This window comes from Meleagris gallopavo, chromosome 9 (genome assembly GCF_905368555.1).
Source record: "Meleagris gallopavo chromosome 9, MGAL_WU_HG_1.1, whole genome shotgun sequence".
Taxonomy (NCBI): domain Eukaryota; kingdom Metazoa; phylum Chordata; class Aves; order Galliformes; family Phasianidae; genus Meleagris; species Meleagris gallopavo.
This window is the reverse complement of record NC_139412.1, coordinates 10,038,226-10,110,314: the sequence shown is the minus strand read 5'-3', so window position 1 is coordinate 10,110,314 and position 72,089 is coordinate 10,038,226. Positions and strand designations below refer to the sequence as shown.

Below are 72,089 nucleotides of genomic sequence, written 5' to 3'. Positions count from 1 at the left end.
AGACAGGGGAGGTTTAGGTAAGATATTAGGAGGAAGTTTTTCACGCATAGGGCGGTGACGCACCGGAACAAGTTGCCCAAGGAGGCTGTGGATGCCCCATCCCTGGAGGTATTCAAGGCCAGGCTGGATGTGGCTCTGGGCAGCCTGGTCTGGGGGTTAGCGACCCTGCACATAGAAAGGCGTTGAAACTAGGTGATCACTGTGGTCCTTTTCAACTGAGGCCATTCTATGCTTCTGTGAATCTATGAGTATGTCTGCATACTCAGATTTCTTACCCTCAGACCTAATGTTCTGTTATCAGACGGCGCGGCAAGGCACTGCTGTGTATCCTTTGCTATGGGTGCAGCTCTTGGGTTAGTCACACGCTGCCCTGTCGCTGAGTCTTACAGAATGCAGCACTGGTGACTGGGGCCTTTGGCTGTCCCGAGCTGGAGCAAAACAGACAAATGACATTCCCCTTGAGGGAACCGCGATTGTTCAGTCTGGAGAAGAGCAGGTTCAGGTGAGACTGTATTGCTCTCTGCCATGACCTGAAAGGAAGTTGTATTGAGGCGGGTGTTGGCCTCTTTTCCTGGCTAACAGTAGAATAGAGTGAGAGGGAATGGCCTTAAGGTACACTGAGGGAGGTTCCTGTTGAGCATCAGGAAAAATTGCCACTCTGAGAGAGCGATGAGGCAGTGGCCCAGGCTGCCCGGGGAGGTGGGGTGTCACCGTCCCCACAGGTGTTCAAGAACCGTGTGGCTGCGGCACTGAGGGACATGGTTAGTGGGCACGCGGGGGGGACATGTTGGACTTGTTGATCTTATGGTGTTTTCGAACCATTTTGATTCTGTCATCTGGTTACCTAAGGACACAATACGTATGGATCTGCAGTCTGTTGGTGAGGTGAAGGCTGCTGCCAGCCTACCCGGCTTGCAGCTGCTCACCTGCCTGGGCTTCCTGTCCCTGCCTGGAAACAAGGTCTCTTCTCTTTCCAACGTGCAAGTCACATTTCTTCCAGTTTTCTTGCTAAATGCATTGTGAACCAAATTCTAAGCCACTGGTTTATCATAATGTAGAAATACATTTCCTAGTCCAGCTCTGTATGGAGTCTCTCCCTCATCCTACAAAGAGAGCACCTCTGCATTAGGTGGAAGAGGTAACTACTTCCATGGAAGAGGTAACTACTTCCACGTACACAATGAGCCCCTACCAGGATTCCCTCTCTTGGACTCTGAGAAAACAGAGGTGTCACAACCTTCCCAAATGGATACTTCCTTCCTGTAACCATCTGGGAGATAACTAAGGAGAAAGCTGAAAAGTTTGGGTGACACTACATTTAGCACGTGCATCTGCCCCTTTGCCACATAACCAAATACGTTCTTGAAGTTAGACTGTTCGGAACTACTATGATGAAGAAGAAATTTCTCAGGCACTCCCTAACAAATGTAGAACAACTTGCCACAAGACATCACACTAAGCTCAGCAAACTAACACGCCTTAGAGAAGGATGTCCTTATTTCTGATAGAACACCCTTTGGGGCTCCTGTGGGTATTTTTTACTGATTTCTCCTCTGAACGTTGGGAGGTCTGACACAAGCAGCTCGGACAGCTGTCCCTGATTACTGCCAGTATGAATATTCCCAAAGCGCCCACCTGCGTGGAATCTGAGCTCATGTCTTATGTTGGAGCAGGATTCAATCAGCGTTTGCACCAGCAAGCTGCCCACAGCTGGAAGCCGCTCCCTGGCAGGAAGCTCAGCATGGCTCGGGTTGGTGAGCAGAAGGGCAGTGCTGCTGCCAGACACGTGCTGCTTGCAGGACAGCCGAATTCACCTCCATGACCACCAGGGATCCCCACAAGCTGAATGACTCACTGCCACGGTGGCATCCAGCCAGAGAGGACAAGCAGAGAGAAGGAAGGGGATCGGGTACTTGAGGAAGCTCCAGCTCACAGCCTGTACCTCCCCGCTCCCGCTGTGTGCTCCCATCATTGCTTGGACCAGGTGAGAGAAATGACATCTCCCTGAAGTACCCCCCACCCTTAGGCACAGGAAGAGCCACTGTCAAATGAGGAAATGGGACAGGACAACTGGAAAATATTCAGAACGTTTATTTCTGGAACTTCTCTACTCTGTTCACTTGGTACCTAGGATCTCTATCTTGTATAGCATAAATTGTGCTGACGTCCAAATCTGTTGCCTCCAGCTCCGCTGTCTGGTCCCAGCGTTGATGGAGAAGGACCGTTTGGTTCGGGAGATGGAGGAGCAGCAGATGCAGCAGGAGCAGCATCCTGGTTGCTACCGGCGGGCTCACTGCCCGCTGATGCTGCAGGGCCTCGCCGTCTGTTCGGAGGGCTGCTCACGGGGCCCTCCTCAAAATCCAGCTCTGGTGGGAATGCAGCTGATGCTCTCCTTTATACGCCAGCGCTTCGCTTGAACCATCTGAGCAGAAGTGGGTACTCTCTCCTGAAGTTGGGGTTGTAGTAGCAGAGTAACTGCAAAATGCAGAGGAGAAGAGTTAGATGCCACCATTTTCCAGCTTGGAAAAGACAAAGCTACATTAACTAGCAAGCAGAAATTTTAGGATTTTCAAAAGCAGGAAAGCGGGTTTGGAAACCCAAATACCACCAACCTGCAGCCCCCTCAGGTGGGACCGGCCACCAATCCCACCTGTCCCGAGAGGTGTCCTATGGGCAGGGGGAGTGCGTACCTCACTGGGAAGAGACGCGGCTCCACCTGCTGGGAATTTTGCCCGTGAGGCAGATGTGGGCAAATCGCTGTCCACAATGAAGAATCCGTGCAGATGGAGCTGGCGAACGAAAGCTTTCATGCAACCAATGTTGAGGTTGTGCAGAGGTCCTGTCCTTCCCAGCACTTCTGTTTTGAAGAGGGTTTCCTCAATCACAATGGAGTTTTCATCGTCACCCCACCAGATGGACTGAAAGCAGTCGCTTTCCACAATTTCACGGAGCTTTTTTAGAAAGAAGCATGACGAGTCACGGGCTTTGCAGGAGCCCTTGGTGGAAAGATTAAGCCGTTGTCTTTTTGCACAGGATTCCTCCTGTGAACCCTGAGAAGTGTTTTCTTCTCGTGTCGGTCCTAAGGCAGCATCCCGAGCTGTTCTTTTACCCCGTCTTTGTGGGACAGGAGAAGCCGAGTCTGCCAAGTCAGCATTTGGAGCAGAAACTCCAGGAGTTTCTGATGAAGATGTCTCCATTTGAATCATTAATTGTTCGCCCTGACAGAAATTTCTGTCCGCAGCGGTCTCCCCGGCCAACCAGGGTCGTCCTGCCAGCAGCAGAATGGAGCGCAATGGCACCCGTGGTGTGAGGAGTGGGGAGTGGGTTGGGATGGTCACAAACGTCACCGTGGTGACCGTGCTGCATCACGGTGACATCACAGACGGGTGACTGTTTGCTGGGGAAAGGGGGTGGCAGCATCCTTGTTAATTATGGAAATATGCAAGGAACTATGATCCAAGATATTTACGCTACCTAAACTAGTAGGCAGAAAGAAACCTATAATTTCCCCACGGAAGACTTTTCCAGCAATGCCTTAATCGGGTCCATTTGTGCAGAAGTTTGTTTCTGCCTGTGAACCTTCCTAGGACTAGTATTTCTTCTTTAATCCGCTTCTTGGTGACCTTATGCCATCGTGAGATGCTCTCAAATTCTGTTAAAGATCTCTCATTTCTCTACTCTGAGCCACTGACTGAGCAATCCTTCTCTGAAAATACCCAGGGCGCTTGCTGCTTCCTGCTTCCGGTTTCACAAGCTCTTGCCATCTTCCTCTTGGCATATAGGGGTTTAATTTGGGGCTGCAGCACCTCTGCTGTGAAGAGAGGTTGAGGGAACTGGGCTTGTTTAGCTTAGAGAAGAGAAGGCTCTGAGGAGACCTCATTGTGGCCTTCCAATATTTGAAGGGCGTGTATAAACAAGAGAGGGAACGGCTGTTTGCGAGGGTGGATAGTGATAGGACATGGGGGAATGGTTTTATACTGAGACAGGGGAGGTTTAGGTAAGATATTAGGAGGAAGTTTTTCACGCATAGGGCGGTGACGCACCGGAACAAGTTGCCCAAGGAGGCTGTGGATGCCCCATCCCTGGAGGTATTCAAGGCCAGGCTGGATGTGGCTCTGGGCAGCCTGGTCTGGGGGCTGGCGACCCTGCACATAGAAAGGCGTTGAAACTAGGTGATCACTGTGGTCCTTTTCAACTGAGGCCATTCTATGCTTCTGTGAATCTATGAGTATGTCTGCATACTCAGATTTCTTACCCTCAGATCTAGTGTTCCGTTATCAGACGGCGCGGCAAGGCACTGCTGTGTCTCCTTTGCTATGGGTGCAGCTCTTGGGTTAGTCACACGCTGCCCTGTCGCTGAGTCTTACAGAATGCAGCACTGGTGACTGGGGCCTTTGGCTGTCCCGAGCTGGAGCAAAACAGACAAATGACATTCCCCTTGAGGGAACCGCGATTGTTCAGTCTGGAGAAGAGCAGGTTCAGGTGAGACTGTATTGCTCTCTGCCATGACCTGAAAGGAAGTTGTATTGAGGCGGGTGTTGGCCTCTTTTCCTGGCTAACAGTAGAATAGAGTGAGAGGGAATGGCCTTAAGGTACACTGAGGGAGGTTCCTGTTGAGCATCAGGAAAAATTGCCACTCTGAGAGAGCGATGAGGCAGTGGCCCAGGCTGCCCGGGGAGGTGGGGTGTCACCGTCCCCACAGGTGTTCAAGAACCGTGTGGCTGCGGCACTGAGGGACATGGTTAGTGGGCACGCGGGGGGGACATGTTGGACTTGTTGATCTTATGGTGTTTTCGAACCATTTTGATTCTGTCATCTGGTTACCTAAGGACACAATACGTATGGATCTGCAGTCTGTTGGTGAGGTGAAGGCTGCTGCCAGCCTACCCGGCTTGCAGCTGCTCACCTGCCTGGGCTTCCTGTCCCTGCCTGGAAACAAGGTCTCTTCTCTTTCCAACGTGCAAGTCACATTTCTTCCAGTTTTCTTGCTAAATGCATTGTGAACCAAATTCTAAGCCACTGGTTTATCATAATGTAGAAATACATTTCCTAGTCCAGCTCTGTATGGAGTCTCTCCCTCATCCTACAAAGAGAGCACCTCTGCATTAGGTGGAAGAGGTAACTACTTCCATGGAAGAGGTAACTACTTCCACGTACACAATGAGCCCCTACCAGGATTCCCTCTCTTGGACTCTGAGAAAACAGAGGTGTCACAACCTTCCCAAATGGATACTTCCTTCCTGTAACCATCTGGGAGATAACTAAGGAGAAAGCTGAAAAGTTTGGGTGACACTACATTTAGCACGTGCATCTGCCCCTTTGCCACATAACCAAATACGTTCTTGAAGTTAGACTGTTCGGAACTACTATGATGAAGAAGAAATTTCTCAGGCACTCCCTAACAAATGTAGAACAACTTGCCACAAGACATCACACTAAGCTCAGCAAACTAACACGCCTTAGAGAAGGATGTCCTTATTTCTGATAGAACACCCTTTGGGGCTCCTGTGGGTATTTTTTACTGATTTCTCCTCTGAACGTTGGGAGGTCTGACACAAGCAGCTCGGACAGCTGTCCCTGATTACTGCCAGTATGAATATTCCCAAAGCGCCCACCTGCGTGGAATCTGAGCTCATGTCTTATGTTGGAGCAGGATTCAATCAGCGTTTGCACCAGCAAGCTGCCCACAGCTGGAAGCCGCTCCCTGGCAGGAAGCTCAGCATGGCTCGGGTTGGTGAGCAGAAGGGCAGTGCTGCTGCCAGACACGTGCTGCTTGCAGGACAGCCGAATTCACCTCCATGACCACCAGGGATCCCCACAAGCTGAATGACTCACTGCCACGGTGGCATCCAGCCAGAGAGGACAAGCAGAGAGAAGGAAGGGGATCGGGTACTTGAGGAAGCTCCAGCTCACAGCCTGTACCTCCCCGCTCCCGCTGTGTGCTCCCATCATTGCTTGGACCAGGTGAGAGAAATGACATCTCCCTGAAGTACCCCCCACCCTTAGGCACAGGAAGAGCCACTGTCAAATGAGGAAATGGGACAGGACAACTGGAAAATATTCAGAACGTTTATTTCTGGAACTTCTCTACTCTGTTCACTTGGTACCTAGGATCTCTATCTTGTATAGCATAAATTGTGCTGACGTCCAAATCTGTTGCCTCCAGCTCCGCTGTCTGGTCCCAGCGTTGATGGAGAAGGACCGTTTGGTTCGGGAGATGGAGGAGCAGCAGATGCAGCAGGAGCAGCATCCTGGTTGCTACCGGCGGGCTCACTGCCCGCTGATGCTGCAGGGCCTCGCCGTCTGTTCGGAGGGCTGCTCACGGGGCCCTCCTCAAAATCCAGCTCTGGTGGGAATGCAGCTGATGCTCTCCTTTATACGCCAGCGCTTCGCTTGAACCATCTGAGCAGAAGTGGGTACTCTCTCCTGAAGTTGGGGTTGTAGTAGCAGAGTAACTGCAAAATGCAGAGGAGAAGAGTTAGATGCCACCATTTTCCAGCTTGGAAAAGACAAAGCTACATTAACTAGCAAGCAGAAATTTTAGGATTTTCAAAAGCAGGAAAGCGGGTTTGGAAACCCAAATACCACCAACCTGCAGCCCCCTCAGGTGGGACCGGCCACCAATCCCACCTGTCCCGAGAGGTGTCCTATGGGCAGGGGGAGTGCGTACCTCACTGGGAAGAGACGCGGCTCCACCTGCTGGGAATTTTGCCCGTGAGGCAGATGTGGGCAAATCGCTGTCCACAATGAAGAATCCGTGCAGATGGAGCTGGCGAACGAAAGCTTTCATGCAACCAATGTTGAGGTTGTGCAGAGGTCCTGTCCTTCCCAGCACTTCTGTTTTGAAGAGGGTTTCCTCAATCACAATGGAGTTTTCATCGTCACCCCACCAGATGGACTGAAAGCAGTCGCTTTCCACAATTTCACGGAGCTTTTTTAGAAAGAAGCATGACGAGTCACGGGCTTTGCAGGAGCCCTTGGTGGAAAGATTAAGCCGTTGTCTTTTTGCACAGGATTCCTCCTGTGAACCCTGAGAAGTGTTTTCTTCTCGTGTCGGTCCTAAGGCAGCATCCCGAGCGGTTCTTTTACCCCGTCTTTGTGGGACAGGAGAAGCCGAGTCTGCCAAGTCAGCATTTGGAGCAGAAACTCCAGGAGTTTCTGATGAAGATGTCTCCATTTGAATCATTAATTGTTCGCCCTGACAGAAATTTCTGTCCGCAGCGGTCTCCCCGGCCAACCAGGGTCGTCCTGCCAGCAGCAGAATGGAGCGCAATGGCACCCGTGGTGTGAGGAGTGGGGAGTGGGTTGGGATGGTCACAAACGTCACCGTGGTGACCGTGCTGCATCACGGTGACATCACAGACGGGTGACTGTTTGCTGGGGAAAGGGGGTGGCAGCATCCTTGTTAATTATGGAAATATGCAAGGAACTATGATCCAAGATATTTACGCTACCTAAACTAGTAGGCAGAAAGAAACCTATAATTTCCCCACGGAAGACTTTTCCAGCAATGCCTTAATCGGGTCCATTTGTGCAGAAGTTTGTTTCTGCCTGTGAACCTTCCTAGGACTAGTATTTCTTCTTTAATCCGCTTCTTGGTGACCTTATGCCATCGTGAGATGCTCTCAAATTCTGTTAAAGATCTCTCATTTCTCTACTCTGAGCCACTGACTGAGCAATCCTTCTCTGAAAATACCCAGGGCGCTTGCTGCTTCCTGCTTCCGGTTTCACAAGCTCTTGCCATCTTCCTCTTGGCATATAGGGGTTTAATTTGGGGCTGCAGCACCTCTGCTGTGAAGAGAGGTTGAGGGAACTGGGCTTGTTTAGCTTAGAGAAGAGAAGGCTCTGAGGAGACCTCATTGTGGCCTTCCAATATTTGAAGGGCGTGTATAAACAAGAGAGGGAACGGCTGTTTGCGAGGGTGGATAGTGATAGGACATGGGGGAATGGTTTTATACTGAGACAGGGGAGGTTTAGGTGAGATATTAGGAGGAAGTTTTTCACGCATAGGGCGGTGACGCACCGGAACAAGTTGCCCAAGGAGGCTGTGGATGCCCCATCCCTGGAGGTATTCAAGGCCAGGCTGGATGTGGCTCTGGGCAGCCTGGTCTGGGGGCTGGCGACCCTGCACATAGAAAGGCGTTGAAACTAGGTGATCACTGTGGTCCTTTTCAACCGAGACCATTCTATGCTTCTACGATTCTAAGAATCTGTGGTGATATACTTGAGATTGGGATCATGCTGTTTCCAAATTTAACTATAGTGAATTCTATCAGTCTTTGCTTCAGTTTTGGTGAAACAGAAACAAGAAATGAGCACTCATTTTTCACAACTCAGAAGCTTCAAACATCATCATAAATTCCACACCAGCTGCTGTTCACAGCAGTCAGTGTAGTCACGAGGAGAAACTGTGCCTTTGAAAAGATAAATCAACTGGTCCCCTGTCTCAGTGCTGTTACTTATTCAGATAGGGATACGTGGATGGGGCATCAGAGTAGTGGGTAATGCATTCATTAGTCAGTGATTTAAATATTAATGGAATTGTATGTTTTGGGATGCCATTTTGGAGAAAATTGTTGATATTTGTTAATAATAATTGAGCAGCTTCTGGAGGCCCTTGTTTTAGGGTCTGTCAAGAAGTTTGCTGTTAGGGCTCCGTGGTCACCAGGTTTTTGATCAAGCTGGGTCCTACAAGAAAGGAGCTGCATCAGTCCTGCTTTAGTGTGAGCAACAAAGTACAAGCTTGGGTCAGACCCTCTTTTTTTCCCTGTGTCGTAAGGACAGCAGTCAAACAGGTGTGCATCTGATAGATGGTGAAGAGTAAAACCTGTTCATCTCCTCTTTTCTCTCAGAGCAGCAGAACTGCAAGCTGCATGGTGATGGCTGATTTATTAACTGGGTTTGACCTGCCTTTATTGAGTTAGTAAAAGAAAAATCACGTCTGCCAGCTTCCACTGTCCTGCTGTTGTAGGTGAAAGTTAATGTTTTAAGGGCGAGTGACTTAACCACAAAGATCCTAATTCTTTCCATTTCATGACCTGTCCGTTCATGCAAATTACACTACATACAAGGATTGGTTTTGCCTAATGCTTCTTTAAGTATATATATAGTTATATATATACACAGGCTGGTATGGAGTCAGGGAGCTGTTGATAGCAGCAGTTACAAACATTTACAATCCGAAAGGCAGACAAATCATGTGCTGCTACACTAACTTATCACTTCAATATGTCATGCATGGTTGAACAACAGAGTATTAAAAGCTGAGAAAATGCTAAATGGAGCTGATAAACAAAAAGGTCCCCAAAGGCCAAAGATTCAAACAGATTTATTCCATGAAAAATAAAATCCGTGTCCAGAACTATTTACAAAGAAAGCTTTAATCTGTTAATTAGCAAGACTTAAATAGTCATCTTTATTTATAACAGCACCCAAAATGTTTAGGCTGCGTTCAGCCATATGGAGGCATAGTTTTTAGAGCCATCACTGACTTTGTAGATTGCATGTGGGAAGAAGAGAGTACAAACAAAAGCAGCCAAATACAGAAATGTGCGAGAAGGGAAATTGCTAGTATGCATCATGGGTTAAACTTACGCTTAGAATTGGTCTAGAAATTGTACTGGATTGTGAGTGAAGATCTGGATTGCTTTCCTTCCTCCCCCAGCAGTACAACTGGCTTCTCTGATTTTCTGCAACTTGCTTTCCTCCTTGCTCTTTTATTTTGTAAGTTTTCTGTAGCAAAGCCCATTTCACACCATGTGTATGCTTTCCAAATCGAAATGGAAATGAGATTTTTAGCGAGGCTGTTGGTGCTGCTGTGTTTCTTGTGGGAGAGCTGTCTTGTAGTAACAGTGTGTCTTCTGCAAATTGTATTCTGTTGAAATATTCCTGTCCTGAGTTTTTCCAAACCTCAATGAATACTCCGAATTGCTATTTAGTTAGTATTGTTTATAATCAGAATGGAAAATCTGTTTAGTTTGGAGGACTACAGAACAAACTAATCACTATACCACCTCTCAGTGAAACCAAAAGTTTTGTTAAAGTCTCCGAACTAGAAATTGCATATATGCAAACCACAGCTGGTAATGGATAGCTGAGATTTCATAGCTGCCCTGGCTGTACAATGCAAGTTTTCTGTTTGTGTTAATCCTAAATCGCTAGGCTGCTTTGCAAACCTCGGGCTGTTTCTGGAGCACCGGGGCCTTATGCCCCCTAACTGTAAAGAACAAAGGTTGCATTTCAAAAGAAAAGGCACCTAAGTTTCTCTTGATATGTTTGGAGAATGAAGGAGAGAAGAATCTGGGACTGTAGTCTATTTTTAAAATTGAATGAAGTATAAATATAGATTGAGTAAAAGAGATTTTAACTTTTTAAGTTAAGGATTTTACCTTTTTAGTAAATCTTTGTGCTCTTTCCCTCAGTAATATTAAAAAAGTCATTTTCTAGAATCTAAGAACAACATTGGAACGAACTTCTCTTGTAGTGATATGTGGGAAAATTTAAAACATCTTTCCTTTGGTTTGGCAGAGTTTACTAGAGATGCAACAAAATGAAAAGCATTTCTCACAAGACTGATATCCTTTTTCAACTCCAGATATGATTTTTTTTTTGTGTGTGTGTGTGAGTTTACCTGAAAGGAGACTTTGTTGGAAGTCATTCCATATTTAGGAATTGAAAAATCAAACCCACTTCTCATTTTCTAGTACTTACTGGATGATTACTACATCAGTGCAAAGTACTATGTGTTCAACTTTCATGTCACAATGCCATTACTTTTCCTTTATTGCCAAATACCAGGAAGCTGCAGTTCTGTTTGATCATAGCAGGGGCTTTCTGGCACCCAGAGTCATGTTTTTTTTTGCGTAATAAATCTACCATTTTTGCATAAAGACTATGTAAGGTTACTCATCTCATTTCAAGCATTTAAATGTTTTATGTTAAATCAGATGTGATGGAATTTATGTTAAATGAAAACAGATTCTTAAGGAAAAGAGGAAAAAGAGAAGGATAGTGTGAGGTGAAGTGCTATGTATTCAGAATGAAAAACAGCTTGGAAAACAGAGCTCAGAAAGGTTAAAGTAAAAGCCAATAACACATTGCACATACTTTATCTGTCTACTGGAAGGTTTTCTTTAAAGGCTGTGAGTATGTTTAAGCCAAATCCCTTTAGAAAAATCAGAGTTAAAATCACATGAGATAAGTATTATCATGAACTGGTTTTTTGTAATAAAAAGAAAGGGTGGTTTTTTTTTTTTTTTTTTCATTTTGGAACAAAATACGAACTTATCTGCTCACTCACCAAGAATCCTCCTCCTTGGTACTGGGAATGGATGAGTCACTGTGGGCAATGGACTTCAGAGAAAGAGACCAAACAGAAAATGTGAACTGACCACTATCTTTCAACCGCCTCTGCCTCTTTGAGTTATAAGTCCAAATCAGTGACCAAAAGTTTACACAAAGATTATTCACTTTTTGGATGATTTCCCTAAGCCAAAGAAGCATGTCTATCAAACAGTTTTATTGTGCTCTTTGTAGCAGTTGTACTTTCAATCAATAGCGGAAATCAGCAGGAGGCATTACTTTCGGAGCAACCCATGTAGAAAGTATGCCATGTGTATTCCAGTCAGCGTCAGTGAACTGTGAATGTATTGCCACTGTTTATGTCTACTAATAATATGTTGTAATTAGCAATAAACTGTCTTCTGCAGAGGGTACAGGTGGGATGTGCCTGGCTGTGCTTGAAGAAAACGGTAATTATATTATCCAGTAAAATAATTTCAAGTTCCATCCCCTGAACAGGGTAGATATGTTGTGTTACCATCTTGTCAGGATGCGTATATGGTTTCATTTATTTTCCTTATGGAAACTGAAAGTTATGCCTGTGTTTGCTGTTGTGGAATAGTTTCTGCATAGATCTTAATGGATTTGTTGAGTTCTCATTGACAGCAATAAAAATTAATACTGGATTGAGTGGAACTCAAAATAACGATCTGCAAAACAGTGACTAGATGCAATCAAACAGACTGGTAGATGTTTGACTAATGTGAGCTGTGAGGGGAGGGTAGTCGTGAGAAAAAAACCTGTCATTTTCCAAGATAATAAACTGGAGAAAAAAATTTAGAGAATTTTTCATTGCAAAATAAGAACCGTGTGTCTCCTGAATTAGTTATCCTCAATGCTACTGTATGGTTTCACATGAAGTTTGTGATAAAACTATGCCTGTAGGAGGAATTTGAGTATTTTTAGGCCCATATACATGTAAAATCTGTTTGATTAAGATTGAAATGCGTATGCAAAAACCTGATAAATGAAAATGCCATGTGACTGGAGGGAATGAAGAAGGACAGCATCAGGGAAGAACAGTATAAAAAGGGAAAAGCAGAATAGATAATACTGAAATAAATAACATTGTGCCTTGAAGAAGTAAAAAAAGCTGATAAATTCACTGAAGGAGCTCTCAAAAGCGTATTATGTTGTAATATTCCTTCGAGGCAGACAGGAAAAAATAGGGTTTGAAATTGCAGTCAAGCTTAGCAAGTGTTTCTTGGAATATGCAATATTTATATAACAGTGAGTATGTGATGATTTTCAATAAAGTCTTATATTAACCCCTTCACAGTTTTTTTTGAATGGATGGATAAATGGTCACAGAGTAATTGAAAGACTTGTCTGTGAGCCCTGAAAATAGAAGTGAGGGAGCAGAGAGGTGCTGTGACTTGCCTTGGACTGTCTTCTAGAGTTTGCCATCCCCAGGGCATCAGTAAGGCAAACAATTCAGACTTTAAAACGTTGAGGGTAGCTATTTTTATAAATCACTAACTAGAGTTACTAGAATTCTCTTTATATTTTTGACATGGGAGGATTTCTTTTACCTGTTTCTAATCAAGTAGCGATGGCCTGTCAGCTGAACGCTGGAATGACTGCATTAAGTATGTGAACTGCCATACCTATTTCCACGTTCCATTGAATAAATATTTCCAAAGCTTGACCAAGGTATTGATGAATGTAGTTACACTTGTATTTCGAAATACACTTCATATAATGTCTTTAGTGTAGAATTACAACTGTAAGGCCAATGCAGAAGTGAGACTAAACTGCTGTGTAATTCATGCCTTTCTGCCCTACACATTATGCCCTTCAGCTCAGAGCTGGTTTAGGTGTGGAGAATTTGAAGTATGTGCTCTGTGTTGTGATTTGTGTTTGAAAATGTGTACAAATCAAAGAAACCTGAAAATTACCTAAGAAGACCATGTAAGCACTGATACTTCTGGTGTTTTTTTTTCACTTCTTACTTATTTCTTTATTTTAAAAAATAGCACGATTCCATTCTAATCAGTTTGACTCAATCTGTATTCAAAAACAATATATTTCAAAATAAACACATTTTTAGAATGATTTCATGGCTCTCCCACTTGGTTTATTTGCTCAAAAATGTAATAAAAACTATTCTCAGCTGGAAGAGTTTTTACTGCACTCCATGGCCTATCACCCTTTAGTGCTAAAATATAACTGCATGTTAGAGTAAAAATATCAGTGTTTACATAGCACTTCTCATTCAGAAGAATCCAAAAGTACTTCATAACCTTGAAAAACTATAATACAAACAACTTCAAGGCATACTTTCCTCCATCATTGAAATGCGGGCAGGATGCTGGACTTGATAGAGTAATCATCTGCTGTGATGTGGCATATCCTGTATTCCTGCGTTGTTGTGGCTGCTCTGAGGAGTATATGCATAGAATTGGAAATGATGTATTGTTCTTCCTATATAACTCTTTATTTGGTGTTGTTAAAAATAAATATTGCAAAGCCATTTCTGTCATAAGCTTTCTATACTATAATTGTTTCCTACAGTTGACTAGAATATTAAATGTTTGCCTGGTAGTACTATGGGACATTTGCAGTTGACAGACCAGTCACACCCCATACAAACCTCCAGCTAGTAATTCTCTCCTTCTGCCACAAACAAATACTTGTGGAGAGTAAAGACCTTAATTAAAATGTCTGTCACCTTTCTCTGAAGAACTAAAGTGTTATTTTATAGAATGAGTTTATTTTATGGATTGCATGATGATGCACTGTCTTTAGATGAAACATCCTCTCAGTTTAATGACTGTTAGTAGTAGGTCTCTGGTGTGAGTTCTCATTAATATATATTTCATTGGACTTGCAGATTCCAATGGAACACTGAATTTCCTTCAGAAGTTTCTGTACAGATTCAGAATGGGAGTTCATCCATGTCTTGAGAAAATTATAATCCATATATTTTAGATGCTTTAATTGAATGTTAGTGTTTGGTTAGGTTGCACACACAGATGATACATTAAATAACTGTTCTTTGTACTTGTGGTTTATTTTTTCTTATTACCTCCTATGTCTCCATAACTTCAGTTGGATTATATGGTTAACTTTCCCCATGCTTACTTCAAGAAGAAATAACGTAAGACAAGATATGAAAACTACTAAGGCATTGATTACAAATAGTACCTATTCATTCTTCCTGATATAATCCATCTGTTTTCTCAGAGTTGGCATGCTTTGGATGAATAGCAGTACCTCATTATGTTTCCCACTTCCAGTGGAGTTTTCTTCTGGTAAGAAAAATAGGTAGAAATAGCAGAATACAAACTGACTCTTGCACCCTTCCTGAGGGCTTGACCTGCCTCCTTGGTGACCTGCGTCTCTGAGGTATAGTTGAGCCATGAGTTTATACATGACATTCAACAAATATAACAATGAATAGAAAGTCTATCCGCACTGTGAGGTACTCTGCGTTTTCCTGGGGGCAATTTGACAGTAGAAGCAATGGTTTATTGCAATTGCTCCCTCTGGGAGTTTTTCAGAAAGTAGCTGTATACTTGGGATTCTCAGCATGTCCAGGTTTTACTAGACTGTAGCTTCATTTAGGCAAGAATATTTCTAAATTCAGTTTTATGTACCTCTAGTTTTGCTAATGGTATTAGAGATGTCTTGGGACCAACGAAATGGTCTGAGACTACCAAGTTTTGGATTCTGTTCTTTCTTCTGCCAAATCACCCATTCTGACCTTGGGCAAGTCTTCTAACCTCTCTGGCTTGGCTCTATGCCACCTAACTTCTGATGTTTAATGAGACACAAAGTAGTCATGGTACTGCCTCAGGCTCCCTGCATAGTTAATGGATGAAGTGTGGCATTTCTGCGTAGCTAATTGGCTCTCCTAAGATCTGTGGTGTACAGATCTCTTCCCTAGAGTACAAAAAAAGCCTCAAGCTTCTGCACTCTTAACTAAGGGGTTTTAAGTACTTTGACTGTATTTAGGTGATATGAAACCACCGAATTCCTTGTCTTTGCTACTGTTATAAAATGAAGAATACTTGCCTTTTCTATTTTTACTCCTTGTTATTATCTAAGGCAAGTGTTGAGTGCAGTAGTATAGATCTGTGCAAATGGAGCCTTGATTTTCAATTTCTAAGTACAATGGTAGTGCCCTTTAATTGCTGTGTTAGTACAAATTGGCATCAACTGGATTACATTTCCACTGCAAAAGTGTGGAACTATTTAATTTGCTTTAAAGCAGAGAAAGCTGTTAATTATGATTTTGGCATTAAATTTAGCACCTTCAGTTCCAGATTAAAGTTATTGCATAACCCTGGCAGTACTCCAAGTGATCGGAATCTGTCCAATGGAATGATTGGCATGTGCACTGTGCAAAAGTGGTCCTGTTCTGCTGGTATTGCTTTCTTCCCTTTTAAATAGCCTCCAGTTTCTGTTAACTGAAGCCTCTGTTTCCATGATGAATAATTTTTACTGGGTGCCATGTTGAGCACTTTCAGAAGATCTAAGTGCCTGAGAACATAATGCCCTGCCAAACTGTATGTACTTTGCTCTCATGAAGATAGGTGAAGCAGGCTACCTGTAGAGTTCATAAGTTTGCTGGATTTCAAGCTGCTTTATGTTTCCAAGTAATCTTCTCAGCATGCAAATGAAGGACTGTGTTGCTGTAAACAGTATCCAGTCCCCTTTATCCTCATTCCAGTTAAGATTTGTTCAGATGGTATTGCTTTGTTTTTCAGAGTTCTGATTCTGAAATTTCCTGATTTTTTCTAATTAAATTCATTTATTATATTTTTCTGCATTAATTCAAGTACAAGAGTCTTTGGAATTTGCAGACAATCTCATCATGCTGAGAGCTCAAAAATAAAAAATATAATTTTCAGCACCTAGGTTGACAAAACAATTTCTTTTCCTATGTCAGTTTCCTTCAACAACGTGAGTCTAAATGTTTTGTGTCGCCACTTTGCACTGATCTTTTCTCCTAGTTTTTGCAAGGGAACATAATGTCATGGCTCTCTGTGGATGCAGAATACAGAGAATGACCATTGCACCTGCAGCTTTTGTCTTCAGACAAGGCCGACTCTAGACTGCTGTCAGGAATAAATAATACAATGACATTTTTGTACACTCAGCCAGAATGATTCTCTTATTTTAACACAAAGGAGAACGACAGCTACTGCTCTCAGAAGAAAAGCTTAATCAAAGCTTAATTTGCTTTTATAATTAAGTCTTCAAAATTGATACATGACACTTTCAAGCATAGCATATTTAATTTAATTAATTATCTAAGGACTAAAAGAATAACTCTCATTAAAAAAAATACAGTATATTGTGCAAAACTTTCAGAACCATACAAAGACTACTCTGCCTATGCTGCTCCAAGAGCCATGTAGGCCATTGAAGTTATATCAGTACTGCAATAGGAGCAAAAATGCAACCTTAAGAATACCAGACTGATTCCCCTTTCTGCACGTTCTTGCAGATGGTTTTGGGGCACCCAGCTGAAGACTCAATTGAGGATTGAAATGAGATCTTGATTTACTTTATTACACTGAGCTATTCCTGTTGTGTTAGGTATCATGGCCAGGGGGTGGTAGCAGGGAAGGGAGGAGATTGTCCCCCTCTGCTCTGCCCTTGTGAGGCCTCATCTGTAGTACTGTGTCCAGGCCTGGGACACCCAGCACAGGAAGGATGTGGAATTGTTCGAGTGGGTTTAAAGGAGGGCCACAATGGTGGTGAAAGGTCTGGAGCACCTCCTGTGAAGAAAGGTTGAGGAAGCTAGGCTTGCTTAGTTTGGAAAGGAGAAGGCTCTGGGGAGATCTCACTGCAGCCTTCCAGTACTTGAAGGGAGCTTATAAGTAGGATGGGGGCTGACTTTTTACACAACTGAATAATGATAGGACAAGGGGCTTTACACAAAAAGATGGAAGATTTAGATTAGATATTTGGAAGAAATTTTTTACTCAAAGTGTGGTGAAGCACTGGAACAGGTTGCACAGAGAAATTGTGGCTGCCTCATCCCTGGAGGTGCACAAGACCAGGTTGGTTGGGGCCCTGGACAGTCTGAATTGGTGGGGGGCAGCCAGCCCATGGCAGAGGGCTGGAACTGGATGATCTTTGAGGTCCCTTCCAACCTCAGCCGTTCAATGCTTCTATCATTGCATGATGGAGAAAGGACTTCAGTGAAAATAATTCCCAACGTTGAATTTGTCTGTATTTTCCCAATGGCATATTTAAGCAAACCATTTTACCCCTATTGTTCTGATGCTTGCCTTGCTTCCTTTTTAAATGTTCTTACTATATGTTCAAATTATAAAGCAAATATCAAGTGAAAATCAAAGGTATGATAAAAATCATACTTTAACAGATGCTGTTCAGAAATCTTGCTGCTTTTCATTTGTCTCCATAAGTTCTACAACCACTCAGGTGTCTACCTTACTGTCTTAGAGCTATGCTGAATATTTTAATGTTTGTCACATCATGAAGATTATCCACAGAGAATAATGGTAGAGAGAATGCTTTAATCCAGACCGCATTTTTGCCTTCCTTGTGGCAAAGTTAGTAAACCATAGTCCTTGCAGGACAAACAACCATTCTTTGGAAGGGAACACTATATGGATTCTGTGAAACTGCACTTGTTAGAGTCATTTGAAAGCAACTTTTGCTCATATGTTCAGTTTAATAACTCCATTAGGTGTCCCCATGTGATAATTACCAAAATCAGAAAGGTGTAAGTATTGCTCTACTGAGTTCAGTAGTGGATAAGCATGCTTGTTGTTTTCAGGGATCACACTGTTACCAGTTCTCTGTGCGTTGCCAATTTCAAATGAATTATTTTATCAGGAAATCTGAGAGATCAACTGACAGGCGTCTGAGCAAATGCCTTTCTTCTAGATCCTGGCAAGCATCAAGTGTAATTGTGTTTCTTCGGAGAACACTAGCAACATTTGGTGTTTCTTCGAATCATGTTTTCTATATTATTTGGATCTAGGTGCAATGTGTACTGTCATCACAATACATTCTGGGAAAGGAGATGTATTCTGCCTAAAGCTCAACCTTTAATAATCAGTCTTCAGTGAACAGATACCAGGTGAATATTCTCTTAGGAACTGCTTCAAAGATGTCTTCTGTGTGTACTGCAAACTGCTTTGAAAAGTTTCTACTGTAGAACTTAACTGTATAGATGGAATATAGCAGTGAAATGAACCAGAGTGCTTTCCCAAAGTTTCTCTGAGATGATTCATGCCATAAGAGATGTAGTTTATTCTTAACTAAGATAAATAAGTGCACTTGGGTCACAATTTATTCGAAAGAACTGAAGAATTAGGAATCCAACATGAAGCATTTGTTGCTTGTTGTTCTTGACAAGCCCAAATATCCCTTCATACACTTGTCTTATTTTTAGTGATGCCTGGACTTTCATTTCTTGAGTTACAGACAATTGAGCATCTCTGGTTTATCAGCTTCTTTCAGAAGAGATAATTTGTATCTTGGCACTACACCCTCTGAACAACAGCAGATTTTGTTAAATTGCTGGAGAAAAGTATTTTGACTAAGTGTTATTTTCCAGGTCCAATAGTTCCTTTCAATTTAAGACATCCTTCATATTTCTCAGGATTTGTGTGCTCTGATAGCTCTCAAGTAAAACTGTACACTGTTTGTATTCTTGGAAACACTAGAATCAGTTTCAGATGACAATCAGAGGAGAACAAACCAGTTTCACAGAAAGGAACAAGAATACCGTATCTTGATTCATAGTTGCATGAGACTTTGCTAAAATCAGAGTATTACCTATATCTGTCCTGGCTCAATGGTGTTTGTGTGACTGCAACACTACACTATACAACAGCAGCTGTTGTATGCTGATGGCCAGAATTAGATAGTTTTGCTGCTGTTGAGAGTGTGGATGCTGCACAATGTTTGACCGTTCTGCCACTGCTAGGAAGTGGTAAGAGCTGCAAATAACTGATCAGTCACTCACAGGAAGCTAGATTCTGTACATCTATCTCTTTCTGAGGCATCTGATCATGAGTTTTTTACCATCAGAAGCAAAACCTTCTAATAATTACTCAGATTTTTTAAAAAATAAATGGTGGCAGGGAATATTAGTCCTTGCTTCTCTTCACTTGTGTCCTGAATAGTTCATTCAGGACACAATATTATTCAGAAACAGAAGAGGAGGAAAGCTCAATCTCTGAATCCCTTGTACTAACCAGGGTCTTTGTTTTCAGGCCTAAGAAAGAAGTGCCAGCAGATTTATTTTCTTCTGTCATACCCAGACCAGGACTTTTTTGATGATCATTGCAAGATATCATCCATATTCTTCACTTAAAGTGGACAAAGTAGGTAAATAATTTTGTGTACAGTGTTTTTTTTTCTCTTTTTCTAGTAATCATAGACATTGAAGGGGTCTGTTTAAAATAATTATATTTTATTTTTCCATCCTAAACTCATTCCGATTCTTGCTGACAGGATGCATTCACTTTCCATCAGAAGAATAGCTCTTGGCCAAATCAGTTCATGGCTGCAGAGAGTGTGTTCTGTTACTGAGTGACTGGAGGAGCTCCATGTAGAGAGCAAATTCAGTTGTGGATCTAATATCCACAGTTCCAGCAGAGTGCAGATTTAAAGTAAAGCTTTTTAATTCTGAAATCATAGTAAAGTAGTGCATAAAAGTAGAATTCATTTAAGCGCCAGTAATAGTAGTTTCATTACATGACATGTATCACTCATAATTATGCTCAGAACTCCACAAAAGAGATCTTTTGCAGAGTTCCAGAGGAAATCGTCTAACTCCAAAGTCCTTTAACTTGGAAGTAATTTGAAAAGAATGAAGAAATACTTTCTAAATATGCTCCTGAAATATGACCACCTTTATTAACCAAAAAGTTGATACTACAATTTATAGAGGTTAAAATCAGATTCAGAAACATGAATGCAAAGCCGCGTGAAAGAGAAGATACAATATTAGCTCTTTGCTGGGATTTGCTGTGACAAAATACATTTGGACAACAAAGATCACGAACTGCTTCTGGCAGTTAAAGAAGTTACAATGAATGAATCAGCTGTTAATACAGAGCTCGAGGCAATCTGATTGTGCAGATGACATTTTGAATAAGTGACACTCGTGTTTAAACCACATGGACTGCAGCAGACTTTTCTATGGAATCTTTTTCCAAATGTTTTGCTCACCTTGCTGTAATGTACTGTCACTTTGAATATATCTTCCTTTCAGCAAGTCTTCGACAACTGAAATATTCTTGGTAAACATTTTCTTAATGATTGTTTCTAATGAGCTGTAATGACCATGAGGTTGCAAAAGAAAAGCTTTTATAACTGTCTTTATAAAGTTCTGTTGAGTTCTAATGCTGGGAAGCGACACCTTTTTAATATGCAACTACAGTTATTAGAAAGACTGTTGCATTTAAACATGTCGTAGGTCAAAGGAGTAGAAAAAGAAATAATTCCATAATAGTAATGTGAGGTATAAACAACAGACTTTTTAGGAAATTTATATGCATATCAATTTAGCATTAGCTGCCCTTTCAGTTCATCTCAGTTGTGACCCATTAAATAAAAGTGCAATAAATAGCTAATCAGAATAGGCTTGATGTTATTTAGTATCTTCTAGTGGAAACAGGACCTGTTCTTAAACAAGAGGAACCTGCTAGGACAGAACTCAAATCTCATGGGTAAAGCTTTCATTTCAGATTTCCCACTTTCTGAAACTTAATATATTGAAAAGTTCCTCTACCCAGTGTTTAAAAATATCTTGCTCAAAAACAACATAAAAATAATATCCTTATTATTAATTAAATTCATTTCTAAGGCTCAGAATACTAATGGAAGTGATTTAGTCAGCCAAAGAGAGAATAAATTGAGAGCCAGCCGATTTGTCCTGGTTTGCTGACTTTATTTACTCTATCATTTAGACAACAGACCATAAGCCTTCACTTTCTAATGCACATTTTTGACTTGTGCATACCAATTGAAATCATGGCCATGGTAAGTCAGTAGCAAAGCTAGCAATGAAATTAAGACTTTGCCTTACAAGTAGCCAAAGTAGTAAAGGGAGCTAGCTACTGCTAGTACTGAGTGCTTGTGTAGCTTTTGTGGGACTTGTATTATTGCCATTGAGTATAGACAATTTTATTGTTCCTGCAAATATAGTATTTTATACTATAGAATAATACTATAAAATATATAGCATTTCATACTGTACTATTAGAGACATTTTATATTTGTAAGGGTACTTTTTCCGCTCAATTCCTATTATGTAGGGAAGAGCTTAAATTTAAACAATGAAACATCTGTTTTTTTTTCACAAACTCTTTCATGTAAAAGGATGTAATAGACATACTGAGGCATAATTACTACTCTTTTATACAGATAAAAACATACAGGGGCTAGCATTAATGTGTGTATAAATATGCATGCAATCATGCATAAATTCCATCTAATATCGTCCTTAACCCAGAGTCAACTTTAGCCTTTGTGATATCAGTAAGTAGGAGGTTAACTGAAGTGTTCTTGAAAATTGATTTACATTAGGAAATCTTCTTGTATTTGAACCAGTAACGAAATGTTCATTAATTTAAATAGAGAAAAATTGCCTTTTTTTTGCAGAGAGGAGAAAAGATTACATCTCTGATTTGAGGAGCAGAAGGCTTATAAATAAAAAATGCATGCTTACTTGCAAGAGTTCCCACCTAAAGTGACTCTAAACTAAAATAGAGAAACTTATGATATTCCTAGTAATTAATAATGTTGTATAGTAATAATATCTTTTTCATATATCTGTTATTAGTGGTTTTGATGAAGAACAATGCTTATCAATAAAACCACTTTTCTTACTTTTAAAATCAAAATTAAGAATTAAAATAACACATTTGCTTGAAATGTCTGTGTGAAGGATTTTTGAATTCTTGGGACTTCTGTAGCAGTTCAGTGAGAAAACCTTGAAGGAGACTTGAAATGTGTTTTAAATTTAAATTCTCTAAGTAAAAAAATGGAGTTTTGTGCTCACTGAGCAGCATTTTTATAGATTAAAGACAAACCAATTAACAAAAATTTATACTGCCCTTTGTAAATACTGAATTTTTTCATGGTCCTAAATTACTGTGTCTCAATTTGTTGTCTCAAAGTACACAGAGAAAATAAGTGTAACATGATCAGCTTATAAAAACAGAATGAAAAAGAAACTCTTCTACTTTCATAAATGTTAAATAGTGTAACTCAAGTGATAAAAATGTTCTTTCAGTCTTCCATTTAACATATATTGTTTACTTATCAATATTATTTTGAAGTTTAGCTTGAAAATGCAGACTAAATATTGAACTTGTGTGCTACCCTTCTAGAGTGCAGAATAGACTTCCCTGCTTTCAATGCTGAAAAAGCTGCTATCTCAGAGGCTGGCAGGTTTTTGTGGCTGTGGCTTGGCTAAATGCTACTTCAAACAGCAGAGCACAGAAGTGATTGCAAAGCACTGTCTGTGAATTCTTTTTCTGCTGGGTGGGCAGGGATTTCTCATTTCATACATCATTCACAACTTGCTGCAGTGATTCCACAAAGTCACTTAGGAGGCTGAAAACAGTTAATGGAAAAGAAAAACTTCCTTTTAGTTTGGGACATTTTTTCCCTCTCTTTTTAGCTCTGCACTTTGGTTCCACTCTGTACCTGCCCCTATTGGAAACACTGGCAAAGTCAAGGGAGTGTTTATGGCAGAGGTATTTGGGGGCAATCTTTGCAGTCCTCTTAGTAAAATGTAGTTACAGGAAAAGGTTGGAGCATCAGCAAGCACGAATGGCTTTCTCACCATAAACACGAAAGACAGTCTAAGTAGCACCTCTTTTTGATGAGAAGATTAAGTGGCTGGCTTGGGCAGCTACCTCCAAGCCTACCTCCATCACCCAGGAGAGCCTGTGGTTTCTGACTTTGAAAAAGGGACTGCCTCTGAAAAAGTGGTCTGCTTTTACAGAGTTGGTAAACAACAGAGGTAAGTCACATTATGTATTTCCTCATAGAAAACACTGATTCTGTTGGAGACTGAAGGATTCAACATCTAACAGGAGGTACAGCGTTAAACCCTCTGTGTCCCCTGTATGGTCCTTTGCTCAATGATGTATGGGGTTGGCTGTGGCTGTTACTGCAGTCAGGTGTTTTACTCAGAGGACCACAGCAAGGGCTCAAGGCATATTAGCAATTTGTATTCATTAGTGTTATATACACCGAATTAAGAACTAGGCCTTTATAAATGAGTACATGTATACAGGTGACTGTCTTAAAATAACTTCACTTTCTTGATGTAGTGTTTTCAATTTCAATTTCAGCTTTACTAGAAATTTCATTCAGCAGTTTATGGGCTGTATTTTAATTTTGCTAATGTAAGTAAATGATGATCAAGCAGCTGAGTATCTATCTTTCTTTAGAAAAGCTATACAAGTATTAGAAGTTCCAGGTAAAAGAACTGATGTATTTCTTACCACACAGATGTGTGAAAATCATGTGTACAGTAAAGAAGGTTTTTTTCTGACTATAAAGAACTGTGAAATCCCTATAATTTGGAATATTAAAGTTAGTGAGTCAGAATTTTACCTAAATTATAGCAGAATACAAGTGTAATTATTTCATTGAAGTTAAAGGCCTTCTCTGGAATTGTACTTCTATAAATTAATTCAGTATTTCTAGGTAGATAGTTAACTGAGAGCCATTTTGCACTTAACAAACCCCACAGAACTCTGAGCCTTGATTCTATATTGCAGTGCCATCTTTTTTCTTCCCAAGACATGGTACAACATGGCACTAGCATTGTAATCTCAGTTCAACCAAGTGACTGACAGTGATGCTAGTAGCATTTGTTGCTAGCTTGGCAAAACAGGAGGCAAACGTATGCCTTTTCAGCTCTGTCTTTGCAGGACTATGAGTCTCTACAGCCGTTAGTAGTTGAAGTGCCCAAGAAACTTCACTTATATCAGTCATCCTTAGGTGTTCCTGCAAATCATAGCATCATAGAATGGTTTGGGTTGGAAGGGACCTTTAAAATCATCTAGTTCCAATCCGCCTAGGCAGGGACACCTCTAGACCAGGTTGCTCAAAGCTCCGTCCAGCCTGGCCTTGAATGCTTCCAGGGAGGGGAGCATCCACAGCCTCACTGGGCAACCTGTTCCAGTGTCTCACCATTCTCACAGCAGAGAATTTTTTCCCAACATCTAGTCTGAAACTAACCTCCTCCAGTTTAAAGCCATTTCCCCTTGTCCTGTCACTACCTGCCCTTATAAAATGTCCCTCCCCAGGTTTCCTGTAGGCCCCTTCAGATACTGGAAGGCTACTATAAGGTCTTCCTATAGCTTGCTCTTCTCCAGGCTGAAGAACCCCAACTCTCTGAGCCTGTCCTCATAGTGGAAGCACTCCATCCCTCTGATCATCTTTGTGGCCCTCCTCTGGACCCACTCCAACAACTCAATGTATGAGATCTGTGTGCAGTAATGCAGTCATTGTAGCTAGCCCTCTGTTTTCAATAGTGTCTGTTTTATATTCCCTCTTTCTCAAGCTACTCTACTAGATTTCTCTCTGGATAGTAAACAGTCAATAAATTCATATAGGTTTATGTGTAATGGCTGATAGGCTGCTGACAGATATGGACAATCCTTAACATTCTCTGAGTGTATGTAAAATCATCGTATATTTCAGTTTCACCTCACATGACATTATCAGCTATTAATCATTTATAAAACCCTCCAAATGACATATTCTTTGTATATGAAGTGTTACTGTGTCAAGTTTTGTTATGCACAAACAAAGCAGAAGACTTCATTTTCCTTTCAGTCTGATGTTAGTGTCACGATTGCTTTAATCTTATTTTTATCTGTCTGGAGAATCTTGGCTTTTAACAACTCTGAAAACCAAACAGTTTAATTTTATTCTTGGTTAATATTGCTGAGCTTCTCTCCTAGATTTTATTCACAAATGTTCACATTGTTCATATCAGATGTATTTTACTTTGTTTTCCTTTATCCTGTTGGAATTTCGAGTATGCATCACTCTGATGTTTAGCATTATAAGAGTTACTGCCTCATTGAACTCAGATGACAGATATTCATTTGTAAGCCAATGAAACACCAGTGCTAAATTCAGAAGCACTAATGCTAATGTGTCCTTATTTCCTCTTTTCTTATTGCCACAATAATGAAGGTTAAGATATCAAACCATAGTACATATCATAAATACCTTAATATCAAACTAGCTGTTCTGTGGGACAACAGCCATCTTCATTTTATGTATGCATCTGTACATCTATTTATTTCTTTGTTTATTTATTTATGGCAATGAGTTTGCACCATTTTCTGATATAGATTGTTTAAATTCTGTCTTTGTGTTCAGTTTTATTAGGATCATCTAGGATTTATGTTTGTAAATTCCAAGCACAAGATGCCCAGAGTTTGTATACTGCAGAAATTTGCTGGAATTAAAATATATTTATATGTATAATTTATGAATTTATTTTGGCAAATTATATTAGAGCAGTTAATTATTTATATATATGATGTAGAATTATTGTGAACAATCCAATAAAAAAAATTCAATTAAAATCCTTGTTTAATCAGAATCTTCAACAGCACAAAAAATGATTAGCATATTGTCTCAATGAAGAATGCTTTGTGTAAGATGAACATTGCACTTTTGTGCAGTCTCAGCTCTATTAGTTATTTCCACTGCATAAGAGATTATATATCATTTAATCAATGGCAATTTTCTCTGCAACTGCAGTTCCTTAAAATATAAATAAATCTGTAGCACTCCAATACCATACTGAGAATTCAGTGTGTTCTTCATTTTTGTATATGAGCAGTATCAGTATGCGAATCAACACAAATTAGGAAATATAGAGTGTTTCAAAGGAAAGCTATGCCTGACTATCTCCTGTTTAGTACTACTAAATTGTTGGCCTGCCATCATAAAAATCACATCAATACATTAATAACAGGCTTCAAAAAAGCTTTCTTGTTTTGACTAAAAGCACATAAATCTCTAAGAATATCAACCATAACACAGACTGATCGGGGAGATTATTTTATCTAAAATACAGAAGCGAGAGCTCCCATGAAAACTGAACTTATTAACTACAGAGGAAAAATACATTAAAAGAAAAAAAAATAAACACAAAAGCACAAAACCCCGCCTTACTTGTGCTTTACTACCTCTTTCTTTTTGTTTAAATGGAGGTTTGAGATCAATTTCAAACCCAACACACTTCAATAGCTTTGGCTAAACTCTGTAAGCAATCAGCATTTAGAACAACAGGATGCTCCTCCAATAGAAGAATGCATTAATTTTATAGGTTCACATCCCCAGATTTAAACGTGTTTTGTGTTTTTTTCCTCCGTTTTTCTTTCTGTGCAGTATATTTGAGTTTAATATTTAGACCTCAGTTACATGAGCATGTTTGTCAAGAATGAGTTGATGGAGATCTTGATGGAGTTCTGTATATGACCTTTTGGATATTTTGGATTTTGGATTGGAAAGTGTTCTATTTAAGAAAAGTATCGGTTTTGATTTGTGAACAGAATGAGCATAATGCAATAAGTGGAAAGAAAAGTGTACATGTATGTTGGTGTATATGTGAGAAGTTGCTTATTTCAGGATGAACAATTGTTTCCTCTATAGTCATCGTCTTTTTATGTGGCAGAATTCACTGCATTCATACTCCAAGGCAAAGTTGCCCAGAAGCAGTAGTCACTAAAGGCTTTATTTTTTGTACAGCCCTCCGTGCCATTTCTCAAATAATTCCACAGATTCCATAGATAAGTTGCTGAGCAAGAGAGAGAATATCTCTCTCATCTCTTTTCATCTAGCAGCAATGCAGGAAGCTTAGTTGATCAGTGTCTGTAATGAGGGCTATAAGAGTGCACAGACATTTGGATCAAAGGGCAATCTCTCTCTTTTATGTAACTGTGGAGCCTCACATATCACTAGATTATTCGCTGCACTTGCTGTAAATAATTCTCTCTATCAGAGCTAAGTACTTTGCAACCATTGCCTCTAAATTATAAAATGATCTATACCACCTCCACTTCAGTGCAGTTGTCTGACCTGAAGTTACTTCTTTTCCCCCAGCTCCAGTTGCAGATTTGTGGCCGCAGTAGTACATTTTATCTCAAGTGGACAATGCATTTTTCATATCAAACAGAATTTATTTTCAATGAAATGTTTCTTCATCACCTATTATTATTGTACTTTGGAAAGTATGGTGCCTAGCTGAAAATATGAACTTATCTCTATTCATTGAATAGCTTAGAGCTACAGCAGGGACGGGAGTAACATAGGTTTCCTCTGAAGAGTTTTTAAACAGAACTGTTAGGATCATTTTGTGTATCTGCTCAGCTGCTTCTTTACTGGCAGATAAGGTGGAGGATGAAGACTTGACATTTACAGCTGGATGCCATGGAATGCTGGAATCTAGACATTCAAGGGTGGCTGGAAAATCCTCCAGACCCTAGTACCTGAAGAAGTATACAAGGCTGTGCACTGTTCTGCGATCCTGTCTTAGATCTCTTTCCTATAGCTGTAAAACTGTGAAGTCTGAAGTTAAGTTCTGTGCTATGGTTTTGCATCATGTTTTTTGGTGTTTTTTTTTTTTTTTTTTTTTTTTTTTTGACATATGATTTTGCCCAGGTTTCTCAGCCTTTCCTCATAAGATTGATGTCCCAGTTTTCCAAACATCTTTGAAGCCCTCCTATGGGCTCTCTCCAGTAGATCCATGTCCCTCTCGTACTGCAGAGCATACCACTGGCAGTGTGTTCCAGATGTGGCCTCACCATGACAAAGTTGAGGGGGAGAATAAAAGCATGCATCAGTCATGAATGAGATATTTTAATAGTTAAGATTTTACTTATCTCGTGCCCTAGAAATGGATGCTCAAGGAAAGGAGAGTTCTGATTATGCTATATGCCTGGAAGACATGTGGCCTTTTCCAAGGTACTGGAGTATAAAATGTCTTCAAGAGCAATTACACATGTGCAGTGTCCTCTTCTGTTTAATGTATATATACCTTCAAAAAGAACAGAACTGCAAGTAATCAACTGCTTCCTTGCCAAAATCTGATTTTAAATATAAATAATATAAGGGTAGTAACAATGTCTTACTTTTTGTTGTAAAGCTCAAAAACAATGCAAGAATATGAAATTAAGAACTGTTTTTCCAGATCTCTTACATGTGTAACTGTTCATCCATTTTACAGTCATATGCTTTAAAATAGGGATGCCTGAAGGGGCTTCCTGCTACTTGTGGCTTTTCACCAGACATTCCCCCTTCCTTTCAACTCCCCATCCCTGTTTGGAGGCAAGATTCAATCTATTGTTTCATTTAGAAGACATGATTTGTCCTCATTAATATCCTTTTTACACTGTATATTACCTTCTTCCTCTAGACTTAACTCCAGCAATTTGTTATCATTCTGCTATCACTGCCTGTTACACCTTCCTGCTTGACACCTTCTCTGTCAGCTCTGCACTGCTCTTTTTTGTGGTGTGGGAACATGAATTGGTCTGGATGTCATTTTGCTTTTCTAACACCCAGAACTGAAAGGCTGTAAAAATAATGTGAACCTCACTGCATCAATAACTCATTCACTGATAGCTAGAGAAAATATTTGATCTCAGCGTGTTCCATTGGTCCCACAGTGCATGTGTCCTGGTGTGCTGAGGTGCCGAGCAGTGTCAGAAGGCCATGCTGCTTGTCCGTGTGTCAGGTGGCTATCACAGAGACTATGTGAGCACAGAGAGTGGTGCATTTAACACCTTGGAGATGACAATTTCCTAATGTGCCTTTTCACAGAGAGCGTTGGAGGTGAGAATGAAGATGGTAGCACTGAGACCTGCAGCAATCCTTCCTTTGGTTCTAACGACTTAGCAGCGCTTCACACGTGCAGTGTTATCACTTACACCAAGCAGTCCATCTCTGCCATGCCCCGCACTTCGTGCCAGTTTTCAATCAACTTCATTATGATAGTCACCTGCTGTGGTGAGTTACCTCTGAATATACCTTTATGTGTCAGTTTTTGCTACACCATTTCAGATGTCATCAGCCTCTTGTGATAGAGCTGTGGTAATAAGACAGATAAAGGGCAGCGGAGCAGAGCATTCAGAGAGTAATGGAAGGAGCAAAATACAGAGCATACACTTTGTCAAAGGAGCAAAGCAGCTTCAATTATGGTAGAAGAAATTTACTGACAGGCAAAATAGAGATGAACCTCTTAATGCTTCGATTCTATTGAAGCCAAAAGCTAATGATTTCTGCTGTTCTGTTCACTTACTTCGTACTGAATAGGTGCAATATGTACAACTGCATGTGTCAGGGTGAGGGTCCTGAAAAATCTGAAAAATGCCTCCCCCCCAAGAGATGGGGAACAGCCTTTTAAAAAGAATCTGAGTATCAGAAAACAGTAGAGACTTTGTTGCCACAGTGATACCAAAATTATGTGTCACAAAATTTTAGGGCAGAAATAAATGCAGAGGAAAGATGAACTGCAAAAACCCGTAAACTGGAAATTAATAAAACATTTGGCTAGCTGTGAAGAAGGATAAAATTTGCACAGTGAGCAAAGGTTTAGCTGAGCTAAAACTGGAGATGCTCTTCTCATAGAGTTGGTTAAAGATATGCAAGAAATGAACATAAGAGCTTACTCAGCAACATGCCAGATAGGATATGCTAGGTAACAGGCTAATTAAGGCTAGGCAAAAATCTGTGGAGAGATACTTAATGCTTACCTAAGGCATCTTATTTGATGCTTTCAAGAAGCTAAAAATCTTACCTGTGCACATCATTGCTAGTAATGCCAGCAGCCACACTGATTATTCCTGAAAGTAAGGACAATGGATAGTAGTGTGTGAGCTGGGAATGCCTTATCACACCCTGCTGGAATCCTCTAATATAATGGAATTTTTTTTAGTGCATTGAAAAATAGATTTAAGATGTTGGAATTTATATCTTTCATATCCTTCCATTGGTATAGAAGAAAGAAATCTGTGAATTAAACCTTAAACAATTTTGCATTAAAGTCAAAAGATTTGGTAAGACAGACTAGAAGTGTAGTTTTCGAAGTTAAGTAAAGCTGACAACATTCATTTACAAAGTTCAAATGGCAAATGAAAAAACACCTACAGTGAAGTAAAAGGAAGAGACCCATCTTTCTTAAGTAATTCATGAAGTTTTAATGCTCAGAGAGAAGGAAATAAAAATGAAACTAAATATAAAGGATATTGTACTACCAGTTGATGAACTAATATGAACAGGAGGAAAAACTAAGTCATGTACAAATTTAGTTCAATATTTCTTTGTGTATAAATGATACTGAATTTTGGTGATTGAGGTTGTGGTGTCATGTATATTTTTTTGCTTTCTTTTATGTTGTGGTGATTTTGTGGTTCAGTGCATGTCTATTAAGCTTTCAGCTAGAAGATTATATACAAGAACTTCATATCTTATCATATTGTCTCCAAGGCAGAGTGAATGTAAGGGCCTTTACTCCTGCACCCCTAGTGTTTCCATGCTTGTCCAACTTTTCTAACACAGGAATAAGCCTGTGATGCTACCAAAGGCCTTACCAAGGGTCACCAGCCACCAAAACTTATAATTACAGGAGAATACTCCAGTTTTCAGCTCATTTTTGAGTATTTGGTATTGGCCTTAGGTCCACTTACCATCAGAAATGTTGAACTGGCAGTACTGTTTTACAAAGGAACGAAGAGTAGTTCTCCTAAGAAGCAGCTTAGGCTAAGCCTAAATAATATGGAATAGTGATGGAGAGCAGGATGATACAGTTCAGCCTTCTGCAGTGTTTTCTGACATACTGTGCTGATGCTGCTGGCTCAGAGCCCTTTGCAGTGGGTACTGGGGCTGCACGATTGGCACAAACATGGCTCTCCACCACAAAGGGCTCTTCATGCAATAGCACAGGCTGGTGTGTGAGGGCCTCTCCATGCAGCTCAAGTAGAGGATTTCAAACACAGAAGCTAGATCCTGTTGTCATTACACATTACATATCCTGCAAGTTTTTCATAGAAGCATAAAAGGAAGAGCTGAACATCTGACTAACAAGTACCTTCTGAGGAGTGCTTGTGCTATTCCTGTTGTCTAGAAGATGATGTCACCTGATTCAAAGTATATGAAAGGTTTAAATGATGCTAAAACTGCAAGAGCAAATGTATAGGCCAGACAGGCACTCCAACTGAAGTGGTGAATGTCATATTTTAATATTTTGAAATATTAATGAAGAATGCAAAGGAAAAGGATAAAAGGACATAGAAAACATTGTCTAGATAAAAGTCATCCGTGAACTGGTTAAAAAAAAAGCAGTGCTCATGAGCTGCCTCCAGGAGGCTGCCTCTTGGAATGAGTCTCTTGCACCATGTTATTCAAGCAAAAGAGATGATCTTTCCCTTTCCCCATATTCAGGATACATCTTGATGTAGTGCACTGATGTATGGCAAGACTGCCTTAATCTCTCTGTTCAGCACAGAAACAAGTTGGACAACTTTGATAGTATTTTTTCATTGAACGTCTTTCTTCATTTAGTAAATGCAGCAAAATTTTGTCATACAAGTTTCTCCTTGGACATGTTTGAGTTAGACATGCTTAAATTACTTACAGCCAAACTGATTTTATCTGTCAATCAGGAATACTTTATAATAGTTAGCTGGTTTGTAATTTTTAGCAAATATCAAGTAGAATCAGGACTTCTTCCCTGCAGAGATTAGTCCAATGTGTCTTCGATAATTCCGATTGCAGAACTTTCTGTTGTTAATTAGTATGCAAATTCACGTTTTAGTACTTTGTAGTCTGCCACTGAATTTTAATGGGATTTAGCTAACTCCTCATGATAGTACTAAATGAATAAAGGTACAGAAGTAAGAATTTTCATACGCTTTCACAGGTGCCTAGGTTTTACTTATCCAGTATCCTGGTGTATCTATATTTTATAAGTGGTGCATAAGTGATGCAATTGGGTTTACTATTCTTTGCTCCTTCAAGGGGGCTGAGAGGAGGACCTATACATGCTTCAACAACAATCACGGTATTTCATGGCAGCCATCAGTTTCAGACTCTCTCCCATAAAAACTTGATGTCAATCAGTGTGGATGCTGGTGCTCTATCCTTTATGACCAGACATTGCTGGCCTGCCTTCTGTGCTTCTGCAAGATTAGTTATAGCTTTACTAAAAATGCTTGAGAAGTATCATGCCTTGCATGTACTTTGCTTGCTGGAAATATTAAGTGTTTAAGTAACCTGATGAGGTGGGCAGATGTTAGTCCTCGCAGAGAAGATTTTGGCTAATTTATAAACCTGTAAAACAAATCATTTAGGATGAAATTTTGTGTGATCTGATGTATTTTTTCATAGTCTATACCAGATGTCAAACACAAAGCAGTTGCATGTAGGTGTCCACTTGAATGGCTGCAAGAGTTTTGTGCTCATATGCATTAAAATCTGAAGGTTTGTTGCATCTAGCCTGCAAAAGTTGCTTGATAAACTTTAGGCAAGCCAATAATTTTTTTTGTTGAAAAGATTCTGTGAGGCTCTTAACATGTAATGGTAATTTAGAGGCTGTATAAAGTAGATATCATTTGCTTGTGAATAAAAGGTAATAAACGTGAAACATAAATTCAGCTACTAGTGATAAATACATAGATTTGTAGCCAAACAACTATTTGTAGAGTGCAGAGGGAAGATAACACTTATGTTGTAGCCTCAAAGTTGCCTATTCATGTGTTTCCACTCTTAAAGATCTATGCTGAATCTTTAACAAATAGTCTTAGTTGAGGAATTCTGAGAATTTTCAGGAATTTTCTCTTTCTGAGCAAAGGAAGACATCAGCCTCGCCTCTTTCTTCCACTCAGCTTTCTGTATTTTACAATTTGAACTCAGATTCTTAAGGACACAGTCATTGTTAATTTATTATCCTGTTGACAACTGATATCTTAAAAAAAAATTATACTTTAAAATGTGGTTGACTGAACTGCATTTGAGGGTAGATGTTTGAGCATTCAGAATTAAAGGTTTCAAACACTTTCCTGTAATAATCATAAAAGAGAATCAGAATTCTCATGCCAGCCTTCTTAATTCCTCAAAACATGTTCTTCAAGAAAAAAAATACAGTATGTTTTGAAGATTTGCAATAAAAACACTGGCTGTGTGTTTTCCAGAGCTTAGTAAAATGAGCTTATGATTTGTACCACCCTTTCTTCCCTCGGAGATTATTAAGACAATGTTCATATTTTCCAGCTGCTCTTTATTTATTTCCTCTTTTGGCTGTCTCTGTCTACATATGTGTACTTTAAGAACCAACTTTAGGTAGTAGCTGGGGGGGAGATTTTATCCTGGAAACTATTCTCTCCTTTTGAGAATTAAACTTATGACCACAGCAATGAAATTCAGATGGAAGTAACTACTATTGTTTGCCCCTCTTCTGCATTAAGAGACTTGTTTAAACAAGCCCAGTGCATTGCAGTGGGGATGCTCTAGATTGCTCTGCATTAGATTACTAGATTAGAATACCAGAGGACAGCAGAACCATTTTAGCATGCCTCTACCTATGCTAATTTACCAGTTATCTCATTGGTGCTAATGAACTGAGACATAATACTGTGCTAACAAGGAGTCATGGCTTCCAGTATCCAGCCAAATTTATTTAACTTTAGTCTGAGCATCTCTATGCATTCAATGAAATACTGTGTTGTGTAGATACAAATTGAAGCAGATATTAATGTGCTTTTAATGAACTAGCAGAGAAAAAAAAAACACCCTTCTACATACACTTGTTTGATTTTTTTCCTCTGTTCTCTCAAAAAACAAAATAGTTTTTGAGAGCACAGGAATTACTTTAAAACAACTACCTTTCTAGTGTGAAAAATAGGCAAGCAAACAAAAGGCTTCCCTTCCCTTCCCTTCCCTTCCCTTCCCTTCCCTTCCCTTCCCTTCCCTTCCCTTCCCTTCCCTTCCCTTCCCTTCCCTTCCCTTCCCTTCCCTTCCCTTCCCTTCCCTTCCCTTCCCTTCCCTTCCCTTCCCTTCCCTTCCCTTCCCTTCCCTTCCTTCCTTCCTTCCCTTCCCTTCCCTTCCCTTCCCTTCCCTTCCCTTCCCTCCCTCCCCTCCCCTCCCCTCCCCTCCCCTCCCCTCCCCTCCCCTCCCCTCCCCTCCCCTCCCTCCCTCCCTCCCCTTCCCTCCCCTTCCCTTCCCTCCCCTTCCCTTCCCTCCCCTTCCCTTCCCTTCCCTTCCCTTCCCTTCCCTTCCCTTCCCTTCCCTTCCCTTCCCTTCCCTTCCCTTCCCTTCCCTTCCCTTCCCTTCCCTTCCCTTCCCTTCCCTTCCCTTCCCTTCCCTTCCCTTCCCTTCCCTTCCCTTCCCTTCCCTTCCCTTCCCTTCCCTTCCCTTCCCTTCCCTTCCCTTCCCTTCCCTTCCCTTCCCTTCCCTTCCCTTCCCTTCACCGTAGATGATAAACAAACCCCTATTCCTCACAGTCGTGTTTGAGGGATGACATTACAATATCTAATTAAAGAGGCATAAAAGGGGACAGCCTGGAATATTTAAAAACTCTTAACAGAAAGCTGGAAAAAATCAGTGAACATGTAAATGGTTGTCTCTGAAGTGCTTGTGAGAAGAGCAAGAAGCAGAGGAGGGACCATTTTGTAACTGGCTCTAGAAAAGAGACTGCGTCAAAAAGAAAAAGGCTGTGGGGATGCTCAGGGAGCAAGGCAGTGATGAGTCCACTAGAGTCCCAGGGCAGGAAACAGGAGCCCAACTCCAGGTGCCCACTGTGGTGGTGGCTTAAGGTATCCTTACACTTGTCTCTACTTTTTGTGGTGTTTGACTGCTTTCCCTTTGAGACCCTCTTGTGCATTGCTACCTCCAGTCCCAGCCGTGCTTTAATGCACAGGAGTATTGTTTTGACATCTTGACTCCTGTTAATGGCTTCCTCCTGCCACTTGTTTGAGAAGTGTTCTACAAGTTGTTTGTAGAAATGTTTTTCGAATTACGTTGACAAGTGAGACCAGATAGTAGTTTGAGTGTTATATGGTAAAAAGATGTGAACTCTCTTGCTCTAAGATATAGAGAAAAGTTATGGACCACTTCCCTTCCTCCTCAATATCACTTATCTATCATAGGCTGCCTTAAAGAACTTCAGCTTTTCATCTCTTGCTGTCTGTTCTCCCTTCATTTCTACAACCAAATTTCTCTAACTCTACTGGGTCACGTAGCCTTAAAATTCCCTCTGCAAGAGCTGACCGAATATCCTTTTGCATTTTCCCTCATATTCAATGAAACTCATTCATGCCAGCTCTGTTGGAGTTTCACATTCCTGACCAATGTAAGAAAGTTTCAGACCACTATTTTATAAATCGCACTGCACGCCAAATCACTTGGGAATATGCACAAATCTCAGAGCACAGATATAATGTGCTTTCATGAGAAGCACCATTAAGTCAGTGGGCTGCTTTATTACACATTAAAGCTCTGACACTGCTCATTAAGGCTAATAGCAACATTCCCTGTACATTCAGGAGAACACACCTCAGATCAACTTTCTGAAGTGAATTTAGGTATGGTTCCTTGAAAGGGCATGTAATAGAATTCTGTCCTGGATGTATTTTATTGTACCTGTAGGGATGTAATTTCAAAAGGAAGAAATAACAGGGGAATAGTGGGCAAGGTCACATTAAAAAAAAAAAATAAAAAAATGGATACTTTTAGCTTCTACTATGCAAAATCCTGAGCTACTTACAGAATAAGATATTAGCCTCTTTTGTTCACCTTTGTTCTCACAAAAGCATTTATATTATTCATTCACCTGTGCATTCACCCTGTATTTCACAGCTTTCTTGCAGAGATGGAGCCTTATGCAACAACATTCCAGAATCTTTCTCAGAGGGCAACGATTCACTCTTAAAGCACAAGATGAAACATGATCTTTACATTTTTATATTCATCTCATGTTTGGTCTGAATTAAGACTATAGAAGGAGAATGAATGCATTTTAATATTTATTTTCTTTCATAGTAGTCTGATGGAGTAGATCAAAATATTTTGTGTTTGAAATCAATATCAGAATAACGTGCTAAGTAAATCTTGCTGTTATCACTGTCTCAGCCTCATGTTTAGATTGTTGGTTGTTTGGGGACTGTCAATTTTTTTTCTTCACTTTGTGACAGAGTTGTTATGTTATCGCTTAATAATTTTCAGAATTTAAATATAATAAAAAGCACAGGACTTGGTTCTGCTGCACGTTGTAAGCTACCTGTCCATCTTTGTCTACTGAGTTCTGGTTTTACAGCACTGTGCTCTGGATGATGCCCATAGCTTACATATCAGGCTCTTTCTGTTGAACCTTTTACAACCCTTCACTAAGTGCTGATCTGGAACAAACCCAGTTACATACAGTGCTGTACATAACATTTTCTAACAAGTAGTTTAGGAGGTGATACAAGATATCCAGGATAAATTTTACTACGCTAACTTCATTGTGATCTTTATGGAAGATCCACTGTAGTTTTTATGCAATTATTGACAACCTTCATTTATTCTCTCTTCTTGATTCTCTTTCCTTTGTTCTTCATGCTTTTCTCAACCTTTTGTTTCCTTACTCTCTTTTCCTGTCATTGTTTTTCAGTTTGAAATATCTTTACATTTCTGATATTTCTTTGTCTGGCTGCAAAAGGCTTGAAGGCCAATTTGTGAGGATATGTGTTAAGAAGACAGATGTATGACAATTGGACAAGGATTTAGACAAGGACAGAAAACTAATGAATACTTCACTAATGCATTTGATTAATTACACATTATTTATTTAGAGACACATTACAATTCTAGTCTACAACTACTTACCCTGTAAAATACATTTTAAGGATTTTGATAAAAAGTAAGCTACAACGTTAGAAAGTGTGGGATTCCTCTCATTATATTTCTGCTGCCTAAAAGTTAGGTATTTAGTCACTAATAGCTGTTTTGAGCCTTCCGATTTCCAGTGAATGTCCCATGATTTAGCTGGTGCTCAGAGAATCAAAATGAGCTGCTCTGCAAATTTGTTTTGATATTAACAAAGTAAGAGCCAAACATTATTGCTAGATTTTTTTCACATACTTTAGAATAGAAATTAGTGTTCTCTTTCCTATCTTATTGTCATTAATCAAATTTGATATCTGTTTCCATGTATTCTGTTGATTACACTCTGCTGGCAGGTAATGTGATTATTTAGATAAAGTAAACAAATGTGTTTTATGCAAGCTGCTTGCCAGTATGACCATGTACATATAGAAAATATTTGAGTTTTTTGGTGCAATGAAGGGAAATGCTGTACAAATTGTTTCTCTCACCAAGTAAAACTGGAGAGCAAAAATGTTCTATTCAAATATTTTGGAAACACATATAAAAATTACTCTCAGAATGTTGTGGATTTGTCAGCTCTTTCCAAAACAAACATGGTTTGTTTTTGCTGAAACATCTGAGAACCCAGAGAAATAAAATCCTGGTTCACTTTGTATGCTTTTGCATGTTTTCATAGTCCAAATATTAGCTGGAAAGTCAAGCTTGAGAGGAAGAAAGTGGATAGTTAGCAACTTAAAAAGAGATTTGATGGACAATTTAACTGTCATGGTTTGAGAAACCAATAACAGGACTGTCAGAAGCTAAGAAGAAGACATTGTTGCTTTTATTTGGCAGTAACTTTGTTTGTCCATTGTTTATGAGATGTAAAATGGTGGAAAGAAAACAGTGAGTATTACGAGGGAGTATGCCACGAGCACTGAGTACAAGGAACAAGACAAACATACAGTGATGGGCTGTTTTAGACATTGCTGTTGAAGAGAGGGGGGCTCTGAACAGTCTGTGGTTGGTGAAATGAGGAGGGAAAGCTGAAAGACTCATTCTGCAGGTTCCTTTATTTTCATTTTTTTCACACTCAGAAAGTCAGTGCAGCAAAAGGAAACAAGAATGATTCCATTAAAGAAGGACAAGTAGGGGAGGAACAAACACAATGCTGAAGCAATGTGTTTTCTGCTCTATCTTCTGTGGCTGAGTTGTTGTAAGGGGAAACTCAGGCAGTGCATCAGCAAGACCCAGGGGCACAATGTGATGGCATTAGTGGCAATGAAACATGATAGAAGAAGACATGCCTGTTCTGAGAGGTTTTGTGTAGTTCAGATCTTATTCACTTCAGTGTGATAGAAAACACTCCACAGGAGTCAGAGAAATTGCACTGGGTTAAAAATGGAGTGGATAAAGTCAGGATTGGGACTTTTGTTTCCTGGTTGAAAATAAATGTTCAGACAAATTTAAATCTCTAGCAATAAATTTAAACGAGAATGATGGTTCACACTTAACAGCCCTATGGATGCTGCCAGGGGTATTGACAAGCAGCTCTACAATATCCTTTTTCTTATTATTGTCATGATGATCTAAAAGCTGCCACAAAACCATCATGCATGATATTGACTATTAATTGGGTTATGCTTTATGAAGTATGCAGTTTTATTGATATTAGTACGTAGCATTCAGGGAGACTGAAGCTCAGGTGTGGTGTTCAGATAATCCTTTGATCTGCTATCCTTCACAATGTCATGACTGACATTCTTGGGGCTGCATGAGTAGCTGCTAGGGTACTTAGATAGGAATGCCAATAAAAAAGGAAATTATCCCAAACGGATCTACAGGTTAAAGGACAGCAGTTCATCTGGGAATTAGAGACATTCATATTCTCTAATGCTATCATTATTACATTGCTATCCTAGCTAATTTTTACTGGATGAACTAGTAGCAGTTCTTATACTTAGGCTGCTTGCCACTTCTTATTATAGAGTGTTCTTGTAACCTTTATTTGAACAGTTTCAACACCTCAGCTACTTGCAAAAGACCTTTGAAATTCAGTAGGGTGGAAGCCCTCAAGGTAATAAGTGTTTTCAATGAGAATCAGCTGAGATCTTTCTGTAAAAGATTTAGAGGCTTTCAGGTTGAAAAATGCTGATTCCCATGAACTGAATCTTTCCAAACCTGAACTTTGAACAGACGCAGAATGGAAGGTCTGGTCCAAATGAGAAAAAAACCCACAAAACATGGCATGTCCAATATGCACAACAGAAATGAAACGGAAAGTCACCTACTTGAGAAGTGCATCAGACACTTAAAATACTTAGTATCTATCGTACTTCAGGCTCAGTTTTAATTAATGCTCTAAATTAGTATCTTGAAGCTGGACTTTTAATGTATTAGTTGTACCATAATGTCTGAGCTTTGGGATTTGTAGTTACTCCTCCTGTCATTAACGATGAGAATTCTAATTTTGATATGTATTAAGTTGCTAGCAGAATGGAAGCTGTGCTAGGCAGCTGTAGGTGAAAAAATATTGGCAGATATGAAAGAGAAAGGCAGACTTTGCTGAGTTACATAGATGTCAACCATGCCATCTCTGCAGAGCCAGTTTTAAATAAGTGAGACTCCAGAGTTAGAGTTATTGCAAGACTGTAAGGACCACAACTTGTAATGTCTGTGGTATACTCCTCCCCAGATTGGTTGGTCTATTTTCAGCAGAGATAGCATAGCCCCTTCTACAACAATATGTCTTCCAAACATCTTCATCTGAGAGGTGAAACTATTCTGTAACTCAGACAACAGCAGTGGAAAGTCTGTCTGCTCATAAAAAGTGTTACTTCCAAATTCTGGATTATATGGCTTTTAAGGTGTCTGATTCTGTTCCTTACTAATTACATCCACCTCTACAAGTACTTGGTTAGTTTAATAGTATTTCTCATACAATAAATAAAACAGACATTTATCCAATTCCTCTTTTGCAGCAGGTAGAATTGTTAATCACCAGCAGTACTCTCACACTGGAGCATGGCAGGGGATAACAAACACCCATTAGAGGCTAGTAATAACAGCATTCTTCTCTGAGCTGTATGGCACTGCGTAGTGAAAATGTTAGTCAATAGAAGCTATTTTACCCCATCGAATTTCTTCTCTATTTGAGAAGTGAGTTTAATGGCCATAGAAAGTGTTCATATGATACCTCTGTGAACTCAAATCCTCTGCTATAACACAGTAGTGATGCAACATGGATTTGTATTACATCTGACCTGGTAGATTAGCTTTAGAAGTAACTTGCTCATGCAGCTGCCCCTACTCAAAAAAATAAGACAAAGGAATATTAACTGAGAGGGGACATGTGTCAATTGGAAACAGACTGAGATCTTACAAATTATTTAACAAGCAAAAGAAAGACACACACAAAAAATTTGTTGGATTGCTGTCACAAGCTACAGAGCTTACAAGAAAGAAACAGATGAACTTTTTACATGATCTGATAACGATAGGACAATGGTAATGGCTTTAAGCTAAAAGAGGAGAGATTTAAATTAGATGTTAGGAAGAAATTTTTTACTCAGAGAGTGCTGAGGCACTGGCACTGCTGCCCACAGAAGCTGTGGGTGCCCCATCCCTAGGTCCAGGTTCAATTCTTCTTCAGTGAAATGGAAGAAATACAGTGTATGTGGCTGCTGAATCACAGCCTGAACCTCTGATTAATCACCTGAGGCAGGCAATGAGTCAGCCACAGGAGCACAGGTGAAGGCAATTCACTTGTGCTGCCGGAAGAGGTGGAGCCTGGCTGCACCTCTCCTAGACCCATTTAAGAGCTGACTGCCAGTGGGGAAGGATCTCTTCTGGAGATCTATTCTACTGGAGATTCCTATATGAGCCTAGGATAGGGTGAGTGGTCTTTTCTGTTCTAGTATAATGACTATGTATAAGCCAGGCTCTCAAATATGCTATATCATCTGTATATTCATTTATTGTACATATAGTTTCCTTACTTTTCTAAAGCTGCAAGAGTCACTGTTATTGGTGCAATGCTACAGGATGTGGAAGCTGAGGAGCAGCAGACCTCTTCAGTTCTGAAAACTATTTTTCCCAAATTTATTACTGTTAATCTCACTCTTTGTTTCTTATCTTTTATTTATCTTTTATAGTTCTCAATTAAGTTTTACACAAAATTACATACAAAAATCCTTAATATCCTTCTACAATCCAAACAGCCTTCTGCAGAGCAGTTCTTAAAGATATATGGGCCTGAAAGCAAAGTAAGTGAGGAAAACCTTGGCAATGCATGACTACAACATTTGCAAACCAGCAAGTATTTACAATAAAGTATTGTTAGTTTCAGGATGATCAGAATGAGAAGATGTTTGCTTGCTAGTAAGTTATTAATAAATTGTTGATCATCAGTTTATTTATGCATGTTGCAAGTTTATCTGTCTGTATTTAGCCCATCTTACATGCGAAGAAAAGAATCTCACAATTTATTTTCCCAACATATTGTCTGTATCCTTCAACTTTGGTTTTTGATTTTTTTTTTCTTGTAACCAGAAAGCTACAAGAGATTCTTCAAGTATGAACACTCTCTGTACCAACTGCGAAGTAATTTTCTCATTGTTCTTTCAGTGAAGGTCTCTCTTGCTATTGCTTTTTGAATGGCTCACTGCAGATGTGTTTTAATATCTCAGACAACTTTGACTCCTCCTTAGTTTCTTTTAGAGGGCAGTTTTCTGTTTTCAGAAAATATTAATGCTGCTTTGTTCACATATAAAGCTGTCTTTATTAATCATCTTTTTGATGAAAGTTGGTGCAATTCTTCTTGCAGTAGAATTGTACCTAAGCAAATTCTAGTTGAGAGGGGGGGAAAAAAAAAAGATTAAAAAAAGAGAATAAGAGAGATATAAAGGCAAAATATTACAATACAGAAATGGAGTGTTAAAATTTTCATGTTGTTATCATTGGGTAGCGATAACTAGTTCACTAAGTAAGCTTAGTTAACAAAATTTAGATCTAGATTCCTGCTAGGTAGAAGCTGGCAAAAGTTGGATGCTTGCAATTCTAGCATTTGTCTTTTAGAATGGGAGGCACTGGGAATTCCCAGGCACTTGTTCAATGCACATCTATGGCTCCAGTTTGGGTCATGCCCAGTATGTGACTGTAGTGCAGTTGAGTGATTCCAAAGCAGATGTGGCTGCCACAATTCTGGATATGGTGATGCTGAGCTATGTGTCTCTAGCACAGAAAGAGAAATGTCTGTCCACAACACATAGGAAAATGTATATATCTTATGCAGTTGTCCCTATCATTCAGTAGCCTTTGTGAGGTTGCACCTTAGTTAACTCTTGAGATATATAAAGAAAGGGGGACAATGAAACCCTCTTGCAAATCAAGTGAGGCTGAATTAATCTGATATATAAGCACTATGAAATGAAAGCAGAAACTCCAAAATGGAATTTTTTAGGTCAAGGAGCAGTCTCATAAGCCTGCTCAGTGCTCTTTTTTTCCCCCTCAAATATGTAAGGGCTTGACTTTGTTCATAAAACCATCTGTGTATATAATTTTGTACATATTAATGATGTTTTTGTAGGTAAGTGTAAAGGTCTAGGAATAAATTACAGTTTCCAATGGTCTTTGAAAATCAATTAGAAAAATACAGAGTTCTATAATTTGTTTTCTCTTTCATCAAACCAATTTTAACATGCTTGCTCAGAAAATAGAAAACATGAATCATACTGAGATTTCATCACAGGTGAAACTAAACACAGCTTACAAAAATTTACTCTTTGCTATAGATCTATTTCAGCTGAAAGTTATTATACACTTCCAATATTATGTGTTCCAGTTTCTCCACTTTTTCCATTTTTTTCTTTTTTTCATCTAGGAACAAAATGAAATGCAGATTAAACATGTACAGGAAAGCAGGTTTTTGCTTCCATCTCCTAGTTCACTAGCTACGTGCAGTGTATTAGAAAATTTCTTTCTGCTTCAATTTATCAAGCCAGATTGTATTAGTTAAAACCTTTATTTTTGGTTTGTTTTATTTAATGAACTTCTGTCTATACTTGAAAAACCTCCACTACAGCACTGCATTGGCATTATTTTAGGAGACAAAATGTAGATAACAGGCACATTTTAGCTAATAGATCTTTTTTAGCTCCAAGTGATAGGTGAGTTTATTTCTACAAGGTACCAGGCAGAGACCATTTTGGATGTGGCAGAGAAAGATAATTTGTTATCAATTTACAATTTTGTATATATAGGCTATTCACTTAAGAAGGCTGTTTTTCTTCATCCATTAGTTCAAAAGAAGGTCACTGTATTAAAGAATAATGGTTGCTTAAAATGTGAAAGTATACAGGGAATATGCAGCCAGGATCAACAGAAGCACTTTTAAAATCCCTGCCTAATACTGAGAATCTTTAAGAAGGTTCTGGAGGTTTCAAACTCCCTCTGGCCTCAGCAGCAACACTTTTCTCACAGTACACAAAGCAACCAGAGGCATTCCTAATTTCTGTCTGTGTGACGAAGGTGTGTGCACATGAAACACTTTTCAAGGATAAAAGCAGCGTCTTCCCATCCTCTTTTCATGCATGCTTAACAATTAAAATGCATTTAATTACATATTTTGTTTTTATATATTTTGTTTGTAAATCAGTTACATTTAATGAGTTGCTGACCACTAGAGAAAAAACTCAAACAAATCCAGATCTGGCATCAAATACATACAAATCCATAGTTGTTTCTTTCCCTATTAGAGAATGATAGAACAGAAGAAGAAATGATTATTGACAGCTGATGCACACAAGACTGCACAATAGATGTTTGCCTCGGTGGGTCTTGCCTCAGGAAACCTTCTGGTTCATAATACTGCTGACTTTTAGTAGGAGTTGAAATTATTAGTGATCTTCAGATGGCTTTCATTAGGAGACTTTCACCTGGAAAGAACACTGCATTTTGTTCTGCTTTCACTTGTTTGCTGGGGTGATTTGTAATGATATCTTATGAATGGTGGCCAAAATGACTTGTGAAGTTGATTGTTTGATCCTCATAGTGATTTGAGCTTAGGGCACATCAAACACTGACATTATGTAAGTGTTCGTATGCAATTCTCTAAGTCTTTCTAAATGAGTCACTTAATCTTTCTTGTCCAGCATTAAGTCTCTCTATCAGGAACTCTCCTGGGAAGTATGTCACTGGAGATGTTAGCTATAGAAGAGACTGTATGTAGAAATATTCAGCACACACATTTCAAATGATATTTACTGTGTGTGATAGATTCTAAATAGTCTGAAATTGTTGTAAATTGATCACTTCCATCTATTCCTGCTGTTGTTTTGTCTCTTAGTATGCATTACAAAGATTTGTTAGCAATAGTTTCGTATTTCTTTATTTTTGATGTCTGCAATAAGTACATTTCTCATTTTGTTTCTATAGAACAACAGTCTGTCTAAAGAGTTCTGTGAATCTTATTTGTATTTATTGCTACTGGAATAATAAATTAAAGAACTGATTAATTTATGAACTCTCTTTAAAGAAGTGATTGTGATATTGAAATACAAGTTTTATAGCCTTGTCCAGATTTGGCTTGTAACTGGTTGATGCCAACAGTCTGAAATGCTGCTTGTGTTAGACACAAATGTGTATCCAACCTATGCTCTTAATATTCTGTATAATTGTATAATTCTGAAAACTATTTCAGTCTTTTTTGTTTAGTGATTATAAAGTGGCAGGTTTATTTAAATTTCATGATCATCTTCTTAACTCCAATAAATATTCAAAATCCACTGTATTCTAAATATTGAATTTGATTTGCTTAGCATTTTTTTGTCCTTCTGATACTACAGTTTTGTTAGGAATTGTAGGAGATAAAATAAGCACTGCAGGCTGGAGTCAGCTGGCATTAATAGTATTATTCCACTGCAGTTGCCTAACAGCATGGTGCCCTTGACAAGAGATAATCTTGACGGGCTTGTTCAATCCATCAAAAGAAACAATGATATAGGGATGTTTACGGACAATAAATTCCACAGATATTTGATGAACTGAGAACGCAGTAGGAAATCTTACATGTCATCTGAGCTAAGACCTTCAATTGTGGAGAAGTTTGCTTTCTTAAAAAAAATAAAAATATTAACAGGTATAGAAAAGCCGTACTTAGTTCTGTTGTAGGCATTGTCCAGCCTGTCATGTATTCAGGACAATACGTTTTTATTCTTCTATTAATTTATTGCTATACAGCAGGAAAATTCCTCAAACATATTCCATTTCACTGACTTACCCTTTTCCAGTGACACACTGCTGCCTGCTCTGGAAAGAGAAAAGAACAGAGCTTTTTCCTACCTTGTTGCATGTCAGCTCTTGTACTCGGGATGCTATGAAAGCCATTTCCTTCTGTCTGCTTTCTTACAACTGTACAAATGCTGAATTCTCTCACAATAAGTAATAACAATTAAACTCTGTAAGTTTTGTAGTATTTCACTGAGTTTTGAAAAGCTTAGTTGAAATCCAGCTATGTGAAAGTCTGTATACTTTGTCAAAGTAAAATTATCTGTTGATGATCAGAGGCAGTTTAATACAAATAATTGTGTTAGTATCTATCTGAGTTAATTTCCCAGAGGATTTACCAAGAAGAGTAGATCGCACCAAAATTAATTACAAAGTCTTCTATAACTTATTTAGCAAAGCCTCTGCTTATTTGCAAATAACAATTGGGATACTATCAATGATAGCACAACCTGAAGTCACTGAAAAAACTAATTAAAAAATTGTTTACATTTAGTAAAACATCAGCTCCGATCAAAATTACCTTCCTAAGTGATAAGTCATTGTCAAAGTTTTTTCTTTTATACACTTGCTAATGCATGCAGTGAATTATTCCAGCTAATTCTAGTTTCTTTTGAAATTCATTAGTAGCTGTAACCACGGTAACCTGTAATTTTAATCCTACTTCACCATGAAGTCTTGCACAGTTTTTATCAGATGTGATGGTAAACTCTTCATTTATACATCAGACATTCATTAAATCATTTTTTGTCTGCCTCTATCCAAAAGAAATGACAGTTTTCTGCAGTATACAATGGTGCTTCTGTGGGTTGTAATGGGGGCTCTTGGTCTGTGTGTGTGCCACTTGTAGTTAGCATTTCCTTACACATCAGTAATGCTTTCCAGTATATTAGTTTGGTAAACAACTGAACTTAAAAATACTTTCTGTTTCCTCCTTTTGTGAAAGTCAGTGTCAGAAACTACTGCATTTAAGAATGAGAACTGAGACACAAAAAGTGACAGATGTACATGTAAACAGTGCTCCTTGTGCTCTTTGTTAACACATTGAGCCATGTTGGTAATTTCTTGTTAGTTTAGTTAATGGATGGATATTGCATGTCACTGATATATACACCTTTGCTTGGGTCAACACTGAGTGTGCAGGGCCCTATGAGACTTTGACAAATCAGTGCATCTCATGGACATATAATCAGCCATATAGGGGAGAAGCAAATGTGCTAGTGTGCACAGGTATACTTAGTGTCCCAGGAAGAACGTTACAGCTAGTAGAATGTTTGAGTGTTAAAAGCAGACTGCATGCAGATAGAGATGAGTTGTTTATCTGCTAGCAAGAAAGGCTTACATAGACAAGGAGGGTCTACCAGGAAATATCCTTCCTATAATATCTTGGTCTTCTGGAGAAGTATAAATCTTCTATTATTCATTCCTTAGTAAGGAACCTTGCTTAAGAGCATCCTGATAAGTAGACAGCTGTCAGTATGATTTAACAGAATGTGTTTCTTTCCGGTTATTTTCTTTTTTTTTTTCAGAAAGGATGATTCTTATGTTTTCACTGTTTATTTTTAACTAAATAAAAAAAAAGCAGTCATGATTTCTGAAGTTGTTATACTACTTGCACATGATAGGTATGCTATAGAGAACACAGTTAATAGTCTTTCTAACTGCATATTGCACTTCCTGCAGTGTCAGTTTTATTGGATAATAAAGCCAGATTCACTCTGGGATTTCATCTCCTTTTTTTATTAAAATTATCAGCCTAACTAAGGGGAACAATTAAAACCAGCATCATTGGGACCAGTGCTGATCCCCCGTGAATGTTACCTGCGTTCTTCTGTGGCTCATATCACTGAGCAGATCTACATGAAATGATGCATGTGTAATCTCTCTCACTCCTCCTGTCAGAACTGTTCGCAGAATTCTATGTAACAGTCAGCTAAACAGAACAAAATAATGATAGTCACTATGATGCTTACACAGAATATACACTGCAGCATTAGCTATCTTTCCATATCTCTAATTGGCTGTTCTTATTTCTTTTTATTCCTATTAGGCAACTTATAGCCTGAACTTTGTTCTGTGTAGAATTAGAGAGACTTGCAAAAGCAGTTTTAATTCAGTACATTTAAATCTTTCATGGTTGGTGTTGCTGTAGAAGTTGAGAGTGAGGCAGCCCATTTTGGACTACTCTGTAAGACTACAGTAATTGAATTTTTTACTGTCACAGGCTCAAGGGTTAGAACTTCTGGTTATGGCATTTCTAGGAGGGTTGAGATGCTGGTTCAAAGTCAGCCTTACACTGCTGGAGGCATTAGCTCTTTAAGAAGTTAGGTAAGTAGACATGGCCACTACTTCGGTGATGATTGCTTAATCTCTCTTAGGTGATCTGCCCTTCTGTTCACAAATATCCAAATCCCTTCCTCCAGCGAAATTCATTCAGTGTTGTACAAATATTTATTCAAGACAATGTAGAGATCTGAATGACACCAGAGTAAGACTGCTGTAACATCAATTAATTTCAGAAGGTTTTTTCTGGATTTATCCTACTTCGAGATTAATAAATAAATAAATGTATATTTATACTATATCTGTCTTTGAATCGTATAGCATAGAGTATAATGATGTGCTAAGCTTCATTTTCAGTTAGTAAAACTTAGTCCAGGGTAATCAGTGGAAAAATTTTACTGTAGACAAGATTGACAAGCTAGATGTCCCATTATCACTTTGGTCAAGCAAAATATGAATACCAGTGAATTCATTTTATTCTGTCTTGCTCTTCTGAGAATGAGAACTTCTAAAACAGGTTTTCTGTTTTTATTTTTCTGTAAATTTTACTTACTGGCTGTGTAAGATATAAACATTGAATTCTAGCCAGTTGGCCAACTAGTGAGTTTCCTACCGGATTAGTATTTGGTAGATAGAATCTAGGTTCTTTCAACAGAAATATTCTACAATACTTAAAAATAGTTAAACTTATTATTATACCTTTTTTGGGTCTGGCATGGAAAGGACTCTGGGGACACAAACATATAGTCAGGATATATGCTATAGTACACTGTTTCTGCTACTGGAGCTTTACTGCACCACCCCTACTTTATTTGGTCAGGAAAACAAATGCATGAATAAAAAACACAGCTCATGAAGGCAAATGTTCTGGCCTTAGTTACTGTGCTAAAAGTTTTCATGTGAAAGCTGATGAAATTATTACTTCACCCATTCTCTTTTTTTATTATTTTTTCTCCAGAATCTCTACTTTGAACCATTTTTATTTTGAATTTCATAATGTTTCATGACTCACATTTAGACTGCAGAATAGGCTTCTGCTCTGTTTTAGACTTGGCAAAATACTATATAATAATAATATTGCATTTAGTTCAGATAATTTTATTATTTAATGACTATGCATTATATGAAATTGGTGCCTTCTTGTCTGTGGATATTATTTTATTACGTTAAATATTCATTAGTTTTAGAAAAGTAAAATAGTACTGCAATGCAGAACAATAGCTTTTCTTACTTCTGTTTTATTCAATGATTTTTTTTTACATTAATACTTGGAGATCCAACTATTGATCTGATATTTCTTCAGAAACATCATTTGGTGTTTGGGGAAATTTAGGACAGAATAGAATTTGACATTTTAATAAAGAAGTGTGGCTTTGTGCTGCAGTTATCATGCTTGACTAGAAAACAGCAAACCAAGCAGAGATGATGATAAAGAAGGTTTTTTGTTTTGTTTGTCCTTTAACTTAAATCCAGTAATCTGCGGAATTTTAGTAGATCTAGGACCTAATTTGAAGGTGAAATTGTTACTGAAAACTTTTATAGTTACCTATTTAAAACCACGGGGTTTAAAATCTGCTCTCAAAAGGACATTGTTTGCTCTATTATGTCAGGTACTGAAACAAACTTTGCCTTTAGGATTGGATTATGAACTAAAGAACACCCCTCCAGCTATATTACCAGTTCACCCATTCCAAACATACCACCACCTTATTTCATTTATTGTAGCATTACCACATCCTTCATTCCGGATAATCTGTATCCTTCAGATAGAGAAAGATGTAGTTTTTAAGAATTGAGAAAATGATTTTGTTCTTGTGCTCCAGAGAGAATCCCAAACAGAAAACTCAGTTTTAAGACGAACTCTTTAGTAAGGTAATCTTTTATCATCTGTTCTATCAAAAACATATCTTCATTTGCCAGAATTTCTAGTCTTTATATTAAACTGTTCTGCATAGGCTCAAAAAGCTTTGTGATAACATTGAGAGTTGCAGTAAAACAGTCCTAAGTTTTCAAGATGGAAATCTTATTTTTAGAAAGAACAGCTATGTATAATCATTATTCAACACCTGTGTAGGTCAGCATGTAAGTCAGTATTTTCAGGTGTTGGTGCTTAACATAAATGGGCTCTAAAACTTGAATGATGTAAATCTTGTTGGAGGTCACAGAGTGTCTGCTGTACTTGACATTTGGCAATTCAAATTGCTTTAAAATATGTTTTTCAGTGACCTTGAGAATCAGTGGCTTTTCTTGTAGGTTCTGTCCAGTATCTCAGGAAGCTGTAAGGGGAGAGATGGTGGCTACTCATTGTCTAAACAAATCAGTCTAATTTTAATAAGGATCTTCTTAAAATATGAGTCTTATGTCTTGGCCTCAGTGATCTAGTTCAACAATTTCTGAAAATGAATAGACTTGTTGCTGGGGTTTTGGAGCTTTGTTTGTTTCTTTCAGGAAGGATTTGATTTTTTTTATCTGCAGATTGCTTTTAATGCATTTTATTTTATTTATTTTTTTGCAAGGTGGGAAAATATTCTCTCTTTCACTCCTGTTTCTTAAGATGCTTTATGGGTACTTCCTGTGCAGTGATGATCAGTTCTAACTCTGCACTAGCAACAGCCTTTACCTAGACAAGATATCAAGAAGCTGGACAATAATTTTTCACAAACTTCTACTTAAAACTGGAACAAAGGTGAGACACCATGAGGGCCAGACTATTCCGCTTGAGCACACAGTGATTTTGAAATGCTTAGCATATGGTACCATAATGTAATGACCCTGGCATTATATTGCACTTTATTGTAAGTGGTGTCAGAGTGATTGTATGTTGTGTTAGACTCATAAGAAGGCCATCAAAATATGATGATCTAATGTTGGCAAGCAATTTTTGTTTGAATGCTCTTGAATTTGAAGTTTATTGCACTCCTGTTGATTTGGTCAATTGTGAAAATACTCCCCAAGAGGCTTATTTTCTTGCTATGTTATGTCTCCCAGTTTAAGATGAAGCTCCTTTCTTTTTATTTGAAAGGGAAGTTTTGCCTCAGTTTTATTTGGAAGAACAGAAGGTGGTGCTTGACTTGAAGCTCTTTCTCATCTTTTGAATGTTACCAATTAAAGTCAGGTTTTGATTAATTACTAGTTTACTCATTAGGACAGAGACAAGAAAGTCACGAATACTGGTGAGATGCATTCAGGGCAAATCATGGGAGGAAAGTATCAAGGAAAAGAAGCCATCAGTGTCTCAAAGGACACTGATCATTTTGCTATAGGACATTTTCCAGCAGCCAGTTCAAACTGGTTTGAATGAAGTAACACAGAAACGAGCTATCATTTATAAGTAGTTTGATGCTCATAAGAGCACTTTTCCTTGAACATGAGTGAATGGTTGCACATAATATTCTTCAAATACCAGGCTACCACAGCAAAGTAAATGTCAAGGGTATGTGCACATTCTCAGACAATCAGTCTTAATTTAGTTTAATTTTATCCTCTTATTTTAAGAGACTTGTGGTATCTGCTGTGCCAAAGGAGAGAATTCCTTTTGGAAGTAAGGAAAGGGTTTATTATTGGACACTGTATCTCTACTTCCCATTTATCTAAAGCTACATATCTTAGCACTAGTGCTTTCTCTGTCATTTTCATAATGCCATTATGTAGAGGCCTTGAAATTGTCTTCACACTGAGTGTGAAGATCTCCATCAGTTCTTCATGTGTCACCCCATAGTTAAAGCTTGCAGCAGAATGATACCACTGTAACACTGGGAGAACTCTGCTGTGGTAGCAGTCCTGGAGGCTGGAGGTGTGGTGAACTGGTGGTGATGATCTGGCTGTAGAATGGGGGGAGAATTTGTCTGAGAAAGGGCAAGTTGCTGATAGAAAACTCTTTCTAGTGCTCATCCAAAAAATGGAACTAGAAATGTCAGAATCTAGGACCTCTCTTGTAAATGGTAACTTTGGCCTTCTTGAGGCGTAACATGTTAGCAGTTTAAGACTTGTTTAGTTAAGTTACTATCTGCTAGCTCTGATCAGGTCAGAAGTAAAAACATCAAAATATGTTCTACATTGTGGTGATGTGAACTTAAGGGAACTCTTTTAAATGTGAATGTAACCTGACTTTAAATTTTTTTTAAGAAGTTGATAAGTGCCTTTCAGCTCTTCTGGGGAACTGCTGTTTCCAAAGTCAGTGGCTCTCCTCTTCATACTCATGTTTAGCACAGTATTTTCAAGGAAAACCTTGAACAGAGGGTGAAACCAGAGTGTCATTGGTCGTGTAGAAACAGAAAAATCACAAAGCAACTTGGAAATAAAATGTATTTGAGATTGTAGAACCCTTGACCATAGAAGGGTTTATTCAGCAGTTAAGTGTCCTTTTAAAATATTGGACTTCAAAAGCAGCACACAGTTCTCTTTCTAGTAGTTAGCTTTGATTACTTTATCACAAAACTGCGCTGGAATTGTTCCCTGTAGCCAGAAAATAAATTTATTTTCCTCTGTTTTGTTTGATGCTAGTGTGTCAGTGCAGATCTGGCTTACTCTGTTGCTTTCACCTGTGAAAGTATTCTCCAACAACAATAGATGGTACCAGGATGTGGCTTTTCAGAAAAAAAAAAAAAAACGCCATGTTCTGCCAGCAGTGGCTCCCAGCTGGGAAATTGGCTCCACCAATCTTGTAGCATGGCTGCTGTAGCAATCGGCAACAACTCTTACTGATGTGTTGTAGGAAAAAAAAAAGTACATTCCTAAGGTGAATTATATTCTTGCACTTGATGAATTCAAGTCAGGGAAACAATGTAAGACACTTTCAGTGCTCTCTGTGTGGCTTCAGTTCCTCTTTGAAGTTAATATTTTGGTTTTAATACAGTAGGTATTTGGCAGTCTTTCTTTCAAACATAAGGGGAATCTATATCTAGAAACACACTTAAAACTTCCTGGTTGGATGGTTTGATCTAGAAAGAGTATATCAGTTATGAACTTTCCTGCCAACCGCTTATTTTTGAAGGAAGGAATTCTGATGTTTTTTTAAGCTGAAAACTATTGCAAGTAACAATGATGAAAAAAGATAAAAACCTTAAGCTGGTGAAGCCCATCTAAGAATGATTTTACTGGTGCAGAGAATGAAAAGATAGTATCTTTGACACAGGGAAAGGAGCTTCAGATTTAGTTCTAGAACTTCTGTATCCTGAAAACACTCTTATAAAAAGGCAATAATACTGACTATTGCTTATCTATTTTTTCCTTAATGAAAGCTTTCATGAGCAGATACTATGTACAGCAAAGTGAAATTCAACACTCATAAAACTGGGTGAATTTGACCCCACAATACATTCAATTTCTTCTTTTTCCCTTAGAAAATTTCCAGCACTTAGCCAGCACTGCTTATTTTTCCACAGTTGTGTCTCAACATGTAGTCTGCCTGTCATCTTCCTTTTCTTTCATGTGTAAAAACATGTTGCTTCCTGCATCTTCTTACTTCTTGGTAAGATGCTGAACTGTATTTATTTTTACCGAATTTTTTTTTTATTTCTCAGACAGCAGCAGAACAAGTAAAAAGTCTTGCATTTAGTGTGTTGTTCATTCATTTACTTGCACTGCTCTAGTGTCGTTATCCTAGTAGGAACAATAGTGTTTCTAGATATGAATAACAAAGCAGCATTATGCTTCCTAATCTATCTGAAATATCAGTACAAAATCGTCTCGGCTTCTAAAGGAAGAAAATGATTGACTGCTTTGTTGTTTCTGGTTATTTCAATTAAAAATTTCAAGTGGAAGTAGTGAAGACTGTTGATACATTATCCAGAATTCAGAGGAAATCAATAAAAACCTTAATGACCTCCCTACTCTGTTCTTTAGATTGCGTTAGTCACATCTTGGGAGAGCATTATGGCCATCAATCAAGCAAACAAATTACTTTATTTTCATATTGTCAACATGGTGGCAGCCCTTGCTTAATCTTTCAAAGCTAGTTCTGAAATTCTGCTTGAAAAATAGAACAGGAAAAAGATTCTGAAAGGATGATGAACTTGAAAGAATATACAACCAGTAATTCAGACACCAGATGAACTTTAGAAAACCAATTTGTGTTCTTTCCAAGAATAGAATCATCTAGGTATGTAACCCTTTGCCTTCTTTGTTGAACCTGGAGAACAGATAAAATGAGCAGAAAGATTCTGTTACAACCATAGTGTAAAGTACGCATGCTGTCCAATTTCTGGGATCCCTGTATTATAATGAATACAAAATACTCAGAGTAACAATTTTTTTAATAAAAAAATTTTGTTGTAATTCATTGTGACAGAATAAAAACTCAGTTCAAGTTGTTCTTATGGCTACGAATGCATATATCTTAAAATTCTGTTTGTTCATTTGTCACTGTTCAAACAATGTTTGTAGGGCAGCTGATGACTGAGTTTATTGCTTCCAGAATGCAGATTTCCATAAAACAAATGAAATGCAGAGCTGTTCTGTGTAAATTAAGTTAGAGGCTGTAATCTTTAATGTTTAGATGAGGATGATTAGAAATATTTATGGATACGAGCTCCATCAGTGGTCATTAAAACAATGGCTTGGATACAGCCTTTACTTCAAGTCCCTGTTTGCTCAGAATGGAGGCCATACTTGAAGAAGGATCACCTTACTCTTATTTTTTTTTTTATATTCTTGGTTGAGCATTTCATTAGCTTGAGAGCATTTCATTTCTTGAGAGAATAAAAGGAGATGACTGCTTTCTCTAGAGACTGTGCAGCCTTTTGGTCTATCTTCTCCATCTGTGATAAGTTTTTGGATGAATTTGACCCTCAAATGTGAGGGCTACTCTGAAAGTAATGGCTCCAAAAGTGTTTTTTCTGCAGAAATCAAAGCTTCAACACAAAGACAGCATTGCCTTTTCTCTCAACCACCCCCAGTAATATTTCTTTCCCCTCTTGTTTTGATATCAAATTAAAGATAGTTTTTTTTTTTTGATCCCAGGAGACTGATTACCTGAATTTCACTGCACAAAATGTTCAATTTCTAACAAAAGTTATTCATTAAGGTCACAATCAAAATTCCTGATTTAGCTGAGAAACTATTTTCCTATTTATTGGTGCAAGCCTAGTTTGCAATTGAAATGTTTTTAATGGCTGGTTTAATGAAGGAAGAAGTTTTATTACAGGACAAAAACTCACTATGAATGAGACTTATAGTATAGTTTTCTTCTGCTTTTGGTTTATAAATCAGTGATCCTATTTTGTTGTCAAAACTGCTATGAGTTTGCTGGGTAAAGTTGTTCTCTTTATTCACATATGCTCAGCATTTTTGTTTTTTGCTTTTTTTTTTAACAACATTATTTTTATAACATTAAAGGGATTGAGATTTCACAAGGAACTTTTCTCATTTGCATGGCAGCACATTTTTTTTTTTTTAAATAGAAGTTTTCCAAGCTAAATACTTGAATAAGACTCCATGAACCAGGTAGACTTTTTTCCAATCAACTTGGAAGTCTGTTCAGGAAAATAGTGTTAATAGAGACCTGCCTAATATTGGTACATCAGTTAGTGTGATGCCATTATCTCAAACATCCTTATAGCTATTCTAAAATGCATTGGTTCTTATAACTTTCAGGGCTCTGTAGATGGAAAAGAGTTGCAATATTTCTCCCAGAACAGAGAAAATCTGAATGATGTGGAAGCTATTGTTCTCACATTTGCTTATATTAGTACACTCTCAGACTTCTTTCAGGAAGGGTATTTGTCTTTTTCAGGTTGGATTATTTTTGAAGCACTTAACTTTAAAGAGTCAATGCAAACAAACCTCCTGCTGATTTCTCATGGATACTAGCTTGCGAAAGAGAGGTTACTCTGTTGGGATTAATAAAAAAAAAATCATCAGAAGTTCCTGCCACTTTTCTTTTATTTCATTATGATCTCAGCCATATTCTGACATGGTCTCATTCTGGTGAGAGAGAAATCAAGGTGTCTAAACCTAGGGGATCAGCGATCAACTGCTGCATGGTTGGAATGCAAGGATACAATGATGTGGTGTCTCTAAAATAATCCACATTTTTACATGACAGGATGTTTTCTCTACTAGCCTCTGCTTGTAAGATTCAGCTCAGATAAGAATACTAGTAATCCTTCCAGTAATGTTAAGAAAAATTGGGTCAGAGCTCAAAACAAAATTCTCCTTTATTTGTCAAGATTTAAGTACACTATTTTTATAACAACTGAATAATTTACATCACTAGTTTGCACTCATACACATCAGTTTAGGTCAAGCTTATTGTTTATTACAATTAAAATCAGTTCATTCTAGGCAATTGGAGGGTTGAAGTAGAAATTAAGAAAAAAAGTTTTTTCTCATTGTTTTATTGAGTGTCTTACCTTTGCACAATTGAGTAAATGACATTCCTGCTTGGCAGAAATTCTTAGACCCATTACATTTTCATAACTACTGATCTGCCTTAAACAGATCCAGCTGTGATTTTATGCATGCAAAAATTTGTCATGATCTTTAAGCTATTAGACTTTTTTTTAATTTAATTAGTATAAAAGTCATTTTGAATATCTAGCTTTAGAGTTCATGATATTTGTTTCTGATAACCTGGAGTAATTTAAACACTACGGACTGACTGATACCTTCCAGATACTCTGTAGTGTTATATAATATCGTCCAGATATAGAGAACAATTCAGACTTGTTACCATTCGTGAAGTTGGATCTAGACTCATTGTTTACCAGTGTGAAGTCTTTGTTCTGATTTTTTTCCTTGTGGTATCTACTGTGGATAACTCAGCATGCAATGTTGAATAACTCTCTGACTTGTAAGATCATGTGGATGATTTCTATTTTAATGACGGAGTAAAATGAGATGTGGGAGAACACAGGGAGCAAAAGATCAAACTGACGTAGGTTGAGTGTTATTCAGATCTTAGAAATGATTAGAGACATTTCAGTCTAGGCATCTTTGGCCTGACTTTTGTAGATGCTTTCTGATTTTTGGTTGTACAAAGTTTGTACAAACCACTTTGAACATGCAAATTACAATATACAAAAGAGTTTTAGATATCTCATTTATTTTCAAGAAACGTATAAATTCTGTTGAGTACTTGTATATTTCAGCTTTGACATCCAGTTCATATCTGTCCTTTGCTGCAGTACGTTCTAGATGTTTTTCTAGATGGAACCAGATGTTTAAGACAAAATATCATTGAGTTTGTAAAGACAGTGATTAGGGATCAGATTGTAAATCAGATCTTCGGGAGTGTGGAATGTTTCAAGGAGCAGTGTTAAGGTAAAAAAAAAAATCTCTGTATTACCTGTATAAAAAAATTTTCTTCCAACTTTTTCTAAAGTATAAGTGATGAATGATAAAGAGCTAGCATGAAAGTGTGCCCCTTAAACAATCAACATTACCTCTGTCTGTTTGGATTATGTGAAGAAAACACTGGAACTTTTCCTCAAGGCAATATGACTCAAGGATCCTTGACACTCGCTCATGTTCTGAGCCACTGAATATAATCCTCTTATAAATAAGGAAGCTATGCTTAGCATATTTACTCCTCTTACAGATCTATCAAAGGTGATACATTCATTCTTGAGTAATAGATCACTGCTATGAATTTCAGAGTCTATCTGGAATATTATAGAGACCAGGATTTTGTGCTCAGTATCTCAAAGATGTCAGTATCTCATGAAGTTTGATTTGCTTCTTAAGCAAACAGTAAACAGCATATTTGAGAATGTGTACCAGGCATAGTTTTCCTGACCAGTGCCATATTCCATCTCAAAGACACAAGATTTGGACCCACAGAATATGCTAAGGATTTACTGGATATCTGCATTTTCCTCTTTGATAGTTCCAATTGTATTTCATTTCTCTTTTTCATTCACTCAACAATGCTAACCTCCCAAAATATCCTATTCTTGAGATTTTTTTTTTTAACTCAGCCAGTGGTTTTCTGAGGTTTGAAACAGATTATAAAGTCCATTAAAACAAGAAAATTGGTCATTTTGAGTAAATTCCTTCATGCCAAATAAGAACTATTAAAACAGGGAAGATAGGTTGGTTTTGGTTTTAAAATGTTTTAAAAATGTCAGGTCATTTTTATGCTTTGGTTCAATGAATATTTGTAACATCTAAATATAAAACAAACAAATCTTCCAAAAATATACATGTGTGCATCTCTGTGTCTGTATTTGTGTGCATACAGTAGCTTATGCTGTTCACATAAACTGACTGTTCAGCTATAATATTATGCAGTTGAATGATAATTGCAATGCCAAGAATTGGGGGTTATTTAAAAGGTGAATGAGTAATGGTGAAATGGCTTAGAAGAGCATCTTAAATTCATAATGGTCATTCACATAAATAACACTTTACCATTTCCCATCTGTCATCCTCTGTGAAGATTTGTGGTACCCTTTGATCAGATGACTTGTCCTTGAAGTACAGTTAGCATTCTAGTGTGAAATATCAACTGTTCTGCTGACAGAATGAGTTCAGTCGGCAAGCATCAAACACTCTGTATGGCACTTATCATGGGAACTAAGAATAAAAGTTTTAGCCCCCAGGCAGAGCAACCTGCACTAATAAGTGTTGCATTAGGATTATGAAAGCCTTAATTTTTTAAAATTGAATTCATTCTGGTGGTAACAACATAGTTCAAAATAGTTCAAGCAAAGCTATGAACTATCATTGCCTGATAACCTCTCCCAAGTACTCACCTGGCTGTTTAGAATGCTTCTGTTACTTCCACCCCCACACTCATTCCCCCCCCCCCCCCCAGTAATTCCTGACTTTACTTCTAAATCTTTTTCTCCACAACTACATTTTGTTTAGTTTAGTCTATGTTATAAATGGAAAAGTAAGTAATAACACTGATAGGTAGCAGGGGAAACAAAGCTGAAACAAAGCTAGATCATTTTTAATGAAAGGAAATTAACATAATTGCATCTCTCCTAACAGAATACACAATTAATGTGATATCTGCTCAGGTTTTAGAGTTCTCTTGATGACCTGATACTTGAAGGAAGTGAATATGTAGTATGTAGTCATGAGTCAGAGAATATCTCTATAGAAGTAATCCAGTACAGAAATGTCTGTATAAGTCTGATTGAATTTATTGACTTCAGGATAAATAATTTTCATCTTGATGTGTGTAGGCCCCAAATATGCTGTGAGACAGCTGAACCCTGCAAAATATCTCAACTTTTATGCTTTTATCATCCACAACTTCTTTCTGGCTTAAATGCTGAGCTGTCTTTCTGTGAAAATAAGGTCACATGCACAGTGTACTTCTGGCTTTTCCTTCCCACACAAAGCCAAAAGTAGTTTCTACAGACATTTGGAGCCAGCAAACATTTCCACTACCTACAGTGTAACTCTATCTTTAAAGTCAATTCCGTCCCTTTGCCTTTTCTAAAATAGCTTGCTTACACTGATGGTGAGCAAAGCTGTCTGTGGAGCTGACCTTGAAGTCTATGATGCTTCTTGTGTGGAACACAGAATTCTTGGAACACACAGAACATGAATGCAAAGTAAGGATGATTTTTTTTTTGAAGCAGAGAGTCAGTTGCTTCCACAATGGGATTTCCTCTATTACAAGCATTAAAATTGGAGATTTCTTGCTCATGTAAAATACTTTGAATGAATGCATATCTTATGACAAAGCATAAGCACTACAATGAGAGCTGTGTTGCTTTTGACAGAATAAGAAGTACAAAATGAAAGAGGAATTTCATTACTATGTTACATGCAATGATCTTTTATTCTGATATTTGCTACAGTTTTTCTTTTGCCTGTTTAGGAAGTTAAAATGACTTCTTGGTTTACTTATAAAATTTAAACATAACTTGGATGCAGATCAAAATATGCCTTTCAGTTTGCTCATTCAATACACTTTTATTTAAGTTGTGCATATGGGTATATGCATTACAACCTAGTTCTAAATACCTGAGGATGTATTTCTTTGTGACCAAGTATGAATGTGATCTAGATATTACAAGTATTCTAAATTGTTCAGTGTCGAACGTTGCTAATGAATAGAGGTATCTGTGAATTTTGCTGCCAGCAAATAAATCTTTCCTTAGATGTCTGGATGACCCTGAGCAGAAAGGTATTTTAATAAAATATTCAGTTTTTTCAGTAGACTCAAACTTATGCGTAGATAAAATAATCTATCAATTTTATTTCTTATAAATACAATTGTCTTAGTTCTTTGTTACTTTTCTTCAGAAAACTGGAAAATCTTCATAGTTAATTCAGTAGGGAACTGATACTTTATTTCCACTGAGGCTAAGATGATATTAAAGAACAACTGGTACATCAGTGATGTTACTTAGCTATCTGGACCCCATCCAATCCTCTTCATAATTTCTAGATGCGATGAGATTTGCTAGTGTTGATTTTCATTTTTTTACCTGCTCTTTCCTCAGAAGCAATAGAAGTGGGGAACAGTTTAAAGATCAGTCAGTTCCCCACAAAAATTCATCACCTTGTTTTCTTGGTGGTTTCTTTCCACAAAAGTCTTAGGGGTGCAAAGGGATATACTAACAGTGATGAGTGTGCTTAGCCCCCTGTGGTGTTAATCCCAATTGTAGTCATGTTCCTGAAAGGATGGTTGCAGGACAGAAGGGATGTGTCAATCCCTATTCACATAAAACAGCTGGGAAATTAACAGTGGAGATATATTTTTTTTTTCTTGAATGATCATAATGTATTCATTATTTATGATATTCATCATGGTGAGATGCATTTATGTAATTTATTCTTGCAATAAATTTCTGTGGAGGTGAGAAAAACCTTCAGACATTCTTTTATATGGCATTTTTTTTCCTTAGTAATCTGTTAGTTGTTGATCACAGGTCATTGTTGAAACTGGGGAAATTTTCAGGAATGAAGCAAGGCTTCTATTTTATAGACATTTTTCCTCGTGATAAGGGATGACAGGAAGTTGGCTTATTTCTAAGAGGCTAATTCTATTTCAGTAGGGTTGATTATTTTAATTCTGTTAGAACACTTATGATATGAAATATTAGGAATTAAGAGCTTGGAGAACGCATTCTTTTAACATGATTTTGTATACAAAAGTCTTATTATAATGCATGTTTTTGATTCTGCCCATGCTCAGTTAGAGCTTCCTTTCACTTAGTGGTATGGGTTCAAGATGCTGTAAGTCATGTATGTTGGATGAATACTTTATGGTTTTTTTTTTTTTTTTAGACAAAAGCTACATCAAAACTTCCTGGTGTGGCTTAAGCTCACAAAAGGATGAAAATTCTCAGTGTTGAGATTCAAAAACTGCTGCAAAAGGGTGCCTTGAAATAAAGCTTAAGTGGTTCCCTGTTGTGCCTTGATCTTGCTTGTGAATGTCTGTGCTTTTGTTGGTGCAGACAACAGTTGTCAAACAGAAGTCTTTTAAAAAAGCTGGGGAAGGGAAAGAAAATAATCTCCTAAACTCTTCTGTTTAGGAAAAAGTAGAAAGGTCCACACTGGCTGGGGTCTTCAGACTCAAAATTTCTTTTGTGTGCCATACTCAGAGGAATAGATGAAGCTGAACAATAGCAGTTCATTCTTGTGGACACAAACTTGTTAAGAATTGTATTGTTGTTATTTTCCAAGGAACTACATAGTTGTCTGTATTGCTTGCTGTAACACCTTAAGGAGCCTATATATCAAAATGGCTTTTGTTTTGAAAGAAATCAGTAGAAACTGAAAAAGGTAAGAATTTTTTATGCAACTCACTTAAATGAAGCTTCTCCACTCCACCAATGGTAAAGGATCAGGATTTCTTTTAAAATCAGACTGATTTTTATTTTATCAGTTTGCAATGGCTGTGTAACTAAGACAGTGTTCAGTTTTCTGTTCAGCCTAAAAAAATGATTCTATGTATCTAGAATATGCTAGCTAGTAGAAAACAATAGAAAATAATGTTTAAGAACACAGTTATTGATTGAAATATCTTCACATTGAAACAAAGTTGACATTTAATTTCATTTTTACATTTTTCTTCCCATTATCATGCTAGAAAATATACCTTCATATATTGCACTTACCATTAAGCAAATGAAGTGTTCTATTCACAACCTGTGAATGAAACAAAACGGATGCTTATACTGCGTATGAAAAATCATTCTTAACAGATTTTTTTTTCATCAACAGTACCAAAATGACAACTGTGAGTCTACCTTAAAAGGAGAAGTAGCTACAATAAAGGCAAAATAACCCTCACAATTGCAAAAAGCTTTTCCATGGTGCTGGAAATAACATTTCCCCTTGCTCCCTTTTAAAATAGCTTATCTGTTAGAACAAATAACGTGGGCATTCAACCTTCAGACAGATGAAAGGACCTTTTTACAGAGAAGTAATCCACTGATGGATTAATTTAATTTAAAGCCCTTAATTGCTTAAGGGTCAGCCCCATTTTATGTTATAGAATATTATTTTCATGTTTTAAAAGAGATTGACATAGACTTTTCCATCAAGAGGAATTTATTTTAGTGTCAGTTTGTCTGGTTTACTTAAACTGCCTATGTAAGATTGATATATTGCCTCCTAAAACTATTTTACATATATGATAATGCTAATTTTTTATTTGTACTGGAGGAAAAAAAATGGAGAATAGGCTACAACACTGTAGAGATGCTTTGGAGGCCTAGTATATTTCAAGTATTGCATGGAAATTACAGCCAATTGCAAGTGGACTTTTGTGCACTTTTTGTTGTGAAGTGTAAAACATGAGCAATCAGATGTTCTTTACTTTGCTTCTTCAACAAGACCTGAAAAGCAGAAAACAACTTTGGCATTCAGCAGCTTAGTGAATATCACATCAAAAACAATGTTTATTTGCAGAGATGATCATAGTGAAATCTGTTTTCTTGTTTTATTCCATTCCATTACATTGTTTAATGTAGGATCTGGATTTAGGTTCTCTGAATCACAAACCTGAACTACCATTCTATTTGTTGCTTCATGTATAGTGATAATACAGGTGTCCTACAAACGAGGCTGGAGAACAGCTGCATGGGTGAACTGAGTATTTGATCCCAATGAACTTTTTAAATACCACAAAATGTTAAGTAACTTTACAAACCATACTACAGGAACTAGTGAGTGCACTGTTTTTCTTTGGTTACATTGCAAACCTTGAGCGATAGCCAGTGTACAGCTTGTGTTACTGTATAATAAGAAGTAATGATGTTCATACTTCTTATTTTAAAACAGCCGTGGCTAAGGTAAGTAATACCATGTTTCTGTTTACCACTGACTATCACTGATAGTTGTAATGTAAACAAGTCTAATTTCTGGAGATGATATCCTGGAAGATTTCAGTGGCTGCTATTTGTCAAACATCAAGATAATACATCAGATTAGATGGAAAATTCTCTTTCATGCTTTCATGAAAACTAAATTTTCTAGATATGGATAATGACTATAATGTGTTTTTTAGTAGTGGCATAGTCTTCTCAGGCTCTGTCCCAAAGGCTTTCATACTCTGTAAATACAAATGTTTCAGTCTTAGAAACTGTTGAAGTATCAGATATGATGACTTCATTACAAGAGCAATGGTATAAGAGCAGCAGACAGAGTATCATATTTGGATGCACTGCACATCTAGGAATGACAAAATTGAAAATAAGAGCCTACATAACAAAGTGGCCAGCATTTTGGTTACAAAATAACTAGATAAACAAAGTTCATGAAATGGTTTGATTCATTTATATACTTAAAAAAATAAAACAAATTTTTATTACTCTTCCATTTGAGTTAAGTTGAATTTCATTGTATTGGCATCAGGAGACTGACATGTCTAAATATTATGTGACTAATGAGATTTTCACAGATCTATCATTATGATTGATAACCAGCCCAGAGAGATATTTAAGTAGGGATAACAGTAAAAGTCATGACTAGACCTCTGATCTGCTGATTAACAGTTCTGTGGTGAAACAAATTCCACCATGTAGATATAGAACAAAGAAAATCCACAGATCAATGTCTGGGTAATTGTAGATTGAAGTTTAATAGAAGAGTAGGAACAAATTTAATGCCCTTTCTCACAAAATCTTCTGATGAATTTTTTTTTCAAACTCTGAAACTAAAGCTGCTTTAAAGAAATGAGTGCTAGAAGAATATGGAAGAAGATAGAAATGAAAAAAAGAAAAGAAATTGGCTTGTATGGATGCAAACTTGACTTAGTAAGACTCTACATCCAAATATCCATGATATATTGGACTTTTTTCATCTGTGTGAATAGTTGCAGAAACTGAGTTCCTCTTCTCTCATTCTAAGCAGCCTGGGTAAAAGACATTTACAGTCTCAGACACCTATATTACTATGCCTGAAGTAATAAATTCATAAGTATTCTAAAATACGAGCTCATTTTGGAGCTCTATGAAGCTATTCACAGTCTATGCAATTAGTAATCCTTTGACTGTAAATAGTATGCCCTTAAGTAGTATTTGAGACTGTGGATTCTACCATATAAGTAGGTCTATGTAAATCCTTCATTGCTATCAATTTTTGTCATGCTGTTTCCTTGTTTAACTCCTCAGGGTTTCAGTAACATAATAATGTTTATGGAGTTATGAAAATCTAATGTAGAAAGTGCTTTATATCCCAAGATATTGCCCATAATTTTCCTTAAAATGTTTGCAGATGCAATGCATTATGAAGGAATAGTCATTCTTTTTTAATCAATAAGTAATTATAAAATAACATTCAGATTCCAATGAATTGCACAACTGAATTATTACGTTTTGCCATTTGTGTGATAAGACTCATGACTCTGGATTCTTTTTCCCAATAATCTGCCATCAGTGGAGCTGTCGGTTTTTCTTCTGTAGCCAAGTATGTGGTTCTGAGTCATAGAGTTCCATGTGCCATGGTTTTTACCCAATCCAAATGCTATAACTTGCATCACATAAATGAATTAATTTAATCACATTAATGAATAAATGAATTAAACATGGATCTAGTGCAGTTTGATTTGTAATAGTAAAAGAATAATGTAAGGATGCCAAAACCTAAGGCTGTCTCATGTTCTGACACATTTTTGCACCAAAGAAATAAGTATGTTTCTGTGATATAACATGATATGACACAATATTGAATTTTAAAATTCAATTTTACTTTATCAATTTATTTTCATTTTATTTATTACTTTAAGATGTTTCTTATTAAGTTTAATTCTATTTAAATGCAATTCAAGAATTGGTTCTAGGTATATAATTAAATCTTGTCAATGTTATAATGCATGTAATATATTTCAAGTATGAGTTCTTTGAGTTGCATACATGTTTTGTGCTGGATTGTGCGTCAAACAGTCCTGATGTAAGCTGTAGCAACAGAGAAACAGGTACCCAAGGCAAAATAAACGGAGATATGGAATTTTGGTAAAGTCACTTATCCCCAGCAGGTTAACTTTGATAGGCATAACAAATTAGCGTTATTTCCATACTATCTTTTTTAAAGTTCAGCCTTCCTTCAATGGATTTTATATTAAAATATATAGTGAAGTCTATTTTCCACATTTGTTTTCTCTCGCTTCTCCCCCTGTGGATTACCATATAGTTTTGTAGATTTAAAATGTGCAGGAAGGAAGAATGGGAGAGATGGAGAGGCTTTCTGCCAAACTAGTGGTAAGGATTCCTACCAGCTTCACTTGCGTTCCTAAGGGAGGTTTGTATTCAAGCAGCATGCTGTAGTGTAGAAGCCAGAGAACTCTGTTCCTTGCCAAACGGACAATATTTTGTCATGATGAGACTAAAAAAATCTCCCTGATCTTACTAAAGCATGCCATCCTAAATCACAAAAGATAAATTTGGCAGTTCCCTATAACTGCAGTTTTTAGCTGTGATACTTTCCTTGGCTCAGATAAAATAAAGGGAACATTGTCATTATTATTTTTTTTTAAAGTGGGCTACCATGCCCTTCTCTGTCTGACAAAGTGAAATGCCTTTGAAGGTATTTTCATTAGGAATCTACTTTCACCTTCATGCATTTTATAAAAGCTAAAACCTTACAAAGTTCTGCTCTTAGTAGGATTAGGAACAGCTGCCAGGCTCTGGATTTTCATTGCAATCCTCCTGCCTCTTTGACATACCTTTTACTGAACATCAGGAAAGACCCCAGCCAGGAATCAAATGGAAAGATTGTCAGTGAACAGGAAAAGTGGGCCCAATTCAGCAATCAAATCTCTTTCCTGTGTTGAGCTGGATCTTGTTGGAATGGGTCTGGTTCAATGCCAGAAGTCGTCAACTGATGAGGGGCTTTCTTCCCAACTCTCTTAGGTTTTTTGTGTAGCTATGAGCAAATGACTGTCCTTTGAAGAGAAATGAAGTCTTGAAATTTTGTCTTTTGTTTCTCTTCTTATGAAACCGTTCTTTTTTGCCCTGCATTGATTTGACAAATATACCAATGCCATTTTGTAAGCTGCACAGTTCAGGATATAAATAGAATAATAATTCTACGCTTACCATTGATCATTAATGAGCTGATTAATGATTAATCAACTTTCCTCTCCTTAGTATAATAAAAGAGCCCTGAGATATCTAACTCTGGCTTTGTTGTGATCTGTCACAGAAAAGTTCTTATGTTTTACTTATGAAATACTTTAACGCTGATTGTGTAATAAGATTTTGTTACCTTCTGCTCTATTAGTCCACTAAACTGGCAGTTCTCAAGCCTGATTCACGCCATTTCTTGGCAGCTGAATAGTAGATAGTTATATCAGTAAGGCTTCATCTGATCTATTGCACTGCATGTATTATACTGTGGAGTATTACAGACAGCAGAACTCTCAGAGTAGCTCAGTGTTCATTTTTCATGTGTTCACTTCTCATCTGTTCATCTCTCTGAATCCTGATTAAACTTTGGACTTTGCTGTAGATTTCCATGGGTTGAATTAAATTTTTCATGATATGTGCTGTAAACAAGATTCCTACATTTTCCTTTGGGTAGTGAAACTGTTCCTGTGGGAGGGGTCTCACAGAAGTTTGGGTGGTGGCAGTGATCTGCCTCTGGCCAACAATGCACAAAAACTCTGGCTCTGTTAACAAGGGCCTCCAGCTATGTGCTGCACCTGGGAGGTATTAAGATCTGTTTCTAAACCAGATAATTGAAAACAAAGAGGAGTCAGGATGAAAAATTCAGATGTCCAAGATACATGCATTAACAGCAAATTGGTTTCTGCCCCTAAAGAAATACAAACCTCATGATAACTTTTAGTCTTTCTCCCCATGTATCTTTGCTTTCCTTAGTAACACCTTTTGTTTGGTTAAAACATGGCTTTCATAATAAAGGGCCTGTGGATCCTCTTGGTTTGTGGTGAAAGAGGGTTTTCCTCAAGGAGGCAGGCAGGGGCACAAGCTGCCTGATGATCTTGTCATGAAGAGAGACCTAAAAGAAATCTTTTTGTCTTCTCTGTAATAATAGTGAGAAATGAGCTGCTTTTTTTTTTCCCTATGATTTTAGTTCTGTTATCTAATAAATCTGTCTATGAAGTAGTGAGTCCATTACCAGACAGAAATCTTTTGATCAATTTATTTTTTAATCAGAAGATAGACAGCCCTCCTCAAAATAACTATCTTTTAATTAGCAGGAAAACATCAAAGGTTTTGGACTCCATCCAGCATAGAATAAGGGCATTCTGAAATCTCAGAGACTTTAGTGAGAAAACCATCTCAATATGAAGGGGAATTCTGGCCAAACAAGTCAGCTGACTGGGAATGGTATGAAGTCTCTGAGAAGGATGATCTTGGGGGAGAGGAGAAGGACATAAGAAGAAGGGTAGTGTGAGTTAGAGCATATATCCTTTCTAGGGCAGAAGTCTTGCCTGATGAGCAAAAAGCTCAAAAGACACTTCCTGCAGATAGCTTCATAAGTCAGGCAGTGGCTGAGATAAAATTCCTGGATGAATTTGAGGTCAGAAAGTCAACAGCAACTCTGACTGTTTTTATTTTCTTGTAAAGGATAGCTCACATAATGGTGAAATGGATATTTTTACATGTCTTTCACTCCCGTCAGAAGATCCTCTAATAATAATTAGAGCTGCCCAAACAATAATGAAGATGAAAGTTGTTTTGGAGCTTCTTGGTTATTTTAAGAAAAAATGGCAAGTTGTTTTTTTTTTTGTGTGTGTGTGAATAACAGAATTAAATCCTTTTATGGCCCAGGGAATATTAAGTTAATAGCTCAGTTTAATAAAAGAAAGTGTGATTTAGGCAAAAAAAAAATTCCATTAATGAATAATGGAACTGAAAGAGATAGAAAAGGGAAATGATGAAGTGGAAACAACTAAGCATTCAAACAAGTCATAGGAATCAACTAAGAGAAAAAATGTATTATTTGTATACCAGAAGGGTGAGAGTCCTTGGAAAATAAAGCCTATTAAAGTTTGCATATTTGGTGGCATTTCATCTTAAGGATGATATAAACTTGATAATAAAATCTCTTGTTTTTCTGTGCAGATCATTTGTCTGGTGCTTCACTAGCAGTCTGACTTGATGCTTGTATCCTGACTGATGTAATGATTGAATAGAAATTCAGTCAGTTTTGCAATGTTTCATGTTAAGAATTAGTTTGTGGAATATGGGGCTTTAAAGCTTGATCCAAAATCCACTTGGATAAGCAGAAGTTAATGAGGTGTTACAGTGCTTACTCACCTGTACAAGTAGATCTCATGTCACTAACAGGAAATGTAGATCAAGGTATACATATATTAAGAGTAATTTCAATATGTATCTGTTACACTAAAGAAAGCTGGACAGTCATGAAGGAATATCAGTGCCAGCATCCTGAGGAGAAGAATTCAAATTTGTTTTGTGTAGGGAAGATCTGGCATTTAATGACTCGGAATATTCTTACTTGAAGCAGAGCATCGTTTATAACCTCCCTTTCCCCCAAGCACTGCAGTTATGGAAAGTACTGACATGCAAGCTTATAGTGACCTGCCATTGCAGCAGGTATTTTGCTACTTCCAGTTGCTTATTAAAAGTTTTAGAAAAGCACTTTTGTTCTAGCTGCTGTTGCATCAAAAGATGTAATACACTGTGGCATTGCACTAAGTTGCCTAATAAGAAATGACAAAACTTGTCATGTCAAGAATTTAACAAAGAATCATTTCTCTCTCCCATATTGTACCTGTTAAAAATATATACATTTCATTTTAAAGACTTCATGTTGTATAAAAATGTACAAGATTCTGCAATATCACTTTAGAGTTGCCTTTCTATGTAAGTGGCAGTCAAAAATGTACATGGAATATTTGACATAAAGGAAATGAAAACAGTTAATTGAATTTGCTATGCCTCTATTCCTTGCTGTATAAGTTTTCTATTTTTCTTCTTTATGCCAGCGTTCTGTCCTGATGGAGAAAAGACAGTTTGTTTTGAGAAACTAAAATGAAGATAAAGGTTTCTGACTGAGTGGCTTGCTTTCTATTAATATAGCACAATTCATTAGCTAGGAGGGGAAAAAGGGAGGTATAAATCAGATCTTGGTGCTTGGAAACTCAGGTACCACTAAGAGGTCTGTTCTTTATGAAGAAAATCTGCTAAGAGTAAGAGTAAAATGTTTATTTCCCTCTTTGTTACATCGGGAGTTACAAGAGCTGTACTTTGGCTTTTTAACAGACTTCTCAGTATTTTTTGGTACTCTTGCTACAGGCTTGCTAGGTTTTTGCTCTTATCTATCTCACCACTCTTTCTGAGAAACACTTAAATGCAGCCCTAAGCCTAGCAGATTTATGAAGGTATGACTCACATCTCCTGTGAGAACGTCCTTTACCTGCTAGAAGCATCAGCTTTGTGTCACTAAGGAAACAATCCAACTCTCCAAGTCCTCAATTCCTGAGGACAACTTCTAATAAAAGAAGAAAGGCAATTCAAATCAATTTTGGAAATTATTTTGTCAAATCAGTACTTATTAAAGAAAATTCTCTATGTAGAGCTATCACTGAGCTTTTTCAACCTGAATGTGAGACTGCTCTGGTGAGTTTCATTTCATGCAACTTAAAATAGCTGAAATGTGCTCTAAAACTAGCTGCTCAGACTCTATTTGCAATCACCTTCATCAGAGGAGAACAATTCCACTCTTTTACATCTGGACATATTGAGGCTATGCTGCCTAATGACAAGCTACTACTAACTATGGCAAAGAAGCCACCACAGAGCTCCTGTAACCAGTTACTTGCTGTTGAGTCTGGAGATTTGTGGCTAAATGATAAAGTATTGCCTTAAGTAACCACTTTTAATGATAAATAAACTGAGTTGCATATACCTTCCAAAGCATATGACAGACAGAACTCAAAGATGGCACTCATCAGCTTATTGTAACTGCATTTGTCTCTTTAAATGAGGTATTTTAATCAATCACTGCAGTAGACAGCATAGGGTGTTACAAGCAATAAAACAGCTCAAAGTTGAAAGCTGGTCATAGCAAATGACAAGATGCGTCCAGTCTTCATATCAAGAGATGAGTAATCTGTGGTAGCAGAACAGGATTTAGTATAAACAGGATAATGCTAGGAGGTTTAAGAGCTCACATCATGGAGAAATACACATATCACAGCTGGTCATGACTGAAGTGAGTCAGGGAGTATATCTTATAGCTAGCTGTGAATCCCTAAGGACATGCATAAAACATTACAAGTCATGTAGAATTATGGACTGATAGTGGAAAGGGATTGTCTGATCCCATAAAATTCTGTCCTAACTCCGAGTCCAATCTTTTTACTCTTTGTTCTCTTTAATGATGGAAACTATGTTTCGGAACATTACCTCTCCCATTTCTGGGAGATGAATTGTCACTCAGACATGTGCTATGATTAGAAAGCTGAAAGTGTGCGTTGCAGTATAAAAGGCAGCTGACACTGAATTTGTAGACGATGATCTACAGTTCACTGAAGCAGAATTTAAATGGTTCAGCACCATTGTGGCGTTAAGATGACTTCCTTTGAGCACCCACAAAGCAACGGGAAGAGAAGGTTGTTTGCAAAAAGCAACAGATATCTAATGGAAATGGTAAAATTGGAAGAAAGTCCTACTACCTTGTTGGACCCCTTTTGTCATACGGGAGATTGAAATCTGGAGAATGGCATAACCTAGCACATAGGTGCATGAGTAAGGTCTACCTCAGAGGAGCAGCTTTGTTTAGCATGGATTCCTGGCCATCACAAGTGCAGCAGAAAACCCAGGTTAGAGATTCAGTTTGGGACTTAAAACAGCAACAGAATTATATACAGAAAGACCTAAACCATAAGGGACTCAGAACTGTAATGGGCATAAATTTGACAGTGACTGTGAAATCCTGTTGGACTGCTTGTACACCCAGATAAATAGAGCTGATCTCAGGACTGGAATAAGTTTCAGCCTTCAGTTATTTTAAAGCAAATATGGGAAATGTACACAATGCAACTTTCAAATTCTAATCAAGAATGCAAATTCCAGATAAGTGTTCAAGTCAAATGTCACCTGAATTTTAAGTAGGATTCCTATGTATGATGTTGTAATTTCAAATAATGAATTAGTACAGAACAATTTTTGTTTAAACAAACACATGAAAATTGTCAACAGTTATGTAAATATAGGAAAGACATCACACTGTGTGCACTTGTATTTGGATAAATGTCACAAATGGAATTGCGCAGGAAAGTATTGGAATGGTCTCTTGATAGTAATACGTGTCAGATAACACCACTAATAGGTTGTGATATTGAAAATCTAGTAGTGGATAACAGTATAATGATTTCTTTATTTCATCTGAATTTGTTCCCTCTCTGATCTTTTGTTTTCAGACCATCAGAACTGCAAATGTAACAGAAAACAAGGGAAGATGACGGGGAATATAATGGTTGCTTTTTCTTCTTTTGAGGTATATATGTACACATACAATTTTTAAGTCTTATTATAAAAAATGTCTGATTCATGGCAGTATGAAACAGTTAACCTGTGACTATAATCTTTGGCTAATAGAAATGTGAATATAATCTTACTAAGCTGGGGTTTATTTCCTTCTGCTTCTGACTGTCACTCTGAATTCATACTTTTGGGAAAAAAAAAAAGAAAAGAAAAGAGATTCATAGCTAACCATACTTTTATAAAAGGTCTTTTTGTTTCATTAGATAATATAGTTCACATGGTGGAAATATGACCATTTTCACTACTAATTTTTTCATAAAGTGTTCATTTGAAAATAAAGATGATTGCTGTAATAAATAGGGCTGAAATTATCATTCAATTCTCTCCTCCCAGGCCTGGTATTAAATATTAACCATTTCCAAAGTTCAAAAACATCTTTATGTTCCACAGTACTATTACATGCAATTTAATAAGATTTCAATAAAATGTACCTGTGTTGTATGGTTGATCAACACCACAAACACTTTTAGTTTG

At 37.9% G+C, this 72,089-nt stretch overlaps 1 long non-coding RNA gene across 1 annotated transcript; it reads left to right on the top strand.

Annotated features, from left to right (window-relative positions):
• The first annotated feature begins 19,534 nt into the window (after positions 1 to 19,534).
• Positions 19,535 to 71,766, top strand: LOC116216946 (uncharacterized). The gene is made up of 3 exons (XR_004160686.2): positions 19,535 to 19,655; positions 29,146 to 29,331; positions 71,492 to 71,766. It is a non-coding gene; the product is annotated as an uncharacterized LOC116216946 (long non-coding RNA).
• The last annotated feature ends 323 nt before the right edge of the window (positions 71,767 to 72,089 follow it).